This window comes from Spinacia oleracea, chromosome 4, assembly GCF_020520425.1.
Source record: "Spinacia oleracea cultivar Varoflay chromosome 4, BTI_SOV_V1, whole genome shotgun sequence".
NCBI classification, from domain to species: domain Eukaryota; kingdom Viridiplantae; phylum Streptophyta; class Magnoliopsida; order Caryophyllales; family Amaranthaceae; genus Spinacia; species Spinacia oleracea.
This window is the reverse complement of record NC_079490.1, coordinates 88368071-88440159: the sequence shown is the minus strand read 5'-3', so window position 1 is coordinate 88440159 and position 72089 is coordinate 88368071. Positions and strand designations below refer to the sequence as shown.

General features: G+C 37.7%; 4 protein-coding genes and 1 long non-coding RNA gene across 9 annotated transcripts; 1 reads left to right on the top strand and 4 right to left on the bottom strand.

Moving 5' to 3' along the window:
• Window positions 1-22554: 22554 nt before the first annotated feature.
• On the bottom strand, window positions 22555-28012 carry LOC110789215 (ethylene-responsive transcription factor WRI1). Of its 2 annotated transcripts, XM_021993861.2 has the most exons (7): window positions 27361-28012; window positions 27128-27210; window positions 26823-26831; window positions 26376-26464; window positions 26007-26131; window positions 25693-25769; window positions 22555-23284 (listed from the first exon to the last, which is right to left on the bottom strand). In XM_021993861.2, the coding sequence occupies exons 1-7, from the start codon at window positions 27696-27698 to the stop codon at window positions 22638-22640; spliced, it is 1368 nt and encodes a 455-aa protein (XP_021849553.1). In that variant the 5' UTR covers window positions 27699-28012; the 3' UTR covers window positions 22555-22637. The 2 variants fall into 2 exon arrangements, with proteins under 2 accessions (XP_021849553.1, XP_056699812.1); XM_056843834.1 differs by lacking the exon at window positions 26823-26831.
• Window positions 28013-35757: 7745 nt separating this feature from the next.
• Window positions 35758-44869, bottom strand: LOC110789214 (uncharacterized). The gene is made up of 8 exons (XM_021993860.2): window positions 44153-44869; window positions 42819-43019; window positions 42625-42720; window positions 42452-42556; window positions 40524-40664; window positions 37892-38029; window positions 36760-36972; window positions 35758-36180 (listed from the first exon to the last, which is right to left on the bottom strand). The coding sequence occupies exons 1-8, from the start codon at window positions 44657-44659 to the stop codon at window positions 35875-35877; spliced, it is 1707 nt and encodes a 568-aa protein (XP_021849552.1). The 5' UTR covers window positions 44660-44869; the 3' UTR covers window positions 35758-35874.
• Window positions 44870-48226: 3357 nt separating this feature from the next.
• Window positions 48227-53442, bottom strand: LOC110789208 (uncharacterized). Of its 4 annotated transcripts, XR_008919725.1 has the most exons (9): window positions 53194-53442; window positions 52663-52969; window positions 52504-52588; window positions 50865-51007; window positions 50546-50769; window positions 50354-50462; window positions 49700-49916; window positions 49334-49525; window positions 48227-48459 (listed from the first exon to the last, which is right to left on the bottom strand). It is a non-coding gene; the product is annotated as an uncharacterized lncRNA (long non-coding RNA). The 4 variants fall into 4 exon arrangements; XR_008919723.1 differs by having other exon boundaries at window positions 52504-52969; XR_008919724.1 differs by having other exon boundaries at window positions 49726-49916; window positions 52504-52969.
• A 219-nt stretch (window positions 53443-53661) lies between these two features.
• Window positions 53662-55756, top strand: LOC110789209 (uncharacterized). Its single transcript, XM_021993854.1, has 4 exons — window positions 53662-53979; window positions 54087-54230; window positions 54633-54950; window positions 55058-55756. The coding sequence occupies exons 1-4, from the start codon at window positions 53662-53664 to the stop codon at window positions 55754-55756; spliced, it is 1479 nt and encodes a 492-aa protein (XP_021849546.1).
• Window positions 55757-60038: 4282 nt separating this feature from the next.
• On the bottom strand, window positions 60039-61440 carry LOC130471686 (uncharacterized). Its single transcript, XM_056841951.1, has 2 exons — window positions 61122-61440; window positions 60039-61021 (listed from the first exon to the last, which is right to left on the bottom strand). The coding sequence occupies exons 1-2, from the start codon at window positions 61438-61440 to the stop codon at window positions 60039-60041; spliced, it is 1302 nt and encodes a 433-aa protein (XP_056697929.1).
• Window positions 61441-72089: the final 10649 nt, after the last annotated feature.

The following is a 72089-nucleotide window of genomic DNA, read 5'->3' as shown; positions in this document are numbered from 1 at the left end:
GACATGCGTTAACTATTAAACTAATCTGAGTTGATTTTAACAATGTGTAGCACATAGTACTAGATCGAACGCGATTATCTTATTTAGATTGTTTTAAGGGACCTAGCATGATAATCCAATTTCCCAACATATTATCCTTATTAGGCGTGATCGAACAATCAGTTTTAATTAGTTTAACAGTTCATAAAAGGGCGAGGAAAGCAATTAAATCATAGAGAAGGGACACATTACGATGCACCCTTGAGAGGTGCGTCACGGTTCTCAGAAAACTAACCACTTTGACTTTGCTATTTCTCCTTTTATTTAACGAATCTCAAGTTATGGGACAGGATACGTTCTGTTCGATTTATGGATCGATTGCGACAGAACGCGTGATCAGTCTTGCAGCGTGAGGCTTAGGCTTAGGGGTTTAGAGTCAATACTCAGAATAATAATTGTGTGTTGTTTTTCCTTCACGTCGAACTTAGGGCCCTATTTATAGAAAAGAGTTCGTGGAAATATAGAATTGTAGAACTCTAATCCACGAGGAATTAGGAAATAACACGTCCCAGGTATTTTCAGCGCCCAAGGCTGGGCGTCAAAGATTTCGGCGCCCAGCTCTGGGCGTTGAAAATAGGATCCAGGCAATTTCAACGCCCAGGGCTGGGCGTTGAAATTGATGTTTAGGCCGTTTCTTTGTCAGATTCGGATTCTTAGAATCCGGAGTGTATGAGACTTAATCGAGTCTTTTAGTGCGTATTAATTTTACGATGGGATGCATCTGGGCTCGTTACGAACTCTAGGCTCGTTAGGATTTTAATTAATACGTAACTCTTATTTTCGAATCATATTAGGAACAGGATTCTCTCGCAATATCTATCTCATTTAGGATTTATGTTGGAATGCAACACCTAATTCTGACAGGTTTCTATCTTTTATGACTTGCCACTTTTAACACTACCTATTACGGCAGTTACTATTTTTAGCAGGTTTCCATAAATGGCAGGTTTCTATAAATAGAAGGTTTCGGGTGAAATGAAAAGGGGAATTGAGATTCGTTATTTTATAGGAGATGCGTTGTCAAGTGGAGATTTGTGTTCTCATCATCGAACCTTCCCTTTCGGGATGGGGACAAAAGTAGGTGTCTACAGTTAGCCCCCACTTTGACTGAGTCTTGGAGTAAGACGATGGTCAAAGTATTAGACGGAGTGCGCCACACAAGTCATGGTGACCTGCTTTTGCGAGGGTCTCACGAGCCCCCGAGTGATAACATTTGACTTAAGGGTCATCACTTGAAGTGTCGACATATCCCTCACGTGTCATTGGGATTTGTCAACGGATAGTATAGAAACTCCCTCACTTTGTCAATGGAAGTATCTAAAGAGGCGTAGGAACTCCCTCACTTTGTCATTGGGAGTAGCTACAGATGTTTCCGAAATCAAAGCTATAAAGTGTAATTGGGCCTGGCCAAGCCCAATCACGAGGTAAAAATGTTTTTAAAGATTCTCATTTTCAGGGTTAGCTAAACGAGAAAACCCCCCTTGTTTTTATGGGACGTAAAACAAAGGAAAATCTAGCACATCGTTCTTTTTTTTTTTGGAAAAACGGAAAACCAATCTTTTAAATTTTGGAAAAAAGGGAAACAATCACATCGCTTTTTTGGAAAAAACGGAAAATCAAAAGCTACTCACATCGTTCTTTTTTGGAAAAACGGAAAACCAAAAGCTACTCACATCTTTCTTTTTTGAAAAATCGGAAAACCAAAAGCTACTCACATCGTTTTTGGGAAAAACGGAAAACCAAAAGCTACTCACTTCGTTCTTTTTTGGAAAAACGGAAAACCAAAAGCTACTCACATCGTTTTTGGGAAAAACGGAAAACCAAAAAAGTTACCGCTGCAGCGACTAAGGACCTGCGCGGTTAGTGACGCAGACCCCGCCGGCTAAAGATGGCGAGTCTGTCCGCTAATGGTGGACACCCCGTCCGATAGAAGTGGACGAATCTATTTTTGAAATTTGAAAATAAGGACCTACGCGGTTTGTGACGTAGACCCCGCCAGCTGAAGATGGCGAACCTGTCCGCTAAGGGTGGACACCCCGTCCGATAGAAGTGGACGAATCTATTTTGAAATTTGTTTTGTGTTTAGTTTTTTGAAAATAAGGACCTACGCGGTTTGTGACGTAGACCCCGCCGGCTAAAGATGGCGAGCCTATTTTGAATTTGAAGATTTTATTTTTTCGAAAACTGAGGACCTGCGCTGCTAGTGACGCAGACCCCGCCCGCTGAAGGTGGGCGAGCCCCGTCCGCTGAGGGTGGACGTCCCTGAATTCGTTTTTTTCTTGATTTGGAATTCGCGCGGTTCGTGGCGCGATCTTGCCTGATTGAGGTGGGCAAGTCCCTATTTCATTTGTTCTTGTGATTTCTTTTGAGAATTTCTTTTTGTTCATTCTTGTAGGAGCGAATTCTTTCGAAGGATGCTAGGATTTAGTTGGAACCTAAATGTGGGTTGACAACGTGTTTAGATGGACCATAGTCTCGTGGTCATCACCTTTTCATGGTTTTGAGCTAGTCTTTTCGGCTCAATTTTTCCACTACCTGGGTCCTTGATTATGGGACTATGTATAAGTATCAACGGCGACCTTTGTCTTGAGGTCGTAAACTGGTTTTATTTTTTGAGACATCCAAACACGGGACTTCGTACAGCGTAGTCTGGGAATATTGTTTTAACTTTTCATACTCTCTTTTGAAATATATATTTTCTTTCGAACCCCCAAGCATTCGTGCTTGACGGTCATTTCTTGTCAAAGAGGTTCCTTGGGGATACGCATTTTGTAATGTCCTTGATCGTGTTTGGGATTGTGCTCGTAAGTGCGAGCGATCTTTGTAGTGGTGTGCTACTCTTAACAAAGCCGTGAGGTGCGACTTTCAGTAAAGAAATCGGTAATTTTCAAGTCGAATGATTATGGCAGGGCCCTATAGAAGTCAGAGCTGTTTTTTTGGGTCAGGGATCATTTTCGGCGCCCATGCCTGGGCGTTAAAGATTTCGGCGCCCAGCGCTGGGCACTGAAAATAATTTCTGGCGAGGTTTCTTGATGACACAGTTGGCCCCTTGTTCGTTCGTTTTCTTTTTTTTCTTTTGAACGCGTTCGTAAATGTTTGATACTTAGAAAAGATGATATGTATGTGCGAACGAGCGTTCATAAAATGGCCGTTGTGTGCGGTCCATTAATCAGTTTGTTTGAATCATTTTTTTTTGAGCAATGACTGATTTTGAATAGTTTGCTTAGAAGCTTGATAGGGTTCAGGTCCTTTCATGAAGTTGGCTCAAGCATCGTGCCCTTTTGATCGTTCAAACATTTTTTCGAGATTTTTTATTTTGCTATGGTCGTTTCGTAGCTTGGAGCCCCCCAAGTATGTATGTTGGGATGCTTTCTTTTGGCGTACGATTTTTGTAGGTTCTTTCGAGAAAGATGCCTTGGGGTTCCGCTCGTGTAGGTGCGAGCTATCCCTTCCGTGATAGGTAATGTTTTGCTACCTTTAATCCTTAATGTAGAAGTAGTGTGGCTTGCATTTTGAATTTGGGCGATAAGTAGTCCTTGCCTCTTTTACACATGCTCTTGGTCGTGCCCGCATTAGTGCGATATGCCTTACTCTTTTTTTAGACTTGTACCGTGGGACGGTCGAACTTATGGTGCGACGTAGGCTTGTGTGGCCTAACGGCGTGTCTTAGAACATTCCTCCAGGTGTTGGGATATCATTATTATTTTTTGCATTGGAGTACTTCATCATGCCTCGTTCAGGTGTTTGGACAAGTGTAGCACCTTCTGCGTGGGTTTGCACGGCTTATTACTTCGTTCGATGCGAGGATTCATAGGTGTTTCTTTCTTATTTTTATATCTGGGCAAAACTTGGCTAGCAGAAAGATTCAGCGCCCAGGCTGGGGCGTTAAAGATATCGGCTCCCAGCTCTGGGCGTTAAAAATGATTTCTGGGTATATTTTGACAGTCCTTATCCTTGATTTTTTTTTCTTTCGCTTTTGCTTTGGAACGAGGTAGACTGTGTAACGGGCGCTTTGTAGGGCGAGCGTTATGTGCAGTAGTTTGATTGGAGTTTTGGTGACTCGCGATTTTCAGTTACCCTTGTTAGTGGGGTGACTTTATATATTCTAAGTAGTGCTTAGAATTTGGGAGGGGTTGTAGCCATTCTAAGGTTCGTTTTACACGATCAACCTTAGGATTGTGCCTCTATGACGTGTGTATAGCATTAGCGTCGAGAATTTGCGATAAAATCGTTATTTCGAGCATTTTTAGAGTGTTTTTCTCAAGCCCCCAATTGTAGCTACGGGATTGGCTTGGTGCTATAATGCTTGGCATACGTTTTTATGCGTTCATGGTGACATGGATCATGAACAGTTTGAACCAGACTCGTTTAGTGCGAGGCACGTTCGAGTAGTGATTTGCTACTTCTCTTGTAAATGTCGTATTATGCGACATCTCCATGGTCAAGGTAGTCACATGTTGAAGTGTTCCTTGACCAAAAGCTAGGTGCCCTTCTTTACCCATAATCATATTTAGAAATCTTTTTTACTCACTTGCAACGTTGAGATAAACGCATACTTAGCTTAAACCAACGACACTTTATTATGTTCGAAGAAGTCTTTGAAAATCTTTTGAAAATTATTTAAAATTCGAGTCCTACTGTATACAATCCGAGGTGTCCTAAGTAAGTTTGACTTATAGAAGGGTTCGTACAGGATTACATGAGTGAATCAAAATACTGTTACGATTATTGGAATGCTGTCTAAGGATTTGCTGGAAGCCAGGGTGCAGGCGTCAAGGTATTACTTGTGCCCGTTTGGCATATGCTTTAGGTTTTTAAGGCCATCTTTTCCAGAATTGAGGGAATATGAACCGTTTTCAAATTGACTTAGATTTACTTGGTGTATGTTTGCACAAAATGTCAAGGTATACTTAGTCCTTTCCCTAGCTCTTTCATTTCAATCTTTTAGCCCCCATTTGTTGTTATGTCTTCCCATTAATGATGCTTTCAGATTTCGATCTTTAGATGCCCTTGTCATACGTCTGAGTAGGGTGATCCTTGGTTAAGTGCCAAGTCCTATTAACAATGTCTGATTTTTTTTCAAAGGGGATTTGCAAGCATTTGAATTACCATGAACGGGTGCCCTGAGTTCGAAGGAACGATGGGGCGACGCCGTAGAACAATCCTCTTTATTGCAAGCTTACTGCCTTTACTACTTGTTGGCGATTATGACTGTGTCTAGTGGTGAAAGAAGGTCTTTAAGTGAACGACTATGTCTAGTGGTGAAAGAAAGTCTTTAAGTGAGTTAGTTCGCTTTAGGAAGGGTCAAGTCGAGTACTTTTAGAGGTCATGGACGCTTGCGCTAGCCCCCATTCAATTGAGGCAAAGCGATCTTTTGAGTCTTGGCTAAGTGCCTAGGAGTGTGAGTGCTCCTTCTGGCAAGGGTATGTGCCCTTATTATTTTTCGATGTGTGCTCATTAATTTTGGCATCTTGATGACTTGGATTCTTCCTTTGACTTAAATTTTTCTTTCGGCTTGGGTTGCAAGTAATTAAATTTCAATAAGGGACTCTATTTCTTATTCTTGTTATTCTATAGGCTCTAACATTTTTGCAAATTGGTTGGACCGAATCATGGATTGCCTACGTATTCGCCTTAAATAGATTTAATTTGGAATCAGGTCTTGCGTAGTTCTTAGCCAGAAAATGGTTTCTTAGAATGCCGATTTTAAACAAGTACGTTCTGAGGTGGAAACATATTATTTGAAACGGTAGAATAAGTGAAGTTTATTATTATTTTAATCTGCTGCTTTGCCGTGAGCCAAAAATTTTGTTTTATATATTTTTTTGAGTACATAATTTTTTGGTACGTATATCTGAATACGTGTTGTACCCCTCCAAGTGTTCGTTATTTTTCCGTGCATGTGCGGATAAAATGACGAGCACTTTTGGACAAAATTTGGCAAGCAGAGAGATTCAGCGCCCAGGCTTGGGCGTTAAAGATTTCGGCGCCCAGCTCCGGCGCTGAAAATGATTTCTGGGCGGATCTTTTTTGGTGCGCTAAATGCTTCTTTTCCTTTTTAGACTAACTTTAGAGGCGCTTCGCAAAGTTTCTTTTTTATTATTCACATTTTTTTTTTTTTACGTTGAGCGTAGAATGTACTTTTCATTTGTCTTCTTTTTTTTTATTCGTGACTCAAGACGGTTTGAAAGACGGGTTGAATGAGATAGGATAATTTGTATAGGTATTGGTCAAGCATGAGGATTACATCTGCTAGGACTCACAGGTTGCAGCTTCGTGCTAGTGTCGTGAGTTTACATCAACCAAGGCCAATGAGTAGCATGGGGATGGCTCAAGGGTATATCAACAGGATGTATCTAAACCAGTTATATGGTCATTATGCTAATGGTGGTGTAAGAGCAGGTTTTAGAAATAACGGGTATGATGCACGTGTCAATTGCCGCGCGTGTTTTGCAGTCAACAAGTTCAAGAACAAGGGTCGAGGTAATGGTTTCTTGGGTTATGGCAATGAGAACATGGATGGGTTAAATGAGCTGAACAGGGGCCTCAGAGCGAAGGCGTCTAAGAACATAAGGATTGGAAGGGGTAGACATCGTAGAACTTTGATGTAGCTTTTGTGGCATGATTTGGATTGGTTGACTCAGTTCTTTTCCTTCGTTCACCTTGGTAAATTCCACACCTTGGAAGGTACGGGCTAAGTATTTCATGGCTCGCTCTTTTCGCTCTCCCTTTTCTCTTTCTTTTTAAGTATTTCATGGCTTGCTCTTTTCGCTCTCCCTTTTCTCTTTCTTTTTTCTTTTTGCTTGGGATTTCTCCCCAACATAAATCCTTCAAATTTTTTATTTGGGCTAAAAGGTAGATGGTTGTGGTCTTTGAGTCACGAGGCGAGACTGAGTGAGCCTCGTTTGGTGGGCCTATAGTGGACCTTTAACTTTAGTAGGCCTAGGGTGGACCTTTAGCTTTAGTAGGCCTAGGGTGGACCTTTTAAATTGTCTTACTTTGCAAGCGTATTTAGTCGTTTCCTTAAAATGTGCGAATAGCGTAGATTCAAAATGTTGTTTTTACCTTATTGAAATTTAACGAAAGAATTACATCGAAAATAATCTTTTTTGCTTCTTTTCAGATTTCAGTTTCCGGGATTTAATTGGAAGTTGTGATTTAGACCCGAACTTTCATTAATTTTTTTTTATCATACAAGGAGGTGGCCTAGACTCAAAATAATGACGTGGCGTAAGCCTATAATACTTGACCCAGCAACTCTCAGACTTAGGCTAATTGGACCATAACTTTCGTTGGTTGACACTTTAGATTTTAACCCTTGGGTGTTCATTTGTCATGCGCCATTTTGCTTAATGTTGGCAAGGTAGTTAGTTGGGGAGATCGAATTTTTATTTTTGCAAGACTAGAATCATTAGTGCGGCTTCCCTCTTAGTGTGTATTGCTTTACCCCAATGGTAGCCTTATGGTATGCCGATTTGGGTGTTTTCATGGTTGGTCATGTTGCATTCATGGAAAATCTTTTAGTCCGTACTTAGGAGTATTTAAAGGAGCGAGTGGCTCGAGAGGACTATGATAGTCGTGACCCAATGTGATCATAAGCCTTGAGGCCATTAATTTTTTTGCTAATGGTATTGACACCTTAGGTTCACTTTGGGGGTTGTGCGACTATGGGGGAATGATTTCCAGAATGTGACTGTTTCCATTTTGCAAATACATAACATATTCATTTTATTGGTGAGAGAGAGTATTGATGCCGTAGATTCTTAGCAAGGGATGACAATTACATATGGGTGCTTATTGATTTAAATGTTAGGAAGGGAGACTCAATATGGTTTAACCTTTTAACTTGCAGAACGACACCAAGCATTAGGACCGATTCTATGGATAAGACAACTAAGACTTAGGATTTAGATTGTACTTTGGCATAGCCTAGTCTAGACTCGGATTTATTTTTTTATTCGATCATTATTTTTTCCTTGAAAACTTCATTTGAACATTATATTTTGAATACTTTGCCCATGTGACATTCAAGGTTGTTTCAATTAGCGTGCTCGGTTTTGGAGCCGAACATTGTCGTCATAGGAGGCCTAACAACGACACAAAGAGTTATTTTATTTTTTTTACAAGTCGCTTTTAGAATCGAGTGCCTTTTCATACGCCCTTGCAGCAATTTTTTTTTACGAACGGTTTTTTTGCTACGTGTTTTCTTTTTCGCGGGCACCGAGGCTGCTGCGCCTGACCAGAAGGCCAAGCAGCAACTTCAGCGCCCAGCGCGGGCGTGAGAAATTCTGGCGCCCATCCAGGGGCGTTGAAAATGCGTCCCTGGCTGGTTCTCGTTTTCTGTTTGCGTCTACTTTTGTTTATGCGACTTCGATTTTGCGTGCTTGCCTAATAACGTCCTTTACGCGTTGTGCAGCGTTTGTGGGATTCGTGACAGGCCATCCCGAGCGTCGCTTATTTTTGTGGCGATCGTTCGGGTTTGCGGAACACGTATTTCGGTATAACTCTTTGGCAAATTGGTTTATGAATGTTTGGGCAATTTTTAAGGTCGTTGGTTTTTCTAGGATAGTTTGTCACACACAATCATATATTTCGCTACACGTAACTAACATTCCATCATGAGGCAATAATAATATGTCATGTAGTTTATGATAGGCATCTATGGGTAGTTATTTGCCCCTGGCTTGGTACCGCTTCTATCGCAGATCCAACACATGCCCCGGTCGAGGTAGTGTCTTCAACAGACGAATTTCGCCCAAGAGGCCAATCACGATGTAAGCCAAGGGGGCATGCACCAATGAGAGGGACCTAATGGGCGAGCGATTGGGTTTGGGACGGGTTTACTACTAGCGAAAGTGCCGAGTGGACAACATTCGAAGCGTATGCACCCCCCGGTTGGCGATGGGTATCCTTAGTCCTAACTCCCTGAGGGAGCCAAGATTCGTTATGCGGTTCTGTGCGTTCACATTAATATGCTGATTTTCAGGTCGTCCCAACTTGATGGGGAAATAAACGCGGGGTAGGATCGTTTCACCCTTCGGCTATTTTGATTACCTACGAGCACGAGTATTTCCTTCACTATCCCCAGTGGAGTCGCCACTGTGAGGGGGTCGAAAAAGCACGAGGCTTAATGCGTGACCTTGTCCCTCGTGGGTGTGACGTTTCTTTTTGTCAAATCAAGTGTAATTGGATTTCCTATGAGTTTACACCCAATTGACTAGTAATATAGGAGTCGCCATTCAGTTTTTAACGACAATGAGAAAAACTGACATAACCCGGTTATCGTGACATAAAGGGAGTGCAATTATGTTTGACCACGACGGCCGTAGGTTCCCTTGTGATCCCTAGTGTGGGGATCTCTCAACATACACCCGCAAGGTAGAGATTGAGGGTTCGGGGGACTGTAACTACCGAGAGGAGTATTCGCTCTTCGATAACTCCAGAGGCAGGATATCCTTACTAGCTCAGCATAAATAATTGAAGGGACATGCGTTAACTATTAAACTAATCTGAGTTGATTTTAACAATGTGCAGCACATAGTACTAGATCGAACGCGATTATCTGATTTAGATTGTTTTAAGGGACCTAGCATGATAATCCAATTTCCCAACATATTATCTTTATTAGGCGTGATCGAACAATCAGTTTTAATTAGTTTAACAGTTCATAAAAGGGCGAGGAAAGCAATTAAATCATAGAGAAGGGACACATTACGACGCACCCTTGAGAGGTGCGTCACGGTTCTCAGAAAACTAACCACTTTGACTTTGCTATTTCTGTTAGGTTATGATACATATGATATTACATAAATCATGCGGAAACAACCATTAACCCAGGAATACATATTATTTACACATAATCATATAGCATAATTTAGATGCATACTCTTTGTTGCGTGCCTTCCCTAGCTGCGCCCGAACCGAACAAGAACAAGTCTTTAGGACTCCAAGTGTCGTCCCTCCGTAGATAGTCCACAGCACGTCCGGATCCGCCTTAAGATTGACCAACTAGAATCGCCCTTAAGGTACTAGAATTTTCGGCACTTTTGAGCAAGATGTGTGACTGAATTTTTCTCTCAAAAACTCACTTTGAATACTTTAAAACTCGTTATAAATTGTGAACCCAGGCCACATATTTATAGGGGTATGGAAAGAGAATTGGAATCCTATTAGGATACGAATTAATTAAACTTAGAATCCTACAAGAACTCTAATTAATTAATTTATCAAATAGAATTAGGAATTTAATCATTAACCGAACTCTGCACGTTTTAGGAATCGTGCATGAACACAAACACTTACGCACACACACACGGCAGCCACGATGGGCCGCCCATGCGCGTGCGTGCGAGCAGCAGCCCACGCAGCGAGGCCTACGCGAGCTACAAACCCACGCAAGCACCTGCGCGCGCTGCGCGCGCTGTGCGCGCTGCCACGGCCTGCTGGGCCTGGCCTTGCGCTGGGCCTGGCGTGGCCTTGGCTGTTCGTGTGGCGCGCTTGGCTTGCTGGGCGATGGCCTGGCTTCGTGCTGGGCCCTCGTCCGGCAGGCCTCGTCCGATGCTTATTCGTACGATACGCTTCCGATTAAATTTCCGATTCCGGAATTCATTTCCGATACGAACAATATTTAACATTTTCGATTCCGGAATTAATTTCCGTTTCGAACAAATATTTAATATTTCCGTTTCCGGAATTATTTTCCGATTCCGATAATATTTCCGATTCTGACAATATTTCCGTTTCCGGCAATATTTCCGATTCTGGCAATATTTCCATTTCCGATAATATTTTCCGATACGTACCATGTTTCCGTTTCCGGCAACATCTACGACTTGGATAATATTTATATTTCCGATACGATCCATATTTCCGTTTCCGGCAATATCATCGTTTCCGGAGTATTCATTTCTTGCCTGTGACGATCTTAGCTCCCACTGAAACCAAGATCCGTCGATTCCGAATATTCATAGATGGAGTATTTAATGCCATTAAATACTTGATCCGTTTACGTACTATTTGTGTGACCCTACGGGTTCAGTCAAGAGTAAGCTGTGGATTAATATCATTAATTCCACTTGAACTGAAGCGGCCTCTAGCTAGGCATTCAGCTCACTTGATCTCACTGAATTATTAACTTGTTAATTAATACTGAACCGCATTTATTAGACTTAACATAGAATGCATACTTGGACCAAGGGCATTATTTCCTTCAGTCTCCCACTTGTCCTTAGGGACAAGTGTGCATTTCCTAATTCCTTTGTCGCTTGATGCTTGCTCTTGAACATAAGGTAAGAGTTGTCATCCTTATTATGTCCAGAGGTGTTCCTCGGTTTCAGAGTTCAACTGATCAAATAAACAGATAATCATAGCCTATGATTCATCCGAGCACGGCCATGCATTTCACAGTTTCTAGCTCTCCGAGTGGCCTTGTACAACTTTTAAGCATCTCATCCCGATTTATGGGAGGACAATCCCAATCTTGCGATCTTGAGATTAGACTTCGTTTGATAGGTGATTACCTGAGCGTTGCCTTTATAGCCTCCTTTTACGGTGCGACGGTTGGTCAACGTCAAAGCAACCAGTTCTCAAACAAGTAATCTCAAATCACTCAGGTATTGAGGATTTAGTGTCTAATAATTTAATGAAATTTACTTATGACAGATTTTCATCTCTTACAGTAAAGTTTCATAGGTCTTGTCCGATACTAGTCTTCCCAAAGTAAGTATCTATGCAAATGATTATGACATTGCCATGTCCACATAGTTCAAGAAACAGAACTACTAGTCATCTTGCATTCTAATCGTCTAACGTTTTCTATGCGTCCAATTTTATAGAAAACTCCGACTAGGGACCATTTTCAACCTTTGACATTCAAGTTCACTTGATAGACATTTCTTAGTCACAGGACTGGACCTGGCAGTCTATCTTGAATATATCGTCAAATTGAAGGGACTCATCATTTAATAAACCACAAATTAAATGGAAAAATGAATTCTCTTCATTTATTGTGAATGATTAACCAATAATGTTTTACAAAGATTTAAACTCTAAAACTTTAAAACATTAAACAGAGACATCAAAGCCATTCTCCAATATGCTTGATTCCCATAGCTGCAGTGTGCCTGCGGCAGAGGTTTAGTCAATGGATCTGATATGTTGTCATCAGTTCCAATTTTGCTTATCTCGACTTCTTTTCTTTCAACGAACTCTCGTAGAAGGTGAAATCTACGAAGTACATGCTTGACTCTCTGGTGGTGTCTAGGCTCCTTTGCCTGTGCAATAGCTCCGTTATTATCACAATACAGGGCTATTGGTCCTTTAATGGAGGGGACTACACCAAGTTCACCTATGAACTTCCTTAGCCATATAGCTTCCTTTGCTTCTTCATGTGCAGCAATGTACTCCGCTTCAGTTGTAGAATCCGCAATGGTGCTTTGCTTAGCACTTTTCCAGCTTACTGCTCCTCCGTTGAGGCAGAAGACAAACCCAGATTGTGATCTGAAATCATCTTTGTCGGTTTGGAAACTTGCGTCCGTATAGCCTTTAACAATTAATTCATCATCTCCACCATAGACCAGGAAGTCATCTTTGTGCCTTTTCAGGTACTTCAGAATGTTCTTGGCAGCAGTCCAATGCGCCTCTCCTGGGTCTGACTGGTATCTGCTCGTAGCACTGAGTGCGTACGCAACATCCGGGCGTGTACATATCATAGCATACATTATTGAACCAATCAATGATGCATATGGAATCCCATTCATTCGTCTACGCTCATCAAGTGTTTTTGGGCACTGATTCTTGCTTAGAGTCATTCCATGAGACATGGGTAGGTAGCCTCGCTTGGAGTCCGCCATCTTGAACCTATCAAGCACCTTATTGATATAAGTGCTTTGACTAAGTCCAATCATCCTTTTAAATCTATCTCTGTAAATCTTGATGCCCAATATGTACTGTGCTTCTCCTAGATCCTTCATCGAAAAACATTTCCCAAGCCAAATCTTGACAGAGTTCAACATAGGAATGTCATTTCCGATAAGTAATATGTCGTCGACATATAATACTAGAAAAGCAATTTTGCTCCCACTGACCTTCTTGTATACACAAGATTCGTCCGCGTTCTTGATAAAACCAAAGTCACTGACTGCTTCATCAAAACGTATATTCCAGCTCCTGGATGCCTGCTTCAATCCGTAGATTGATTTCTTTAGCTTGCATACCTTTTTAGCATTCTTTGGATCCTCAAAACCTTCAGGCTGTGTCATAAACACAGTTTCTGTTAAAACGCCGTTTAAGAAAGCAGTTTTGACATCCATCTGCCATATTTCGTAATCGTAATATGCAGCGATTGCTAACATTATCCGAATAGACTTTAGCATTGCAACTGGTGAAAAAGTTTCATCGTAATCCACACCGTGGACTTGCCTGTAACCTTTTGCAACCAATCTAGCTTTGAAAACTTCAAGTTTCCCATCCTTGTCCTTTTTCAGTTTGAAAACCCATTTGCTTCCAATGGCTTGGTAGCCATCTGGCAAATCGACCAAATCCCATACTTGGTTTTCAGACATGGAGTCTAATTCAGATTGCATGGCTTCTTGCCATTGCTTGGAGCTAGGGCTCGTCATAGCTTGTTTGTAAGTCGCAGGTTCATCACTTTCAAGTAATAGAACGTCATAGCTCTCGTTCGTCAAAATACCTAAGTACCTTTCCGGTTGAGATCTATATCTTTGCGATCTACGCGGGGTAACATTTCTAGATTGACCATGATTCTCACCAGATTCTTCTAAAGATCTCTGAGTTTCATCCTGAATGTCATCTTGAGCATTCTCTAGAGTTTGTTGTTCGACTCGAATTTCTTCGAGGTCTACTTTTCTCCCACTTGTCATTTTGGAAATGTGATCTTTCTCCAAAAAGACACCATCTCGAGCAACAAACACCTTGTTCTCAGATGTATTGTAGAAGTAATACCCCTTTGTTTCCTTTGGATAGCCCACAAGGATACATTTGTCAGATTTTGGATGAAGTTTGTCTGAAATTAATCGTTTGACGTATACTTCACATCCCCAAATCTTAAGAAAAGACACATTTGGAGGCTTTCCAAACCATAATTCGTATGGAGTCTTTTCGACAGCTTTAGACGGAGCTCTATTTATAGTGAGTGCAGCTGTATTTAGTGCATGTCCCCAAAATTCTAATGGAAGTTCGGCCTGACCCATCATTGACCTGACCATGTCTAGCAAGGTTCTGTTCCTCCGTTCCGACACACCGTTCCATTGTGGTGTTCCAGGAGGATTCAATTCTGATAGAATTCCACATTCTTTCAGATGGTCATCAAATTCATAGCTCAGATATTCACTGTCTCTATCAGACCGCAGTGCCTTAATCTTCTTGCCTAATTGATTCTCTACTTCACTCTGAAATTCCTTGAATTTGTCAAAGGATTCAGACTTATGCTTCATTAGGTAGACATAACCATACCTACTGAAGTCATCAATGAAAGTGATAAAGTAGCTGAAACCACCTCTAGCATTTGTACTCATTGGTCCACATACATCTGTATGGATTAAACCCAATAGTTCATTTGCTCTTTCTCCAACTTTAGAGAAAGGTTGCTTTGTCATTTTGCCAAGTAAACATGATTCGCATTTACCATAATCCTCTAAGTCAAATGGTTCTAGAATTCCTTCCTTTTGAAGTCTTTCTAAGCGTTTCAAGTTTATATGGCCTAATCGACAATGCCACAGAAAGGTGAGATCTGAATCATCCTTTTTGGCCTTTTTGGTATTTATGTTATATACTTGTTTGTCGTGATCTAATAAATAAAGTCCATTGACTAATCTAGCAGATCCATAAAACATCTCTTTAAAATAAAACGAACAACTATTGTCTTTTATTAAAAAGGAAAATCCCTTAGCATCTAAGCAAGAAACTGAAATGATGTTTTTAGTAAGACTGGGAACATGGAAACAATCTTCCAGTTCCAAAACTAGCCCGGAGGGCAACGACAAATAGTAAGTTCCTACAGCTAATGCAGCAATCCGTGCTCCATTTCCCACTCGTAGGTCGACTTCACCCTTGCTTAACTTTCTACTTCTTCTTAGTCCCTGTGGATTGGAACATAAGTGTGAGCCACAACCTGTATCTAATACCCAAGAAGTTGAATTAGAAAGTATATAGTCTATAACGAAAATACCTGAAGATGGAACGACTGTTCCGTTCTTCTGATCTTCCTTTAGCTTCAAGCAATCTCTCTTCCAATGCCCCTTCTTCTTGCAGTAGAAGCATTCGGATTCAGAAGTGGGTTGACTGACCTTCCTCTTTACAGATTTGGCGCCAGTTTGCTTAGTTGGGCTGGCCTTGTTGCCACCTTTCTTAGCATTCCTCTTCTTTCCAGATTTCTTGAACTTGCCCCCACGCACCATAAGCACATCCTGCTTATCACTTTTGAGCGTCTTTTCAGCGGTCTTCAGCATACCGTGAAGCTCAGTGAGCGTTTTGTCCAGACTATTCATACTGTAGTTCAGTTTGAACTGATCATACCCGCTATGAAGAGAATGGAGGATGGTGTCTATAGCCATTTCCTGAGAAAATTGCTGATCCAGCCGACTCATATTCTCAATGAGTCCAATCATTTTGAGAACATGTGGACTTACGGGCTCGCCTTTCTTAAGCTTGGTCTCAAGAATTTGCCTATGAGTCTCGAATCTTTCGACTCGAGCCAGATCTTGGAACATGTTCTTCAACTCACTGATGATTGTGAAAGCATCTGAGTTGATGAACGTTTTCTGCAGATCCGCACTCATGGTGGCGAGCATTAGACATTTCACATCCTTGTTGGCATCAATCCAACGATTGAGGGCTGCCTGAGTGACCCCGTCGCCTGCAGCTTCGGGCATCGCCTCATCTAGGACATACTCCTTTTCTTCCTGCATAAGAACTATTTGCAAGTTCCTTTGCCAGTCAAGGAAGTTTTTCCCGTTCAACTTCTCCTTTTCGAGAATTGATCGAATGTTGAATGAATTGTTGTTTGCCATATTAAAAACTACAATTGAAAAGAATAAACAAATAAATAACCATTCACAGTTTCTCTTAATAAACTTAAATTCTAGCATACATGCATAATTCAATGTTTATTAAGCATTTTATTCAAGTTATGTGTTCCGGCAGGTGTGAATAAAATGATTCCAAGATCCTAAAATCATTGAAGAACTAAGCACAGTTTGTCGACTTAATCCTAGAACATCTTAGGTAAGCAAAAGCCTTTTGCTAATAGTCTAGAAACTATTCTTGGTTGATAGGTACGTCTAAGAACTTATTAGGTAAACCTATCGATTTTGCCACGACATAAAAGGACTCCTTATATCGTTGAGTTTCACCAAAACTAACATGTACTCACAATTGTTTGTGTACCTTGCCCCTTTAGGACCAATAAGTAACACCTCGCTGAGCGAAAACTATTACTAGATTGATGTAAAGGATATCCAAGCAAGTGTATATTTTGGCATGGCACCTTTTAACTCAATTTTTAAGTTTGGAACTTAAGGCTCTTACTATGTTGGTTAGATTTTAAGTGAACTAAAATCCTTAATCATGCAACATAATCAAGCTTTTGATCTCATGCATTTTAAGACATATTTAGAAGCAATAAATAACTTAAAACATGCATAAGATAAATGTGATCTAGTATGGCCCGACTTCATCTTGAAGCTTTGACTTCAAAGTCCGTCTTGAAAATCTCCGTGGGAGGCACCATTTTCTTCAAATAGGATAAGCTATAACTAATTACAACTATTTGATGGTTCGCAGACCATTTTTGAATTGAAAAATAACTTTGGTACTTTAGACCAATTACATTCAAATTAATGGTACGCAGACCATATTATCTATCCTATTTGGGCCATACTAGTCACTTCATAACCTGCAAAACAGTACATATACTATATATACCATTCACCCATTCATTATCATGAATGGCCCACATAGCTAGTTAGTAAAACACATTATGCATCACGTAAACATTTGCAACAATTAATCAAGGGCACCAATAATCTACCAATTATTCAGTCCTTATTAATTCTAATCAAGTTGTTTTAACCTTAAGGATTTGTAGACCTAATCAAGAGTTTATGACTAAAAAGCGCTCCCACTTAAACCAATAAATTCATATGCTTTACTAATTTTAAACATAAAAATGTATTTCTAGTCTAACCGGAAACATACAAATTTAATTAAAATTTAAAGCTCATATAAATTTATAATTGAATCCAAAAAGTTTAATTTAATTTCAGTCGTTATTTAAATTAATTCATGATTTTAATTTTAGTAAAATAATTAGAATAAATAAAATTTATTATAATTACAATATTCAAAATTAAAATCCAAGAAAATAATTTAAATTATTAATTTTAAAATTAATTAAAATTACGTGAACTGAAATTTTCAAATTAAACATTCAAAACGATCTAATCGTAACGCAAACACCCTACGCATTGCACGCCCATGGGCCGCACGCACACAGCCATCGCTGGCCATGTGCGCGCAGCCCATGCGCTCGTCGCATAGCTGCTGCATCACCATCGCAAGCCATCGCACGCTGTGGTGCTTGCTGCGCGCGCGCCAGCGCTGGACGCACGCGAGCCATCGCTCGCTGTGCGCGCTCGCCAGCGCACGCTGCGCGCGCTCCATCACTCGCTGTGCGCGCGAGCCATTGCTCGCTGTGCGCGCGAGCCATCGCTCGCTGTGCGCGCGAGCCATCGCTCGATGTGCGCGCGACATCGCTCGCTGGGCGCGCGACATCGCTCGCTGTGCGCGCGAGAAACGCTGGGCGCAGCGCTCGTGGCACGCGAGCTTGCGCTCGCTGCGCGCGAGGCTGCGCGCTCTTGCGCGAGGCAGTGCGCGTTGTGGCGCAGCTCGCTTGCTGCCCACACGCGACTGTCTTGGCTTGCCTTTCGCCCATGCCCATTTGTTCGTAGCTCGTGGCCCACGACACAAGGCAGGGCTGCTGCCTTGTGCTCGTGCACCACGCCCTTGCTCATTGCATTCGTGCCGCACGGGCGACGAGCTCCCTTGCTCGTCGTCGCATGCCCGCACTATACAACACCCCTTAAGGGTAACACAAAGCGTCCATTGCTTTGTGCGTGCAAGTTATATGAACGAATCGCATAAAAATTTAAAATTTATATTTAAAATTAATGACAAATTAATAAATAATATTAATTTCATAATTTTATGGCGAAAAATCGAAAATTTATTATTCAATTGATTTCCGATTTACATGGATTCAAGTCTAGGTCATAAAAATTTAAAATTTATTATAAATTTACAATTTTTATGGTGGTTTTTAATCATAGGTTTCTAATTAAATTATAATTAATTATGAAAATCAAATTAATTCTAAATTATTCTAATTTTCAACAAATTAATCATAATTACAAATTAGATTGCATAATTAACAAGGCTAGGCATTCAAACTTGTTAAACATATACAGTAGGTCAATCAAAAATTCAAGATTTATCAACAAGAATCGCAAATATTTAATTTAACATCTTAAATTTACGAAATTTTGCATTCGAAAAACTAAAACCTTCGAAAAGTCATAGTTAGGCTTCGAATTTGAGAATTCTGGGTTCGGCTCCAAGTGTCGTCCCTCCGTGTGTCTTTAGGACTCCAAGTGTCGTCCCTCCGTAGATAGTCCACAGCACGTCCGGATCCGCCTTAAGATTGACCAACTAGAATCGCCCTTAAGGTACTAGAATTTTCGGCACTTTTGAGCAATATGTGTGACTGAATTTTTCTCTCAAAAACTCACTTTGAATACTTTAAAACTCGTTATAAATTGTGAATCCAGGCCACATATTTATAGGGGTATGGAAAGAGAATTGGAATCCTATTAGGATACGAATTAATTAAACTTAGAATCCTACAAGAACTCTAATTAATTAATTTATCAAATAGAATTAGGAATTTAATCATTAACCGAACTCTGCACGTTTTAGGAATCGTGCATGAACACAAACACTTACGCACACACACACGGCAGCCACGATGGGCCGCCCATGCGCGTGCGTGCGAGCAGCAGCCCACGCAGCGAGGCCTACGCGAGCTACAAGCCCACGCAAGCACCTGCGCGCGCTGCGCGCGCTGTGCGCGCTGCCACGGCCTGCTGGGCCTGGCCTTGCGCTGGGCCTGGCGTGGCCTTGGCTGTTCGTGTGCCGCGCTTGGCTTGCTGGGCGATGGCCTGGCTTCGTGCTGGGCCCTCGTCCGGCAGGCCTCGTCCGATGCTTATTCGTACGATACGCTTCCGATTAAATTTCCGATTCCGGAATTCATTTCCGATACGAACAATATTTAACATTTTCGATTCCGGAATTAATTTCCGTTTCGAACAAATATTTAATATTTCCGTTTCCGGAATTATTTTCCGATTCCGATAATATTTCCGATTCTGACAATATTTCCGTTTCCGGCAATATTTCCGATTCTGGCAATATTTCCATTTCCGATAATATTTTCCGATACGTACCATGTTTCCGTTTCCGGCAACATCTACGACTTGGATAATATTTATATTTCCGATACGATCCATATTTCCGTTTCCGGCAATATCATCGTTTCCGGAGTATTCATTTCTTGCCTGTGACGATCTTAGCTCCCACTGAAACCAAGATCCGTCGATTCCGAATATTCATAGATGGAGTATTTAATGCCATTAAATACTTGATCCGTTTACGTACTATTTGTGTGACCCTAAGGGTTCAGTCAAGAGTAAGCTGTGGATTAATATCATTAATTCCACTTGAACTGAAGCGGCCTCTAGCTAGGCATTCAGCTCACTTGATCTCACTGAATTATTAACTTGTTAATTAATACTGAACCGCATTTATTAGACTTAACATAGAATGCATACTTAGACCAAGGGCATTATTTCCTTCAATTTCTCCTTTTATTTAACGAATCTCAAGTTATGGGACAGGATACGTTCTGTTCGATTTATGGATCGATTGCGACAGAACGCGTGATCAGTTTTGCAGCGTGAGGCTTAGGCTTAGGGGTTTAGAGTCAATACTCAGAATAATAATTGTGTGTTGTTTTTCCTTCACGTCGAACTTAGGGCCCTATTTATAGAAAAGAGTTCGTGGAAAGATAGAATTGTAGAACTCTAATCCACGAGGAATTAGGAAATAACACGTCCCAGGTATTTTCAGCGCCCAAGGCTGGGCGTCAAAGATTTCGGCGCCCAGCTCTGGGCGTTGAAAATAGGATCCAGGCAATTTCAGCGCCCAGGGCTGGGCGTTGAAATTGATGTTTAGGCCGTTTCTTTGTCAGATTCGGATTCTTAGAATCCGGAGTGTATGAGACTTAATCGAGTCTTTTAGTGCGTATTAATTTTACGATGGAATGCATCTGGGCCCGTTACGAACTCTAGGCTCGTTAGGATTTTAATTAATACGTAACTCTTATTTTCGAATCATATTAGGAACAGGATTCTCTCGCAATTTCTATCTCATTTAGGATTTATGTTGGAATGCAACACCTAATTCTGACAAGTTTCTATCTTTTATGACTTGCCACTTTTAACACTACCTATTACGGTAGTTACTATTTTTAGCAGGTTTCCATAAATGGCAGGTTTCTATAAATAGCAGGTTTCGGGTGAAATAAAAAGGGGAATTGAGATTCGTTATTTTATAGGAGATGCGTTGTAAAGTGGAGATTTGTGTTCTCATCATCGAACCTTCCCTTTCGGGAATGGGGACAAAAGTAGGTGTCTACACTAACATCATTGCAAAACTTACATAGAGACAATAAGTGAGCTAATGTGGAGGCCTTCAATTATTTGGAAGGAATTCCAGCATGCCAGAGAACAAGGAATGCATGAGTCTGATATGTTTTTCAACAAATGTTATTCGATTTTCAATAATTTGTCAAGGGATGCAAGGGAAAACCAATCCTCTAGTATTCCTTATTGGCATGCATCCAAAAGAGAAGTAGAACATAATAATGCGTAAGAACTTCATTCACCATGCATAATCATGTGCAAAAATATGCCAAAGCTTATGCTCCTGCATTTAAAGTCATGTATGTCATAACTAGTGAAAAGTTGTACCTTATTTGGAACCATTTCCTCATACTTATAGGAAAATTGTTGGTAATCCTAGCAAAGAGGAAAACCAAAGGAACAAGAGAAATGTTCGGATATAACAATAGGTACCTATCTCTAACCGCATCTTTTTTAAAAAAAAAAAAAAAAAAACTCCCTCTATTTTTTAAACACATAACTTGCTTGGGTATATAGTTTTAGGAGACACATGCAAATACGTTATTAGATGGTGCAAGTGGGAAAGTAGATAATTCATTTATTAGAGAAAAATAACCATGGAAACCATGATAGTGATAGCAGGTGAAAGCTGTTTTTTTTTTAATTATTTAAGTTGGGACAATAAGAGAGAGAGGGAGAGGGGGAGAGAGAGAATAAACTACTCTTACTGGTGATTAAAGAAAGAGAGGGAAATAATAAAATATAGTAGAAAGTTACCTATTTTAAAAACAAAACCTTATATAAGACGGTATTACGTATAAGGCCAACTTTTTACCAAATACTTCTATTTTTTAATCAAATTGTTATATATACTGTATTATTCATTATATTGTACGTCCAATCAAATAGTTATACTTTCTAATCAAATGATTATAGTTTCTAGTCAAATAGTTACCTTTTTTAATACTGACATAAGCGATCTTACGCACATGCACATGGCAATCTCATAAGAGACTTACTTAAATTTAAGATGGAAATATGATATCACTTGATATTCGGCTATTCGCGTCACGGACACGGTCCATTGAGCGTGGTATAATAAGGATTACTATTGCGTTATAGGTAACCATCTTAATTCTTATCCCAGCAACTAGAAATCATTATTAGGTCCCAAATTCTGAGTGAGTAAAGTCCAAAAGAAATTGGGCCAAAAATGTGATTTGTAAAAAAGAGACAAAAGATTATGCAGTGTTCTTCCCCTATCCAGTTTCCACCCACACAAAACAGCTTCCGCAGTCCCTTAGACCCTTACCAAACTTAACTTACTTTACCCTGAAATCCATTATCCACTTAACAAATTATCTTGACTTATGTTTGCTTTCCATAAACGAACCCAGATTATAAAAATGTTTAGAGCCAATAAGTAAGGTGAAATAGCACCACAGATTTCATATCAGGATCGGTTCTTTTTGCTTATTTGACCTGTTTGAAATGACCAAAATATACCATTTGGTACACCCCTTAAGGCTTAAGCTACGGGATATATTTTGCAAGGAAATGCTCTAACAAAATATATTTTTGCATTTTGTTTGAAAAAAACAAAGAAAACTAAACTTTATGAAACAAAAATTATGGTTTTTCTACAACAGAAGAGTAATGATATGTTTGGAATTCTTCCTACCCACTCAAAACAGCTTCAAGTTAACACCTACTTATTTGTTAAAAAGGTAAAAAAGGCAGAAAAAGCTCAAGAAAGCCAAGAAGCTGAAAAGGAGAAAGTAAAGTAAAATTTGAAAAAGACAAGAAATAGTTCTTAGAAAGGGTAAACGGTCTGAGATTAGAGCATTATGATTGACATAAGACTAAGCTAGTTATGGAAGAAGGGGATGATGAAAAGGACAGTGAATTATCCTCTGTCTTAGGCAGAATGTCCATCTTCTTGTCCAAATCCTCGGAAGTTTGACAACCTATGTCGTCTGTGCCATCGAAGAAGGTGTCATCTATATTAATGAGGTTTCCTTCCCCTTCAAACATCATATCAATATTCTCTTCAAAGCTTGTCTGATTGAATAAATCAAGCAAACCAGCATCTTGATCAAAAGGGACATCCGGGACCAAAAGGGGGTCATAACCCCCCGTATCCAAGCAAAAGTTCCACGGGTTTTCTTTGTCATCCATCCCTAGCATAGCCGGGTGTTGTTCAAGCTGAGGTGGGATACCCATTTGTTCATCTTCATCTTGATCCTGCTGTAATACATCTGCCAAATTTCGCTGTTTTATTGGTGCTTCATCTTGTTGCTGCTCTTCCTCTTTCTGTTGTTTAATTTCTTGTTTCACTGTTTGCTCGGTACTTGCTTCCTCTGATTCAACCTTGGGCAAAACATTCTTCACACGCCCAATGTAGTTGCTAATGTCAAAGTTAGTCACTGCATTTGGCCCTCTGTACTCTATTGCAGCCAGATCATATGCTGCTGCTGCTTCTTCTTGTGAACCTTTCAGTTAAATATCCCATCATTTTTGTGTTAATACAGGATACCCAAAATTCAAACTATAACCATTCAAAGCTTCAGATACAGTGCAAGTCATCTCTTGTTTTCATGCTGCTAAAACTAACTAGGCTACATTACAAAATGGAGCATTTATTTGCGACATAGCAAGCAAGATTTAATTGCAAAGAGATATACGTCTCATATTCATAATGTTGTTGAAACAGAGAATTACTTGGACTTTATAGCCACTCTTAAGAGGTCATTGACTTGGGTACTATTCTTCTTCACCTGAAATGGTATCGTAACTTATTGGAACTTTATTTACTAGTATATTGAACTTGGATAGCCTTAACTTATTCAAGCAAATTTCAAGTTATTGGAACTTGAAAAGTTGAACTAAAAAGATTAATGTCAAATAGATGCTCGACTTAAATACCATACAGATTGAGCAAAGCTCCAAAACTGTTAGCAAAAAGTATACATTCAAGTAAATTAACACCTATTTGATATCTGTCTCGGGAAATTTTATAACTTAGGGGCATGAGATCAACAAAGAACAAAGTGATGGAATATGGCCGGCTGTCTATTGTACTCTAGTTTTGACATAAGATCTTAAGTCCTCCATAAAGGTGATAAAGGGAAGAAGAAATATGGATAAAACTTGTCATTTTAATTAAAATAAGGAGGATTTTCTTAAGGATATTACCAAACCAGGTATTGATGCTGTGTTGCATATTTGTCACAGATCATCATAACAAAATTCAATACTTGGCCGGTAAGACTAGATCCAGTCAGGAAGTGAACTCCCAAGATAAGAAGATGAGCATGAAAGCAGACCACATGTGACACATGCACACATCCAACTTCATTTAACAAGTTGACCACAACCCATCACCCCCAAACCCCCCTCAAAAGGAGACTAAAATCAAACAATATATTATAATAAATATAAATCGAGAAATTTTCTGAAAAGAACAAGCTAGCAAATAGTTGCAATCTAAAGTCCAAACTTTCCAAGTGACGAAAAATAAGAAAAGAATATAATTTTTTTATCATTATATCCCCTAACTACTAACAATACACCTTTCCATTTAAGACATGAGATTTCGCCAACTCAAATGAAACATGGGTGAGGGACCAAACAAGCAACAAAAGTCCCTAAAAATAGGTGGAAACATAAGATGATATTGTGCCCACATTAATAATTTTTCCAACACCGTTCAACTCTCTTGTGTATAATACAAATTCCGTGTTATTTATATCACTATTTACCCAGATGAAGAAAGTCATGCATTTTTTTAACACTCCCCAGGGAGTAGTACTCACTACTCAGTTAAAAGGTAGAGAATATGAACCTACTGTGGCATCAATTTTATTATGCGGTCAAGATCCACGGCTAAACGATCAACTGCATAATGCATGGTTTTTGAGTGATTTCAAATGTTGGAATATTATTGACCAAAATCAAGTCACAAGAAGAAATTCTTCAATGCTTTATTTTGTACATGAAGTTCCCATGTGCTCAAGCCAATTAGAGTTTTGAGGAATGAAAGATGGTAGGCCACTAGGCCTACACTAGCATGCATGTAAGTGGCCCTATGTACTAAACACCTCCTCTTATTCCCCCAAAAAAGAGTTCTCTTTTCTTTTTTTCCTTATATTTCACCCCGTTAAGATTTAGTGATCATCTCAAATGTTTCTCATAATAGCTAATTTCTCAACTACTCCAGATTATCCCTGTATATATAGAGAGACAGAATTCAGGGCCTACCGAAAATACCAGTAAACTCAAATCTACTTTCTTAAGATTGATTCCTTTCTTTAATAGCCTTTTCTGTTTTCTTTCTTTGATCAAATTTGACTTTATTATATATCTTTATGGGTAAAGTGGGGGTGCAATGGTGCATAACTGCATATGTATTAGTCAGGTGTGACAGGGTTTAAGCCAAGAGCAGGAATCTTAGTGGATCAAATCTTCACCAAAACCCTACCTAATTAATTAATCATACTAATATTTTTCTTTAGAAAAACTAATCAAACTCTACCCATTCCTAAAAGGGATTCACAATGTTTGACTCACGTGACGCCACGTGAGTCCGTAAGGGCAGTTTTTTTTATCATTAGTGGCAGTTTTTTTATCATTAGTGGCAGATCTAGTCGTACCGTACTCACCCCCTTTCCTTCCTATCTTATTATATTTACTTTTTTAGTGCCAAGATATACAAACAACATATACTATACATGATGATCACAGAAAGTGACCAAACCAAAAGGGTCCGTCCAAAACTTAAGTATCTTTGTCCCTGTGATTATGATAATCGCATTGTCTGAGCACGGATCTGCATGTGTGCTCGTGATCTTAAATCTCATCAAACAAGAGATAGCACGAGAGAAAGAGAGTAGGAGATTACTGAAAGTGCCCAAGTAGAGGTACTTGTTCCCAAAAACGCGCCCGATTCGTGCCTCCCATCGCCCATTATGATGATGCCTACAAAAAAATTTAAAAGCAAAACTAGACATTAAAAAAAGGTCAAATTATGGGAAATTTTGTACTATCTTAAATAAGTCCACCTTCAGAGTCATATGTTCTCATAATACAAAAAAAAAAACCCCAAAATTTAGGCGTCTAATCTCAAAAGTTGTGTGATTACTCATGTTAATTGTTCCTAAATTCAAGAAACAAAGATTGGCAAAAAACGAACACTTTCTATAAAAGTAAATGTACCTAGCCACACCACGATATTTCGAGACACCCCTCGAAAATCCACTACTTCTACGTCTCAATGATGCCAAGTACTCCTCCTTTGTCGCATTTTGCATTTCCTCAACCTCTTTCGTATACTTTTCTATCTACATGAATCAGTACATACCATATTGTAAGACAAATTTGTCATTATAATTTATAATAATATTTTTGTCACAACATTAAAGCATGACATTTAACATTAATAGCACGACCAGCTGTGTATATCACAAAATTAGATAATTAGCAATAAAAACACCACAGCATTTTGGCAAGACTTTGGGTTATAAATAAAATAAAATATTGATTTTATGATTTACTTATAATTGCTCACAAACTTAGGTAACTCACAGGAAAATTTAATGTCGTCTCTGGTCCCCAGTACTTAAGTGCCGCTAAATCGTACGTCCTAGCTGCATCTACTTCACTATCATATGCTCCTGCATTAAAAATTAAAAATAATAATAAAAATGACGACATTTTATTTTATTTTATTTTCAGCCTATAAACAACCGCCACGGCGCCACAAAAACTAAGCAGTAACAACCAACACTAATTCTTCGCACATTTTAAGCTCCCTTAAACGAATGTATAAGGAAGAAATAGCGTTAGTTGAACCATGCATAGAGATTGCCTACACGAGGTCCGATTCTGCCTCTCCGATCATCACTAAACCAAAACATTTATTATAAACAAAGAAACAGAAAGGTATAAAATCTCGTGACGCCGAGAATTAAGTTGTTCTTTAGGTGGAGATTATATATATATAATTTAAAAATAAAGGGAAATTGGACTTACCCAAATAAACTAAAGAGAAGGAAGCGGAAGATGAACGTTGAGTTGTTGAGTGACAAAGTCAGAGAGACAAAGAAAACGCACACAGTCAGCACAACTTGGCAGAACGAACTCCGAATTCTCATTTTATTTAATTATAAATAAAATTAATTAAGTAATGGGAGCATTACAGTATAATTACAACCAACCATACAGTAATTAACAAATTAATTAACAGAGATTACGGATCTCCATAAGAATACTACTTACCATTTACTTTTAATTTTTTAAATTAGAGAAAAAATTAAAACATAAAATTCAGAAATTACCTTGCCTTCCTTTTTTGTTTTGAATGCTATTCCAAGAACTTTTATCCCATAAATGAGCTTCAAATCTTCCAGTCCATCTATGTCTGCATAATTGACCAACAAAAAAAACAAATTTCAAGACATGCAAATTAATAAAGTCAATTTTTAATTGATACTAATATTAAACATTTGATCAATCTAATTTGATACCAAAATATTGAAATTGACAAGTGGAAAATGGGCAAACAAATTACCTAGTGACACCTCTGTAAATGGAGCTACGGCGAGTGGTAGGAGCATTGGCACATTTCTCAGTTTTGGGATGAATCGGTGCTCTTTTTCTTCGAGTTCGTTTGGGCTTGGGCTTCTCCTCTTCCTCATCCTCTTCTTCAACATTAATTTGCTGATTATAATCAACAACACAGGAAGATGAAGACGATGACGAGGACGGGGATGAAGGCGACACAACAAATGAGTCAGCAGCATTAGCAATTGCAGAAAGAGGAGGAGGAGGAAGACGACGCCGACGCGGTGTCGTCTGAGGTTGTGATTGTGACTGTAATTGTAATTGTGAATGTGACCTCTTCTTCATTTCTTTTACAAAAAATTCGCAATGGAAAATTGATAAATAGATAGATAGATAGATAGATTTATGTTTAGGTGAAGATTTAAACAAAATCGACCCTTTGGCCCTCTTCGAAATTGGTATTATTAATGTTGTCTAAAAAAAATGGGTGATTAATATAGATGGAGAGATTTGGTAAACCTAATGTTGTTTACCAAAACAAGGAGGGAGGGAGGGAGGGAGAGAGGAGAGTGGAGTGAGAGGAGTGATGAGAGAAGAAAAGATTGTGTAAAACAGACTTTGAGAGTTGAGACTTGTTCTTTACTTTCTCCTGAGCTTCTGCTCAAGTGAGGGGGGGTTTTAGGGGCCTTTTTTTTTAACCATAGGGTTGAGTTAAGGGTTTATATTTAACTCAACTCAATTCATCAGTTTTTTTTTTAAAACAAATGAAAAAGTATTAGGTGTAGTCAAGCCTAACACTTGGCTTAAGTGTTTGAAGTTGTTTCAGCCATGCTGCCAATCAGCGCTTGCTTTATACAGTGTCTAACCTTTTCGATCTCTCTCCTTTTTTTTTTCTTTACCCCTTTTCAAAAATACCCAAAAACATAAATTATTTCATCTTTTTTTAACCAAAAAAATATATATATATTTCATAATTTCATCGGTAAATAAATAAAAGTGACACTGATATATAGGAAAATTGGTATTCATGAATCATGAGTTACTAGTTTGAATGAAACAAAAAGTCAACAGTACTTATGATGCATTTCATTTGTTTTATAATTTTCTTTTTAAAAAAAATTGTATGTTTTCTGTCAATTTTTATTTTTTGAATTAATTGTTGTTTCAAATTTTGATATATAGGAAATGTATTTTTTTTTTTTTTTGTGATCTTTAACTTCTTAAAAGGTCTTTTACTCTTTAAGGAAAGAAATCATCGATCTTAAGGAAACAAATCATCCTTCAATGAAATGAAAATATGGACAACATATGGAAAATAAATACTCCCTCCGTCTCTTCTTGTTCTTTACGTTTACGGCAACTTTTGTGTAAGACCGCCTTACCGGAAAGACCACTTTGGTTGCTTAACTAATTGATTCTATTTCTTAACTAATTGGTTACATTGCTTAATTAATTGATTCAATTGCTTAACTAATTAATTCATTTGCTTAACTAAATGGTTTCAGTGCTTAACTGATGAGGGAGCTGCTTTGTTTAATTACCCATTTTACTAGTTTGTTATTTTCCTTTATTGTGCACTGTGATGCACCTGATTATCCCCTAGTCCTTAGTACTATGAGCTGTCTTACTTTTGTCTTGTAGTGCCTTCTCTCATTTGCTGTCAAGCTATATGTAGAGGATGATGTATTTGGTGAACAGTGAATCAATGAGAATGAGTGCAATAATTCCTCTCTAATTAATCTCTTGTGACTTTTGTCATCATGGTATCGGAGCATTAAGAGAAATAATTAGGCAAGAGAATTAAAAGCCAAAGTTCATTCGAAGCTCATCCAACAAAATACGATCTTTCTCAATTTTTTTTTCCCCCAAATCAATTTTGACCTAAAGACGTTTTGGAGCTGCTTTCCCTTGATATCCAAATGGCAGGAACTTCTGAGAACGTCGTTTCCAACCCCGTCGCCATAGATGTGACGAGCCCGCTTTATCTTCATCCCTCCGAGAGTTCTTACTCCGTCGCCGTCTCCAAACTCACCGGTTCCAGCGACTATCGGACATGGCAAAGATCGATGGAGATTTCCCTCTCTTCGAAGCGAAAGCTGGGGTTTGTAAAGGGAACTGTTCTTCGCCCTACCGATGACGCTATAAAGGCGGAGCAATGGGACACCTGTAATTCCACCGTGATTGGGTGGCTCCATGGCTCAGTATCTGAATCTATTAAAAGTTCTATTCTTTTCTTAAACACAGCTCGTTTGATCTGGTCCAGCCTTGAGAAACAGTTTTCCTTGACAAACGGATCTCGCAAATACAAGTTGAAGAGAGATTTATATAATCTCAAGCAAAACGGAGTTCCTGTCCATCAATACTACACTATGATGGGTGCTTTGTGGCAGGAGTTGGATTCAATGAGTGCTCTTCCTGCTATCACAACAACTGGAAATGATATAACTACATTTTTGCGAGCAATGGAGAGGCAACATGAGGAAAATCGCCTCTTTGAGTTCCTGAACGGATTGGATGATGACTATAGTCCTCAACGTAGCCAATTTCTCCTTATGTCTCCGCTTCCGACAGTTGAAACAGCATGCTCGGCAATACAACAGGAGGAGTCTCAAAGGGAGGTTCTGAGACTTGTAAAAACAAAAATGGAGACAGCAGCCATGTTTAGCAGAAACTCTGAAGTTTCTTGCACAGCTTGTGGAGGTAAAGGTCACTATGCTAACAAATGTTTCACTGTGATTGGGTACCCAAAGTGGCATCCCAAATATCGACAACAGCAACAACAAAAGAGTGGTGCAAGTAATACTAAGAGCAAGTGGCCCAAGAACTGTGGAAAAGGTGAGGTTAAGACTGCTGCTTTAGCAAGCAGTAGTTCAGATGTTTTCTCAGATCACGGCTCTGTAACTTTCTCGGCACCACAATTTGAGCAGTTCTTGAAGAAATTCTCTGGTATGTCTTCAACCCCTGCTTCCACTTCAGAGACAGATGATGAACTAGATCATGCTTTTAGTGGTATGGTTACTTGTTGCAATGTTTCAACTGATATGAATATGTGGATTGTTGATTCTGGTGCATCAGATCATATGACGGCAAACATTGACATTATGCATAATTCTGTGAATGTGAATAAAGTTCCTAGTATACATTTACCAAATGGTGATGTGTCTAAAATTTCACGCATTGGTGATATTGCCTTGCCTAATGGTATTGTTTTAAAAAATGTATTGGGAGTGCCTACTTTCAAATATAATTTGCTTTCTGTCAACAAGTTGAGTAGAGACAGTAATTGTCAAGTTACTTTTCATTCTGGATTTTGTGTGATCAAAGACAACGCGTCTCGGAAAATCAAAGGAGTTGGTAAGCTCCAAAATGGGTTGTATTATCTTTTGGATGTGCCCGTAGATTCTGTTGATATGAACACTCTGTGTGCTGCCTTTGGTGACTATGAACGAAGGAATTACAGTAGCAATTTAGCAACTGTTGAATCTTATACCTTATGGCACAATAGGCTTGGGCATGCACCTACACCCAAACTCAAGTTAATCCCTGCCATTGCTAGTCAGATAGGTGCCTATGACTGCACATGTATAACATGTCCTATGGCTAAGTTTGTTAAATTGCCATACAAGCTTAGTAAGTCTATGGCTTCAACACCTTTTGAGATAGTGCACACGGACATATGGGGTCCATATAAAGTCTTGGCCAAGGGAAAGTATAGATATTTTTTGAATATTGTTGATGATTGCAGTAGAACAACCTGGATATATTTGTTGCAAGAAAAGTCACAGGCCTTGGACGTACTTGAAACCTTTGTGAATTATGCAAGAACTCAATTTGATAAAAAGGTCAAAGTCATTCGCTCTGATAATGCATTAGAGTTGAATGACACTAAAGTCAATCCCTTGTTTTCTCGCTATGGAATACTTCATCAAACCTCATGTGTGGATAGACCACAACAGAATGGGAGAGCCGAGAGGAAACACAAACATGTTCTTGAAATCACCAGAGCTCTTAGATTTCAAGCTGGGTTGCCCTTGTCTTTTTGGGGGGATTGTGTGTTAGTTTCTGCATACATCATTAATAGGTTTCCCACTCCGGTTCTTGCTAACCGTACTCCGTTTGAGAAACTCTACAAGGAGCGTCCAAACTACGACATCATGAAGGTGTTTGGATGCTTGGCCTTTGCCTATACTCCTGTGATTCATCCTGACAAATTAAGTCCTAGGGGTGTTCCTTGTATCTTCCTTGGATATCCACCAAACACCAAGGGATATATTCTCATGAACTTGCTGACACAGAAAAGGTTTGTATCACATGATGTTAAATTTCATGAGAACATTTTCCCATATAACAACGCAACTTTAGAATCCATCTTACAACCAATACCAACCACAACTCCTCAAATATCTCCTGCTCTTCAATATGAGGAGTACTTCCAATTGATTACTGAACCCACAAACACTGAACCTGAACCCACAAACACTGAGCCTGATCTTCCTCCGCCCACAAATACACCACATGTTTCTTCTTCACCCTCACTCGTACCTCCTATAATCAGAAAATCTGACAGAACCATCAAACCACCAGTTTGGATGAAAGATTATGAGAAGTTTGCTTGCACAGCAACAAATAATTCACCTGTTCACATTGCCACACTTGCTTACACAACTGTATCATTAGAGTTCTGGTGTTTTCTAGCAAATGTAACAAAGTGTACAGATCCCACTTCTTTCAAGGAGGTTGTTAAACACTCTTGCTGGACAGCAGCGATGAATGAAGAGTTGGCAGCCCTTGAATCCAACAATACTTGGGAGCTCACTGAGTTACCACCCGGCAAGAAGGCTATTGGTAACAAGTGGATATATAAAACCAAATGCAATTCTGATGGTTCTGTCGAAAGAAACAAAGCTAGGTTGGTCATCTTGGGTTGTAGACAAAGGCCTGGAATTGACTTCGATCAAACTTTTGCCCCTGTTGCAAAAATGATAACTGTTAGGTCCATCCTAGCCGTTGCTGCAATGCAAGGTTGGATCACTTGTCAAATGGATGTTAAAAATGCCTTCCTACATGGAGACTTAGTTGAAGATGTTTACATGAAATTGCCTAAGGGTTATGTGGGACCAGGTTTGCCCGTGCGTGAAGAAGAGGGGGAGAAACCTGACAATTGGGTTTGCAAATTGAACAAGTCCTTGTATGGTCTTAAGCAAGCCCCTAGGCAATGGTTTGCCAAATTGACAGAGGCATTAAAATCATTTGGCTACGTCCAATCTAGAGCTGACTACTCTCTGTTCACAAAACAATCAGGGAGCTGCTTTGTGGCTATCCTCATTTATGTTGATGACTTGTTGATCACTGGCAACAATCAACAGGAAATTGATAACTTAAAATCCTTGTTGTCAAAACGGTTCAAGATGAAGGATCTAGGCAAACTCAGGTACTTTCTTGGTCTAGAAATAGAACACTCAAAGTCTGGAATTTTTATTTCTCAACAAAAGTATGCTCGTGATGTGATCGCTGAGTTTGGTATGACAAAGGCAAGACCATTGCAATCACCCATGGACAGTCATGTGAAGCTCACACCCACCTTGGGAGATCCACTTCCAAATGCAGAAAATTATCAACGATTGGTAGGTAAATTGTTGTACTTAACCATCACAAGACCTGATATAAATTTTTCTGTTCAAGTTCTAGCTCAGTTTATGCAATCACCCACTACTTCTCATCTACAAGCTGCATATAGAGTATTGAGGTATTTGTTGAGCTCTCCTGGGAAAGGCATACTCTTGGCAAGTGAGTCAACGGCGGTCTTAACTGCCTACTGTGATAGTGATTGGGCAGGTTGCCCGGTCACAAGGAAGTCAACCACGGGATATTGCATCCTATTAGGAGACTCGCCAATATCATGGAAAGCCAAGAAACAACAGGTGGTAGCAAGGTCTTCTGCTGAGGCCGAATACAGAGCAATGGCTCTTACAATTTGTGAAGTTACTTGGCTGACTTCTTTGTTGAAAGATCTAGGTCTCAAGAATATTAACTCTGCCATCTTGAAGTGTGACAATAAGGCAGCCATTTCCATTGCCACAAATCCGGTACTTCATGAGAAAACCAAGCATGTGGAGATAGATCAACACTTTGTGAGAGACAAGGTGCAAAGTGGTGAAATAGTTCCTGCATATGTGAGCACCTCAGAACAATTGGCTGACATACTAACCAAAATCCTCCCTGTTGCACAACATGACTATCTTCTGTCCAAGCTTGGAGTTACCGAGATGCACCCCAAGCTTGAGGGGGAGTGATGAGAGGGAGCTGCTTTGTTTAATTACCCATTTTACTAGTTTGTTATTTTCCTTTATTGTGCACTGTGATGCACCTGATTATCCCCTAGTCCTTAGTACTATGAGCTGTCTTACTTTTGTCTTGTAGTGCCTTCTCTCATTTGCTGTCAAGCTATATGTAGAGGATGATGTATTTGGTGAACAGTGAATCAATGAGAATGAGTGCAATAATTGATTCAATTGCTTAACTAATTAATTCATTTGCTTAACTAAATGGTTTCGGTGCTTAACTAATTAGTTCAAGTACTTAACTAATTAGTTCAAGTACTTAACTAATTGGTTTCATTGCTTAACTTATATGATACCAAGGTGGTCTTTTGTGTAAGACCGCCTTATAGAAAAATTTGTATTACGTTTATTTTATACGCGTTTTAACGACTAATAAATATGCATTGAGATTACTCTATTTTTTATTTAAATAAGGCAAATTACGTTTATTTATAATGTTTTTACTTTTATCAAAATTCTGATATTGGAAAAATGAGAAAAAATTAATGTCTTAATGGAAAAGTGTGAGAGATTAAATCATCCAATAAATTTAATTGGTTAAATAATAATTGGACATAAATTTTGATACTCCTAAAATATTAAAGCATATATGTGATAATATAAAAAAAAATGTAAAAAAGAAAGGAAAACGTAAAGAAAACAAAAAATAGGGAGAGAGTAACATGCAAGGAAATTACTGAAAACAATGATTTGTTACACACCTAGGGGCTAAGGGGTGTCGTACCAATTTTTTTAAAAATAAACAGTTGGGGAAATTTTGGTGGATGATTTAAGAATTTTGTAGGTTAAATATAATTAATACTCCCTCAATTTTTAAATGATTGTCCCTTTATCATTTTTACAATAATTTAAAGGGAGAAAAAAAATATATTGTACATTTTTCTTTTCAAAATAATTGTATCGTTTTTAATTTGACGTTTGCCAATGTAAAAACTTTGACCATCAAAATTTATAATGACGTATCACTAAAATTATAAAAGGCAAACACAATAAAAGTTACATTATAAAATTTAATTTAATTTTATTAGTAGAAAATAATGATCAAAATAAGATAAGTGAATAGTATCAAAACTAAAAACAGTAAACGAGGTAGTATGTTTTATTTGTATTATTATTATTTGTATTATTATTTTATATATAATTTACGTAGTATTAGTTACTATTAATTTATTATAAATTATATTATTTATCATTTATCATTTATTATTATTGTTTAGTATTAATTACGGATTATTGATTATTTATTATTTATTATTTATGTACTACGTATTATTTAGTTATTAATTATTAATAATTAATAATTATTAGTAATTAATTAATTATTAATTATTACGGAGTATTTTTTTTTTATTTATTACTCCGTATTTATTATTGGTTATTTATTATGTATTGATAATTATGTATTATTTATTATTTATTTTTTATTATTTAGTTCAGTTAAGTTCATTAAGTTAAGTTAAATTCAATTACGTTAAGTTCAGTTCAAGAACATATAGTTCATTTCAAAAGAACAGGGTCAGTACATTGTATATTGTTTCTAAAAAAAATGTTCTCTAGCTAATTACTCTATTTTCTTTCTGAAAATAACACAATATTGATATTAATTTTTAATTTCCAAATCACACCAAAAAAAAAAATTATAAAAAGAGGCTGGGTTAGTATAGTACTCCGTAAAGCGTTAGCTGGAAATGTCAGTTAGTTAGCGGGGGGGGGGGGGGGGGGGGGGGGTAAAATTGTAGCCCCAGAAAACATGAAAAAGCAGGTGAAAGAGAGAACACGTGTGAGAAGATATCCGAAGAGTTAAAATGAGATTTGGCAATTTGCTTATGATTTTCAATTTTGGCAGCAAAGTTTATACAAAAACTATCATCTACTCTAACAAAACAAACCCAGATTTGCAGGGCATGCAAAAATAAAAAATAAAAAAACTACAAGTGTAGTTTTATGGGAGTTAGTAGTGGTACTATTCATTTTAACTCAAGTACCCGTATCATATAATACAGTATGAGTTGTCCAAGTAACATATAGAGAGTAAGGCTGTATGAACTTCATCCCTCTTCAAATTCACACAAACAAAAGAATAAGTAACTTATACATTTAATTGCCAAAGGATTTAGCATGTATGTATGTATACACGATTTTCAGGAGTAGTCCACTTCCACTAATCACTATACATACATTTACCATAAACCAGAAGAGAAGGGAGCCATTGAACCCCCACCGCATAATAACATTCCTCCTGACTCTATTCTGCTCCTAAAAGCTAACCGGTCTAGCAATAGTTTCTCGGCTACTTCACGATTGTAGTCTTCCATGTTTCTATGACTTGTTTTAACGATATCACAATCCCTGGTTTCTTCTTCACTGTCCTTGGAGACACTTTTGACGTAGTTTCTTATGTCTTCCTCGAGTGAAATCGAACCAGGTTTTTTCACTACACTTCTTTTTTGTGGTGAACCCTCGTTAGATTGCATACATGGAGTTCTCTGCATTTTATCCAACAAACGGAAATTCTAAATTAATCATAAATACAAAAGTTACTCATTCAAATATGTATTGTCTGAGGACTAATCTAATGCCATGCTATAACATCATCTAAATCTTCCACCCGTTTCAGATAAGTTATTGCCCAACTATCAGGAATTATTTGAGGTTAACTAGCTGATATTACAACAAGCTATCAATTACTATCTAGCATGCACAAAGATTGCAATACCATTAGCATTGCTTCATTCAGTATAAACTGATAAATAATTGAGGCATTTTTTAACAAATTTATGTGCAACTTAGCCTCAAATATCCTATATGGTAATGCAACTCCACTTCCCAACATGATTTTTCCTTCTTAATTCAGTACCCACTCATTCCCAAAATTTTAAGCAGTAAAACTAGTCATACTCGTAATTATTACGCATGATCTTGTCCATGACCCATTGCAAAGATATGTACTACAAAAACACAACAAAAAAGGAGCAAGGGAGAAACCGGTCTAGTACTTCGTAGATTACAGAGTAAATTATTAAAGGAAAATCAAATAAAAATGGCAAAGATTGACAGAAACAGACCTCGGTCTCAAAAGAGAAGATATCACTAAACCTGCTTGGAACTCCTGTTAAACCTACTCTTTCTCCGCTTGGTCCATCAACAATGCTGACCGGTAGATCCTCTAGAGATGAAAAGTCAGACTCGTCAAATGTTGATATTGATACACATTCATCAAAAAAAGCCAATGCTTCTTCTTCAAGGTGCCTAGACATTTTCTTCCTTTCAAAACTAGCCTGCACATATGCTAAACTCCATCAGATTAATTCCAAAAGAACACCAACTTCAGCTTGCAGGATCAAGGAAGAAGATACGTAAGCCATTGAAATTTTCACACTCTCAAAATTGAATTCAGAGTAGCGGTATTAGAAGCAGTGAGGTAAAATAGTCATCAATAAACAGTGCAATAACAATTCTTATAAACAATCTCAACCACTTCACAGCAGCTTTCAGATACAAGAAAATACTCAAACGAACTTATCAACCCAATGGCAGTTGAGTAAATGAGACTACTCAATCGCCAATAAAAATCACCAATAGCATACGTCATTTATTCTAATCAATGCGGAGTGGATTAGACTCTTAGCCTAGTTCTCTTCACATATTTCAGAAACTTATTACTTATTCTTAATAGAATCATATCTACCAGAAAAAAATAATTAGACCTAACCATACCAGATCCTCTTATTTTCATTTGGTTAATGCTAAATATCTTCAATTCCGTTAACAAAAATTACAGAGTATCCCAATTAGGTAATTTGGAAATTGGAATACACATTAAATGAATCGAACAAGACTTTACTTGATACTTTATTTTCTGATAGCATTCGACCGTACATATATAGCTCAAAGTTCACTAAAATCAGGAGACAGGACCAAACCAGGAAAAAGTAAAACACTTAATACAGACCAAAAAAATCAGATCAAAACACATTTAACTTCAAGTGATGAGAACATAGCCTTACGGGAGATTGAAGAGAAATTCACACCTCGTGGGTAATACTATAAGTCTACAAGACTGATGAAGTTCACCATGACTAAGATACAGAACAATCAAATGATATGGACATCTTCTAACACATTACTGTACAGTGTACACACGGCCTAGGTGCCCTTACTACCCAGTAACATTAAATAGGGATATTAGAGTATCACCTTTCTTACTGCACGAGTTTTTAGCACGACAGGAGTCTTTGGCTCTGGAACAGTATCGTTGAGAATCTTACTTAATTCAATCTCGCGATGCTCTTCAACAGCTAATTCCGCTCGAAGTTTCCTGGTGCGTTCTTCACACTACAAGCAAAAAAGATATTCAACAACACATTTGCATCAGGACAGAAAAACAGCAATGACATCACGGAGATAAACCTATCATGCCACGATATGAGCCATTAGCAAAACTGCAATGACATCACGGAGATAAACCTTTCATGACACAATATGAGCCATTTTCATACCAAACATATCATGGGAATATATAAGGACAAAGAGGTGGACCACAAATTATTGTCGTCAATCAAAAGAAAACTAGTGGATTGGTTTTGTTACACCAGAATATGTTAAAAAGTTGCCCAAAAGTCATAAGATATACAGGAGGGGCAAAAAAGCTTGGTATAAAGAAATCCCAAAGCAAAGCTGGACTCATGCAGAAAACATTTGTTTGATTTGAAAAGAGATTCAAAAGAATCTACCAGACATATTGTTATTTCCCTCCCTAGTCAGTCGCGATAAAGATAGAGCACAATGTAAGAAAAATGCTTGAAACACCAGATAATAATTTTTACTTTACTTTCTTTTTTTCCCTTTTAAATTATATCTGAGAAAAGGTAAACCTCCAGACATCAAGGAGAAAGAAGCCTTTGGCCAAAGCCACAAGATCTCTCTATTGAACACAGAAACTAAATTGTAATGGGTAAGAAGCTATATTCCATGTTCGACCGAAGATCAACTTCGGGAGCCCAAACAAGCTAAATTCTAAAGAGAAACAAGTGGTCATCTATCTTGAAGAAACTTTATCCTTGAACAAGTTTATAACCAAACAATTCCAGCAACCATCAAGACAAGCAGGCAATATGGAATAAAGGATACTAACATGACAAGATAATCTATAATCTTTAGAAACCCCAAGTACCATGCTGGCTTGCCAGCTTCCAGGGTCGTTCCTGACGTTTTGGTGGCCTATGGGAAAACCATAAAATGGGGCCCACGCTTTGAAATGGTTTGAGAATAAATAAAAAATTTCTTATAAACGTGCTATTCTTTTTATTGAAAAAATGTTCCATAAATCATCGGATTTTTACTTTCTAGACTTAACACCACTCTATATCTAATAAAACTAGGAAAGAAATTTTAACTCTATTAGGCTTAAACACTTTCCACCATGTGTCGTTAAGCATGAATTATACTACAAAATTTTAAACAATAATTATCAAATTTACATAGACAAACAACACTAAGTGTATAACAACAGGACATCTCCAAATCTAAAAGTTGGGTGAAAGAAAATTGTTGTAAGCATAATGAAAATTAAATTGAAACGACAATGTAGTTGAGGATCGTCCAAAAAAATCTTTTGTAAATGGTTAATTAAGAAAAATACAATAAATGTGAAAGAAAGAAATTATGAAAAAAATTGGTGTATAACAATGGGACATTTCCAATTCTAGTAGTTGGATGAAATAAAATTTAAATTGAAACGACAATGATGTAGTCCAAAAGTTTTTGTAAATGGGTAACTAAAAAAACTACAAAAAAAAAAGTGAAAGAAAGAAATTATAAAAAAAATAGACATTTGTTGGGAATCAATCCCGAACCCTTGCACTAATGTTGCTAACAAAAACCACTACAACAACTTTGCTGATAATGCATCTAATTGCACCAGAAATACTATATAGCTTATTCACACTGGTTTGACTGAATATTTGGGCCTTTTTCCTGGGCCAGGGAGACAGCCCCTTATGCCCTTGCCCAGGGACGGGCCTGCCAGCTTCCTAACACATCCCTCTCCTAATAGTTTGGAAATAGATTGCAGATGGAGATAAAGAAAGGAAAATGAACACAAAAGGAGAATAAAATACGGACAAGACATTTGGCTCCACAGAAATGCCATAACTTTTAGAAGTCAGGTTTGTAGTGTTGAGTCTGTTGTAAAATCTTCTTTTTAGAGTTTCTTGTAGATGGTCTGACAGCTAGAGGAGTCTGACCATTGGTTTGACTGAATATTGGGCCTTTTCCCTGGGCCAGGGCTACCGCTCACTTGCTAACACACCCCTCTCTTTATAGTTTGGAAATAGACATCAGGATATAAAGAAAGGAAAATGAACACAAAAGGAGAATAAAATAAAAACAGGACATTTGGCTCCATAGAAATGCCATTTTTAGAAGTCAGGTTAGAGTCTGTTGTAAAAGATTCTTTTTAGAATTTCTTGTATCATGTAGGGCTTTTGTTTAGTTTCGTTTGTGTTTTCTGTGGCTTTCCTGCTGTCCTTTGATTTCCTCTTCAACCCTTCCTAGAAGGTGGAAAGGTGGAAATCTGTTGTGGTGAGTTGGATTGTGGTCGTTTTTGTGCTGGTGGGCTACCATAAATGCCTATTCTTGGTTTTCAATATTATTAATTTTTGATTGCCAAAAAAAAGGTTACAAACAAGACTTGTAGGCCCGTAGCAGCTGCTAGACAATCAAAGCTATAAGCTCTATCTTCTGTACAAACAACCAATTATTTTGTCAGCCAATCTAAAGGCAATGAGACAAAGATCAGTTCCCAACGGACGTATGAAAGATGAATTACCTCTTCCAGCTCCCTTGCAAATTCCTCTCTGAACTCTTCTACTAGTTCAACTACATCAGGATTTTCCAGTTCAGGAGTGTCATTTGAGATAATGCTGCTATGAATAGTATGATTACCATCAGAATTACTCCTTAGCCTGACCTGCAAAAATATTTAGTAGTTTAGCAGGAGGCAGGTGCATGATTGTTGCAAGGCTGCAGACAGAAAGTAACAAAATTGCTTGGCAACAAGATTGCTCGTGAAATTCACATTTACAAGATTATCATATAGTCTTAGTTCGCATCTCAAATTTATATTCTCTCTGAAAGGAAGATTTGCATCTTATTACATGAGCATTCAGAAGAAGAGAGAACCAATTGATGGCCAGAAAATAGTCTCCTGTGGCCAATTTTATTTTTTGCAACATAATATTAACTGCTAGTTCTGTTATACCAACATGATTCATCAAAAAGATTAAACTTTCATGGAGACCAGGTGCATTTGCCAGTAAGCCCTGCAGAATAGACACTTTCTTTGTGTACTCTTCAGTGACTAATGGATCGTTTGTCCATCTTTCACCCATTAGAATGTTAAATGTGGCTCAGCGGCTTCCCATGTCAACTAGGTCTTCCATCACCTTATTTCTTTGACTTTCTTAGTTTGATGTCATATTACATACAGATTTTCTTAGTTTGATGTCATATTAAATCCCAGAAAGAGTGTTGTTAGAAACATTCTGGAAATGAGCAGCACCGAGGTACTATATGAGCTGAGTCCAAGTCCTACTCCAAGTCCAAGTCCAAGTCCAAGTCCAAGCAGCAATTAAAAAGGGGGTGGAAGCAAAATACAATTCCCTCTGTTGTAATTTCATTGTACAACTATCGTTGCACATATTTCATGGTAAAACTAATACTTCCACCGTCTACCATAAAACTTCCTGTTTCTCACAAAACGTTCGTCACCCCACTACTCCATATTTCTTATTCTAGGCGGGCCCGCATAAAAATTACTCTTTTCAATCTTCTTACCTCCCCACTTTCTATCACCTACCCTAAAAAAATTAAACTGTACCAATTACCTACCTTTTTCACCTTCAATCAACAGAACTCCGCTGCAATTTCTGTTTTAAAAGCTTGTGCCCTGGAGAAATGGAAAGTCTAAAGGCGGGTGGAGGGAGTAGTGAATTAATTAACTGAATATATACGAGACAAATGGTGGCATTTGTGGTAATAATCCGAAAAGATATTGAAGTGTTTTCTGAACATATATTATATAGCATTCCCTCTGACCCCAAAAACTTGTGAATTCACCTTTCCAAGAAACTTTAACAAAATAGATACTACAACAAGTCGACAACTATGTAGTCTGTACATTACAAAAACTCAAAAAGAACTAGGTAGTTGATTGTGAGAGTTGAGAATAGTCGGATAGACTAGGAAAGAGTCAAAAAAGGGTCGCACAAAGAGTACATTAGATTGTTGGTATAATTCTTTGTTATTCTTGGTAATACATATCTTTAATTGCCAAAAAAGAGCACATTAGATTGCTGGTCTAATTCTAGATAAAGAGAGAATCTCTCTGATAATTTTTAAATGGAAATATTGACATATTACCTAAACAGAAATAGCACTCTGCTCACCTACCACCAAAAAAATTATGGCCAGCAGTACAAGTCAAGCCTGCCTCGTTATTTGATATTCTGTACTACCTTGCAATTTCCCATTTCGATACACACATTGCATAACAGTTCAAATTCCAGGTAACTTTCTGGAAGAGTACAGCTGACTTCAGATTGTTCAGAAACTATTTTTAGGGAATGTTAGTAATGTGTTTAAACTCAGCTAATCATTAAAAACGTGAAGGGTTTTGAGTCAAAGTATCTTCTGCGGAAAAAGTAAAAGAAAAAGAGAAAGAACAATAAGCATTCAATCTAGAGACAGAATACTCACATGTTTTAAGTCATTTTGCATGTCCGAGAAAGCCCGTCTAACTTCTGTACGAACAGTTTCTAGAATTCTACCAGTTGTGCCATTGTTGTCAATTAATGGAGTTATCTAGAATCAAATGAGGCCAAGGTTTAGGGTCCCATAATCAACTGTGAAATAAAGAACAAGGAACCAACCTTCTCCACTGAAACTGGTTTGATAGTCTTCTCTTCAGCTTCTGAGATGGAACTTGTTGATATTCCATCATCCCAATGTGGTATTCGTGAACCAGACTATTCAAAAGAAACAAACACAGGAGATTATTGAAAATCATCCTTCACTTGAACAAAAAAATAATGAAACAAAAGACAATATGTATCAAACAAAGTACCAGATTAATGATAGAAACGTCTGAAGTTTCTGTGGTAGGATGCTGACTTGACCATGTATTCCGGCCTTTCAGCATTTCAGATATATCGGAGGCACTTCTAAGCAGATATTTCTTTTTGTCAAGCAAAGCACGATTTGCATTTGAACTGATCTTACTTTTGCTTCTAGAATTTAATGCTTCACTTGCCTGCTCCTGTTCACTCTGAAGAGATAAACAAAATACAAAATTATGCACTCAAAATTCAAAGAGAGGAATCAAATTAAGGCATCTACTCTAGCAACATTAGATGACATATGAAACTCTAAGAATGGTGTAAAAGCCCAAATGAAAAATATTATCAAGTGGATAACAGGAGAAGCAAAAAGGTAACAAAATTATTAGATTATTTTCTTTGCATAGTTCAGTTCCACATTCAAATCCCAAAGACATACAAGCACAAGCTACATACAAAATCTACCTCTTCGCACCAAAAAAAGAACATATAAAATCTACCTCTGCACCAGAAGAAAAAGAAAAAGTGACATACAGAGATACAAGGCCGTTTGGTAAAGGAAAAAAAAGGTCATATACTCGTATTAGTCGTATATCTATCATGTTTTGACTTTTGCAACACTTTGCACTATCTATCACATTGGTTTGGAACAAGAACCTTATGGGCCACAGCTTATATACGGACACATCCAGATTTTATCTAAGTGGAGAGAAGAACTGCAAGAAAAAAGTGATCTGTGAAAGCCATAAATTCTCAAAATCTGTTAATCAAGGACCAAGTATTCCTCCACTTAACTCCAGAAGGAAATTAGAAAGATCTATATGAATTATTGCGTCCTGATCAGTTTCCATAAGAAGGTGCAAAACATTTCAAGAAATCAAGCTTCATAGTTCATACAATCATACAGTTGCTGAATGCTTTCAATCCAACTTGACAATGTTACAATCCACGCATAAAATCATCTTCTTCAAACATCAGGCATCAACCATTGAACACATTAGCTACAAGCTTCTCATAATTCATGAGCGATACACCTAAAATTGAATATTCTAAACTGGCACCAACACTAAGGTTCCTGAAACCATCTATTTTTCTTCTGTCAACTTCCTTCCCTCAAGTGCCTGATTAGAACAACCCCTCAACACTTAAATACTAACATTTGACATACCAACTCGGTAAAGGCAAAATCTTACCGTCTACATTACATAGATTTCCTACAATCCAGCACTGGTCTACGACATCAAATTCATCTACATATACAAAAACATCCGAATATACCACTAGTACAAACATTCTCAATATTAAAATAAAACAAACAGAAATAAAATGGGAGTCACCAAACCTCAGAATTCCCATAGTGCCATCCAGCCGGCGACCGACCCCGGCGTCCTGTATCAACTATTGACAAGCTCCGCCCCAAAATTTTCCGCCCTCCACCACGACCACTACCAGAAAACTTTGTCTCACCGTCAGAATTCCGGGAAGCAGACCGTCCCCTTGTACTCTCCCACCCACCACCATCAAAACCACCCTTTAAATTATCAACCCCAACCATTTTGGGGATCCCAAAATCCGACAACTTAACCTCGTCAAAATCTTCATCGGAATTAGGTGACCCATCAATCGAAAAGAGAGGATTGTCCCTTTTGTTCTGGAATTCCGAGGTTGTATCCAACTGAGACCTCGAATATGCGCTCACACTTCTCGATCTTCGAGGAAGAGATTTCTGGGTCGTATTATGTGGCTTTCTTGATTGCGGCTGCAATGGCTGCTTATTTGTTGAAGTTGTAGAGGTTGAAGATGAAGTGCTGGGTTTTCTGGAGGAAGATTTGAATGATGAAGTTGCCATTTTCGGATTGGAATTCGTTAGAAGCGCAAATATACAAGTTTTTGTATATACAATTTTGAAGATTCAAGAATTTGTGTGGGAATTTTGTGGGGTTAAATTAATGGTGATGGGAGATGAGATGGTGATTGGGCGTAATTGCTTAAAATGGTGATAATTTTCCATTGTTTTGTTGCCTTATTTTGGCTCCAAAATTGGTGCTTTCCTGATGTGCCAAGGTCAACCTTTTACACTGTACTACTCCGGCTCCGTATACTAGACTCATACTCCGTACGAATGATGGACCAAAGTAAGGTTATTTTAAAGGATTTTTTTTTGTCAAAAATGACTTTTTATAAGCATTTTTTTGCGAGAAAGGATATTTTATGTCAAAATTGGTGAGATGGGACCAAAAACACAACTTTTTTTTGTCAAGAGGGACCTTTGGCCGGATTCTTGGAGTCAACTCTATTTTCTGACATTGACTTCGACACGTGGCAACCGGAAACCGCCACGTGTCAATATACTTAAATTTTAAAAAAAAATTAAAAAAAAAGTTAAATTTTTTTTTTCCCATTTCTTTTCCCTCCAAAACCAACTTCTTTTCACTGATTATTTTTGACCTAAAAAAAAACGCGATTCTCTCTCCTCTGCTCCTTCAACTTCTTCGTCCTCCATTAATGCTGGGAAGGTGAACAATCATCAAATTCGCAATAAGTGCAACGCATCCAACGTCACAGGTAATTATTTCACTCTCTCTGTAATTTCTCTCTCTCCCCTCTCTCCCCTGTCGTTTTCTTGTACCCAAAATTGATTCCATTGTACTAATATTCGTCCTTGCTGCAATTCCTGCAAAAACGGTGAAGAAGAGTCGAGGAAAAGGCAAAAGAAGGACGAAAGCAAAAGCGTCATATTTACTTTAAGGAGAATAATTAAACACAGGTCAGATTGCTTTTCCCAATTTTTATGCAATTTCGAAATTTTTAATTAGGTTAAGTGGAATGGAATCTGGGTTTAGAATGATAATTAACCAATGCTTAATTAAATAATTAAATAATGAATTAGTAATTGTTAATTTTGTTGTTGTGACTAATGAATTGGTATTTGTTAATTTCAACGCATTTAGCCCTAATTTCAATTGAATTTGCCCTAATTTTCCCGAATGTGCCCTAATTTGCTGTAATTTGCTGTAATTTGCCTTAATTTGGATTAATAATGAATTTAGTTGATGATTAGCCCTAATTTAAATTAAATTAAATTTGCCTTAAACGAAATTTGAAATGTTTGGTTTTGTTGGGTTTGTTTGCAACAGGTTTAACGGTAGGATACCGGTAGAATATCCGGTTTATAAATTAATGGAACCGATTAATATTAGGTTGTATCACGGGGGTCGGTTTGTTACTAGGAATGGTAAAACTACGTACGAGAAAGGGGATAGTGACAAATATGGGATGTCATTGCATCCTAATGTTAGTGAAGTGTGCTACTTTGAGTTTGTTGGTTGGGTGAAAGGGGATTTGGGTTATGGAGAGGCTGGGCAGTTTTGGTATAGGGAGCATGGACATACATTGTTTAGTAGTAGGAAAGAGCTTAAGGATGACAACGATATTCCTGATTTTTTGTTTTCTAAGGAAAAAGATGGGTGGTACCATTTATATGTTGTGCATGAGCCACCAACACCCAAGGTCACTAGGTATGGACCAAACTTTATGGGAGTGTATACTGATTCAAAATCTGATGGGGGGTCCACATTGGGTAGCTTTATGAGTGATTCAAATGTAGGTGGGGAGTCATCACAAATGAGCTGTGCCAATAATGAGAGTGGTGAGTCATCAAACCCTAATTCCTCAAACAACAAAACACACTCCTCACAACCTCCACTCACACACTCAGCTGCATTGCCTCCCTCTCAAAAAAACCCTGCTGCTCTCACTCCCCCTACACAAACAAAATCAGATTATGTGAACAACAACAACACAACTTCAAATCTCAGCTCACAAAACACAGTTAACAACCCAGTCAAACCCCTTGTTTCCCTTGAACCTATACTTGAGCAGGAGGAGTTAGAGGCTGATCAGGGGAAGGGGTTACAGTTCACTGGAGAGCAGGGAGAGGTTCAGGAAGAGCATGGAGAGCAGAGTGAAGGAGACAGTGAGGTTGACAGTGATGTTGTGTTGAGTGAAGGTGATTATGAGGATGACAGTGATGATGATTTGTTCACTGAAAATGTGGATCTTGATGTATATGAGATAGTAGCTAGGAGTTTAGAGGGGGTTCATATTCACAGTGCTAATCTTGAGGTTGGGGATGCTTTGGATGGTGGAATAAATTTGGGTGAGGATGCAGACTTGAATAATGGCAGTGAGGATGAGGTGTTGAGTGTAGATGGGAGTGAGGATGAAGAGGTAAGCTACCCTGTGTTCAACCCTAGAACAGACTTCAAGATTGGGATTAAGTTGAGTGTTGGTCTTAAATTCCCATCTAGGAAAACATTTAGGAAAGCTTTAAGGAATCATGCCATTGAGAACGGATACAATTACTATTTTTTGCACAACAAAAGTCATAGGATCACTGTTTATTGTGCTAATAGGTGTGATTGTGAGTGGAAAAATGCTAAGAGGGTAAAATGCACTTGTGATGCTAAAAGAAAGTGCAATTACAAGGTCCATTGTAGGAAGGTCAAAGGTGAGGAGACATTTCAGATTAAGAGTTTAAGATTAAGACATGTGTGTGGGCATCAACATGACAACCCTAAGGTGAGTTCTGAGTACTTGGCTGAAAGGTACCTTGAGGATTGGAGGGATGACTCATCCACAAAGATGGACACATTCATTAAAAGGGTAAGGAGGGAGGTAGAATCTGAGGTTGGATATTACAAGTGCTATTATGCAAAGAAACTGAACTTGAAAATGATTTATGGGGATGCTGTAGAGGAGTACAAAAGGGTTTGGGAGTATGTTGGTGCAATTAGGAAGTACATCCCAGGTAGTACAGCAGTAGTGAAGCTTGAAGGCATTGAGAACAACCCTCCCACACTACAAGAAAAAAGGGTTTTCGTGGTGATTATTTTGGTCTATAGTAGCGAATATATTCGCTACGAAAACATTCCCCAGCAATTAGCTATTCGAGGCGATAGCCACCGTTGTTGTAGCCTTTAGTAGCGATTATTACATTCAATGGGGTAGACCAAAATAATCGATACGAAATACTATGTATAATAGTATCGCTTATTGTAGCAATTATAATCATTACAATATATTATTTCACATGCCAAATATATTAGTTTTAGCGGCAAAAGAATCGATGTTGTTGGTAGCTATAGTAGGGAATGCAATAGCTGCTATTAGATACCTATCGTGTCGATTATAATCACTGCCATAGGTTATTTATTGTTGCAAATTTAAGTGATACTATTAATTTCGTAATTGATACATTTGCTTAGATAACAATCCAGATTGACAGTCTATAGCAGCGATTATAATCGCTACAAAATACTTAGGCTTGTCAAAAGTTGCCGATATCAAGCATGTTGACAATTATAATTATATATGAATATAAATTTAAAATCCTAGATAATTATAAGATAAAAAATAATATCATAAATAAATAACTCATATAGAGTAAATCATAAGTCATTACATAGGTGATATATAATTGTCTAATAGTCTTAAAAACTTAACAAAAATGTTGTTTAATAATTTGCAAATGGCAAGATAAACAACTAATCAACTACTACAATGTAACAACGAAATAACTAATAAGTCGATAACTTCATGTGCTTCCCCAAATAAGTAAGACTTCATCGTTGCCAAATAAAGAGTTATCTGCAAGTCCAAAAAATGTACGATAATTAATATCACTAGTAAGAAAATATTTCTCTACAATTAATACACTGCAACATACAATACAAATAGCAAGCCACTCAAAAAAAGGGCAGAATTTCAATAAAGAAAGTAGCAAACTAATACAGAGTTGAATAATGGAAAATAAAGGGTAATTCCATAATCTTAATATAGGAAGTAAAGGTCAATGTATTAGTATGAGAAATCCATGATAAATAACAGTTTATTTTAATTATCTATCATTCATCAGCAAAAACTTCACAAAATAATGAATATATTTAGAGGTGATTTCGTATGGAGCAACATTTCTGCCACAGTTACAAGTAGGGGATCACCGCTCAAACGCTGAAGACAAGTTGGTCTGAGATTCAGGCAGACGAATAGCATAGTTCATTAACAAAGGCCAACTACTTGTAACTAATCTAACAATAACAAATACGGAGCACAAGTCAATTAGACTGAATCAATAAGAGGAGAGAAAGAATGACACTTAGACCTCACCAGAAATCCCTCATGATTCAATTTCTTAAAAATAAATAATTTTCAAAGTCAGAAAATAATTTTCAGCAATGAAGAAGCTCTAGAATATTCAACTTTCCATATTGCTCAATGCTTTTATGACACGCATTTTCAACTATTCCCCCCCATAAGGAACCCTGATTGAACATCCCAAGTATGCATGATAATAATAAGGTCACACTATAATGCTTACGTAAATAAGAATTCCCCCTCTTTTTAGAATCTTATCTAATCAAAGAGTTAAAACTAATAGTAAGTACCAAGGGAATTTGGTTATAATTATGTGCATAAGATTTTAGACGGGGAAAAGAAAAAGTTGATGTTGTTGCAGTCATACCGTGATGAAATTTCCAGTGTTATGACCGTCAGCACAGTAGTAGTTGTTTATACTATTAACTCCAGCAGGAACCTTCTTGAGATTAGTAGGTTGGGGTTATCAGCAACAACAACAGGCCTTGCTGCTTCTCTCATAACCAGTTCAGCGCAGATGTTGGCTGGAGCTTTAGTGGCAGCAGGCTTCAGAGCATCTCTGTCCAATGCCACAATACCATAGAATTATGTTAAAAAGGCACAAAAGATGCAGATGCTTTTCCAACGTTGTTATTTGAACATACAATAGAGCTCTCAGACATAGGAGCCATTCTTTAAATTTGCAAGTTCAAATTTGTTAAGACTTTGTGAAGAGCAATAACAATAACTTGACCTGGCTGGCAGGCAGCAGAGCATCACCTAGCTGAAAGCAGCAGTAGTAGCTAGCTGACAGCAGCAACACCTAGCTAGCTGATAGCAGCAGCAACAACTAGCTTGTGGAAGATCCAACAGCTAGCTTCTAGCTGGCGGCTGATCCAGAAGCTCGAGCTACATGTTTGATCTGATTCAGATCCATTCGAGAATAAGAAGGACAAGCTGGTTGGGAGATCCTGAAGCAGTCAACACACCCAAAAACACTAACTTAAGAAGGATATACATTGAATTTGACCTCACATTGATAGTTTAGATAAGTATTGTCAAACTTTGTATAATTCTAACTAACTTATAGCTAATTTAAGGTGTGTATATCATCATGAGAAGTGTCAATAATTAAGGAAACAACAAAACTAACCACAACAAATCATGGTAAAGAACCCAAACTCTCCCTCCAACATCAAAGGTAAATGCAAAACATGTAATCATGCCCAATGACCAATTAACAGATCTTGTTTACTCAGAACCAATACGAACTCCAGAAATATGTCTCAAAGATTTTAGTCAAAGAAAAAAAATTTAAATGACAATAACAATAACAATTTGTAGTTATGTAGCTGTCAAACCCGTTATCTCGAAAAATAAGCAGCCCGCAAAGGTTAATTAAATATACCTTTGGATCCTTTCCATTCAACATCTTTCCTATTTGACGTGCCATCAGAGTCTTGCCAGTACCAGGAGGCCCAAAAAGAAGCATTCCTTTAACATGTTTGATTCCCAATCTACAGTAACCAATGCAAAATACAGATGAGTAATTCATAATATAAATATTCCAAAGACATATCAACTAAAGCTAAGATATTACTTGCTAGTAACATGTGGAGGGGAAAACCCTGGAGGCAAAAGCTCTTCGAAATATATCTGCAAACTATGTACCCAGACCACCTATACCAAGTTCCTTCAAATGGAATTCTTTTTGTTTAAATAGGTTGCTGCTAGCTGATTCACGCTGATTGATTATTTGAAAATCACATTAAGATACAATCATTTCTCCATCAATGCTTCTACAATCTCAGAATATTAGCAGATCTGAACACAATGAAGACAGATAACAACCACTTGATTAGTAATCAAGTTCTTACAATATAAGTTCAAGCTCGATTACAAAGAATTGGAGACAATACCTTTATCCCACTTCCACCAGCTGCCTCAAAACTAATGTATGTGTCCGCTGACATTATCCCCCTTTCACTATCTTACTTTTCCTGTCCCTCAACAACAACCTAGTTGACTGTGAAAAGAAAGTCATTGCCTAGGTACTCAGAACCTGCAAAAAGTAAGTCATCAAAGAAATTGTTAAGAGGAAAGAGAAGCACGACTTTCTCTCTATGAAAGAAGCAAATTTTGAACATGGTCTTCCGGTGGTCTCAAGAAAAGATGGCCTATAGATTCTTTCCATGGATATTCCAGCTAACAACTATGAAGATAAACTGCTAATGTTGAACAAAGTTGATGATATTTCAAATTAGGATACTGGTCTTTATCCTCCAATGACCAAGCTTAGACCTCATAGTTAAAAGGGGATCAGAGGTTTAAGTCAAATCTTCAGAGTGTGGAGATTACGCCTAAAGAAAATATGTTTTGCTAGAAATTGATTAATAATGCACTTGTTTGAAGAAAAAAAATCTAACTAGAAGAGGGAATGTAGAATCACACCATGTCATTTTCTCCGTATAAAATGAAGACAGTTGAGATCATATATTCAAGAATTATCTTATAGCTAAGCACATTTGGAATGCAAGAACTCAGTACGATTACAGGTATGGATAACCTCATCCCTTTTCACAAATGTATGTGCGTTTTGAAGAAAAAAATCTAACTAGAAGAGGGCATGTTTTGCTACAAATGTATGTGCGATTTTAACCCGTTCTTTGGAGCTATGATACTCAAAAACCTTTAGCTAAGAAAAGATACCCGTGCCATATGCTTGACATTCCAATATGGGGACACACGACATGTCATTCTAAACTAAAACCACAACAGTTCCATAACTGGCCAATTGTGAGTTGTAACACTCAGACGTGTACACAGTCGAACACTAGTATAAGAGTCAAGTAACACCATAGTTAAAGTCTACCTCAGATTAGCAATTGGTTGCTAGACTAGAGATATTAGAGACCTCTTAGATTGACTGCAAGTTTGTGTTATATAAAGGCAGTAAAGATAAGGAGGATGGATCGGCCGAATGTCTGAGTGCTATTTGGAAATTAGGAATGTTTCCTTTAGTTTTGATATAAATGACTGTTAAAAATCTTGTCGGGGTTAGGAATTTGGGTTTGGATAGCAATTGTAAAAAAAGTACGAAAGGGGCCAATACTATCTATAAATAAAAAGATATATCTATTTGAATTTCCATTGTCCTGATGTCAGTGTTGTTCAGCTAGTCAGCTACAGCTGATGCAGCAGTGCAGCACCAGAGGATTCAAGCATGCAAAGAATTTTCCACGCATATATATACAGTTATACACACACAAACTAAAGCAGGAAACACAAAATTTAAATAAAATAAACTTGCCTGGTCTGAGTTACAACAATGGCATCAACCTGATAACCAACAAAAAAATCAGAGTTCATAGAAACAAACTGTACGGCCCCAGAATCAATATGCATAGAGGTAACGGGTTAAGTAGATTACGTAGTTCTAGAGACAACAACAAAGAAAATGGAAGCATCGAGTGACCAATAAGAAATCACCTTTTTCTAAAAGTACACATATCTGATTTGAAACAATAACCAGCAATACAAAATGGAAAATGAACACACCTGTTCTTCTCTTGCTTTTGCTCTTGATAAATAGCCCAATTCAACAGTAAGCACTGCAAGTATAAAATCTCGAGGAGGTACAAATCTACAAACAAGGGAAAATGAAAAGGAGTCAAGCAAAAGTTTCAAGATCACAAACTAGAAGATAAACCACCCAACCTTCTGACAAGAATCGAATCCCTAATTGAAACCCGCAGATAATTCCGTTGAACAGAATTAAGTCCTATGCTCCGATCCCATTGGGTATATCATCATGAGAGGTGTCAACAGTTAAGGAAACAACAAAACTAACCACAACAAATCATGGTACTGAACCCAAACTGTAAAAGCAATTCAAAATGAACCAGAGGATGAAATCTCAACCAAAATTTGAACAAAAATATGGATATTTAACCAAAATTCGAAAAGAAATAGGAAAATACAACCAAAATTCGAAAATAATTGGAATATAAAAGAGGGAAATCACCTGGAAATTCGTGAAATTAACGGATCAATTTGAGGCCAGGAGAGAAGCGATGACAAAGGAAACCGAATTAATATGTAATTATCATTCATATATCGAAAAGAATTAGGAAAAATCAACCAAATTTTGAAAAGGATTACCGGATTGGGAAAATTCACAAATTTCGAAAATAATTAGGAAAATTAAACCAAAATTCGAAAAGAATTAAAATAAAAGAGGAAAATTACCTTGAACTTGTGATGAAACAACTGCAATGGAGTTTCGTGAAATCAGTTTAATAATCCAGGATGAAAAACCCGACCAATGTTTGCGTGAATTATTCACACCCTCTCCTAGAATCCCGCGCTTCGAGTTCAAGATTTTGGTATCAACTGGTGTCACCTATGGAGGATGAGAGAAGACTGATCTTAACCCTAATTTGAGAAGATGGAAGGCAGTGGAGGGAACTGAAAAGTTTTGAGCGAAAAAGTTTTGAACGAAAAGTTGAGCGCAATATGTGAAATAGGACAATATACGGGGAATAATATCTAATTAGTTTTTTGTCTTGATTAATTAAAGGCTAATATAGCGATTATAAAGTGGGATAATTGTCTATATTATTTAACACACACTATTAACTTATAGTAGCAATTATATACTCGGTACTAAATATTCGCCACGAAAAGGTAAATTTCATGTAGGCCATGTTTCAGATAATGTACATCTGCCTTCAACCTTGCAAAGAAGGCTTCATGGGTGGTTGTAGGCCTATCCTAGGAGTTGATGGCTGCCATTTGAGAGGACCATATCCAGGAATCTTGCTAACTGCTGTTGGGAAAGATGGCAACAACAACATCTTTCCCGTAGCATGGGCTGTGGTTGAAACTGAAAATGCAGACACATGGACTTGGTTCCTTGAGCTACTTGTGAAGGATATTGAACCTGTGAAGGATGCTGTGACATGGGTGCATGAAAGAGAGGAAGAAATGGATGATGATAATGCTGATGTTACTTACATGTCAGATAGACAGAAGGTCTGTTCTCTCTTCTCTTTGCTCACTGTTTTTCTGGATGCTAACATTGTTGTTTTTTGTTGTTGCTAACATGGTTGTTCTTTCTGTTTTTTGGTGCTATAATGCAGGGGTTGCTTGAAGCTTTCAGGATTGTTGTTCCAAATGCAGACACAAGGTACTGCTGCAGATATATATGGGCAAACTTTAAGTTGAAGTTCCCAAGGGAGGCATACAGAGAGAGCTTTTGGAAAGCTGCTAGGGCTTCTACCAACGTCAGTGGTGGTTTTTGTTTAATTATGTTAGATATAGTTAGCATAAGTGTGATGCCATAACTTGAGTGTTATGTGTTTTTTTTTGCTTTTTGTTGTTGTGATATCGGAAACGAATACGTGTCCAAGTTCTTGACTAGGGAACTTTTATCGGACACGAATATGTGTCCAAGTTCTTGACTCGGGAACTTTAAGTTCTTGACTCGGGAACTTTTATCGGACACGAATACGTGTCCAAGTTCTTGACTAGGGAACTTTTATCGGACACGAATACGTGTCCAAGTTCTTGACTCGGGAACTTTTATCGGAAACGAATACGTGTCCAAGTTGTTTTTACCCAATCTGTTTTTTTTTTTACATAAATTGATTGTTCACATTGTTGTTTTCCTATTTGTTTCATTTCAGCACCATTTTGATAAATACATGGCTGATATTAAGGATTTAAATCCAGAGGCATTTGGGTATTTGAATAGTATCCCTGTCATCCATTGGTCTAGGCATGGGTTTAGTTCTGGGGAAAAATCTGGAATGTTGTTGAACAATTGTTGTGAGAGTTTCAACCATGTTCTGAAGGAAGCTAGGGAGAAACCCATACTGTCTTTGATGGAGTGGATTAGGAGGTATATGATGAAGCGGTGTTGTGCAAAGAGAGAGGGGTTGAAACAGTTTGTGGGTTTGATAATGCCATCTGTGTTAAAGATGATTGAGAGGGGACAAAAAGAGGTGAGCAAAATGAGGTTGATTCAATCTGATTTGTATGAGTTTGAGGTGGATCATGATGGGGACACCTTTGTTGTGAATCTTCAAACAAAGACGTGTGGATGTTATAGGTGGACACTCATGGGAATCCCTTGTTGGCATGCATTGGCATGTATAGCAAAAGAAGGTTGAACTACGAAGATTTTGTGCACCCGGCATACCATGTTAAGACGTATGCTGCCACATATGCACCACACTTCTCTCCTATGCCAGGTGAGAAACAGTGGGACAAGTCACCACTGCCACAACCACTCCCTCCACCATATAGGGTGATGCCTGGAAGGCCTTCAAAGAGAAAGAGGAAGAAAGAGGCTGGTGAGGCAAAGGAGAACAAGGTGAAAAGGGCTAGGAAGCAAAACACTTGTGGGAATTGTGGGCAATTGGGCCACAACAGGAAGAAGTGTGGGAGACCAGCTGCACAAAGTGTTCCAAAGCAGCCTAAGGGAAGACCAAGAACAAAGACTGCACAGCACACCAACACTGCACAGTCTGCACAGCAAGCAACAACCAACCTCAACCAGTCTGCACCTAGCCAAAACATCACTGCATCATCATCACAAACAGAAACAAACAGAAGGAAATCACCTGTCCAAAGGAAAGCTGCATCCACATCAGCACAGCCAACTGGTGGGAGAAAAACAGTGGCATCAAAGGGCAAACAACCAGCCCCTGCAAAGCATCCAAGTAAGAAGAGGAAGACAACTTCAGTCAACGCTCTCCAAAGCTCACAATCATCACAAAAAAGTTGTGTTTCCTTGGCAAAAAACTAGCATTAGAATTTCCTAAACTTTTGCAATGTTTGTATAACTTAACAGTAACAGTTTTTTTGGGTTATTTTGGGTCAGATTAGTTAACAAGTTGTTTGTTTTGTAAAGTCAACTTTGGTCATATTTTGGAGAAAGTCAACTTTGATCATGTTTTTGCTTTGATCATTTTGGACAAAGTCAGCTTTGCTATATATATGAATCGATGTGGATTAGCAATCATATTTGCCTCGTGTTTTAAAAGTCTACTAAGAAACGTAGCCTCAACTCGTCTCGACCTCGATAATTGCCCGTCTCAAACTAGACATATATATTGAGGTCAGTCAAACTCTTTTAAGTTCATGAATAAAACGGGTTTATAAACCGACTTCTAGTTCAAAGCAACTTAAAATTTACATTTAAAGTCGGGTTTTTTAAAACCGACTTCTACAATAAAGCTATTTAGGAAATTACATCGGGTTTATTAACACAACTAAAACAACACATGTCGAGTTATATTAATTTTACCTCGGGATGCAAAACCCGACTACAAAAGCATTTTTTTCATATTTTATCCTCGGGGTTATATAGGAATTTTTTCATTTTTTCCCTCGGGTTTATATTACCTCGGGTTTATATAGAAATCATTCAAAGATTAACAATCATTCAAAGATCAACAACTACCAATGACCAACAATAGGGAAGAAATTCTTCATTAATCATCATTAACCATCAATGTCATTGCACTAATACATTTCGTCCCGTAATTTCAGTGCATTCACCTTGAACTAATCTAGGCAAACATCATGACATACAAAGCACTAACCACAACTGAAACAATAGCACAAAGAGAAATAAGAATGTAGACATGTTCATTCTTAATCTTCGAACTTCCTTCTGCCTTCTGCCTTCTTCCTCATCTTCTCGTACTTCACCTTCATCTTCTCATGCTCCTCATTCAACCTCTTCATTTCATGTTCCATGAATTCAGCTCTTCCCTTAATTATTTTCATCTCCATTGCAAGCCTCTGCTTTTCTGAAAGAAGATGATTAGTGACGTCTTTTTGCCACTCAAGAATGTCTTCATCAACCCAATCAAATGCATCACATCCCCTTTGCCCAGTTTCGAAGTTGTAGAATCTGCAACCTTTAAATTTCCTCCCCGGATTCTCATGTGTCCACGATGTTCTTTGAACAACGGGATACCCACAACCACATATTTTCGCTTTTTGACGGGACATTGTCAATCTAAAACACAAATACACAACGAATTACAAAATCCCCAAATTTCGTAAGAACCCTAATTTTTTCGACCTAAAATTACAACAATTGAAGAAGATTTTGAGGGGGAAAAATAGCATACCTGATTCGTGGAGGCCTGAGTAACAATTCGTGGCAAGCAATTTGAGTGAAGAACCACTTTCCTTCAAGCTTGAATCTTCATCAACAATGGCGTTTCAGGAGCAGAGGAGAGAGAAAAGAATCGCGTTTTTTTTTTGGGTAAAAAAAATTCAGTAAAAAGAAGTTGGTTTTGGAGGGAAAAGAAATGGGATTTTTTTTTTTTTTAATTAAGTATATTGACACGTGGCGGTTTCCGGTTGCCACGTGTCGAAGTCAATGCCAGAAAATAGAGTTGACTCCAAGAATCCGGCCAAAGGTCCCTCTTGGCAAAAAAAGTTGTGTTTTTGGTCCCATCTCACCAATTTTGACATAAAAGGTCCTTTCTCGCAAAGAAATGCTTATAAAAGGTCTTTTTTGGCAAAAAATCCTATTTTAAAACATATTTCCCATTCCGCATTGGAATGAAACTTATTTATCAAATCGGCAATGCAGTCAATTAACCCCTCAACTTCTATCACACGTGTAATTTAACCCCCTTTCTTGTGATGGTAGCAATTTGACCCCTAAACCTTTATAAATATGCAATTTAAACCAATGTTATCTTTTAGACAAATTTAAATCGTATTTTGGGAATTTAAAATACCAATAATTAAAACAAGGAACTGTTTCCCAATCTAGTGTTAGAAATTAACATATTCTCATTCTAGTGCTTTTCCAAAACTAATTCCATAATCTAGTGTCCACATAGGATTGGGAATTACAAACCTAATATTATTTCTTCTAATCCTACCCAAATTGTAATTAAAGAAAAAAAAAAATCCAAGATTTGCCGCTCTTTTTCAGAAAGTGAAAAATAGAACCCATTTCATTGACTGAGATTAGTTCCCTCCACTATTTTTTATTTGACGATTATAGTTCCCTCCACTACCTAAACTCACCAAGTTTTCTAGAAATTAACCAAATTATATTACACTATTAACACTTAAATCAGATGGCTTCGCTTTATCATATAGTTATGTTAACCAAATTACATTACACTATCACTCCTTTTCCTTGATAAAATGGTTTAAGCAACCTCCAACCAATGTTTTGCTCAACAACATGAGCAGCAACTTATGATAAGAATGTCATTTATTGGTGCTAAATCACGTAACAGACTAGTGAAGATGCATAAATAGCTGTCAACAAACTAAATTTGCAAAAAGCTGCGTTTGATTGACGTTCTTTAAGCTACAGAACACCAACATCACATAACAATATGTGTACGTATTCTCCCATCCTTCGGTCTACAACACCATTTAAAGAACGACTACTACTTTTACACAGCTACAATTACATGGCACGAGCAGGGACTTAGCTTAAGCAGATTCAGAGAAACCTAGCTGCATATTACCATAGTCAAAGACAGTGTGATAAGCTCCCAAAAATATATCTCCAAGGATCCTGCAAAATAAACAAGCAGACATACATTCTAACAAAGGAACAATCCATGCCATAATTATATGATGATCTGAATGCCTTGTTTAGGCATAACGTACCACAGGGGACCCCAAAAATATATGACTCACATTCGTACACCAAAACACACAGACCACACTTAACCCACAATGCACACCATACACCTGCACACACATCCAACAACTACAACGTATACACACAATCCTTCTGCCAATCTACACGCCAAGGAATCAATACTGCAGCAAGATATACTCAAGACGTTGCCGAACTTTATTAGATCCAAAGGAGGTAAAAGGAGAAGGCTGTGACAATATTGAAATATCAACTGACAAATACAACAAAGCATCCTAGTTGTCGATCCCAAAATTAAGCGTTTTTATATTCAATGTCCAGTATAACTAACAAACTAGTTAGCAGATAAAAAATTAGAATAAATGTATTACTAACTTGTAACCAAATTCATCACACTTCCAAAAGTAAATCAAAACTGATGATGATGCTGCCTTTTTTTCCATGATCTTCTTTAACAACCAGGGACAAAGTAACTGAGAATGTAGTTTGGTTACGTGGTCCGAGATGTAGATGTTGATGAACCTCCATGCGAATCATGTGATCTGCCCATCACAGCAACAAAAAAAACATGAGTTTATGTTAAGTAATAAAAGGGATAAAATGTGAATTTCAAAAAATTGCTTCCATATTAAACACAACACTACCTTAATGAACACGTTTTCTTATTATGACCTTTCTGTCTACATATACTACATGTTACTTTCCCTCGAACCGATTCGTCCATCTCATTTCTTAACCGTTTAGACGGGGTCGCCCCTTGGTACGTTTCTGATCAGTATCAGCAACTACTTTAGGTCCATTGTAAGGCGACCAATAGTCTTTGTCAGGAATGGGAAAAAAAATCTAGCTTTATAAGTTCCCACATATTCTCCAGATGTGAAATAAGGATCAATGAATTGAGAGGGGGAGAGGCTGTATGCTCTACAACAAGCAAGCACGTGAGAACATGGGATTTTCTAAATTTAAAGTTTGTTACATGTACAAGTCTTCAAGCTGAAATTGACAGTGTAGGAATGACCACCCTTTCTATCAGCCCTATTACCACGACCCGTTGTAACTTGATAAATTCCATGTTCATGATGAAACATATCAACCTTGTGGTGCATAGCTTTTTATGTATTAGTATCCAAGTCCTTAGTTACTTTTATAGTGTATGCATGACCATCTATCAACCTTTTCTTTGACAATCGATGCCGCTCCACAAAATATGAGTTCACACGATAGAAAGTAAGCTTCACAAGTGCCGTGATTGGCAAGAAACGAGCTCCCTTAAGTACATTGTTGAACACCTCTGCTAAGTTGGTTGTTTTGAGGCCATATCTATAGCCTCCATCGTGACAAAGTGACCACTTTGAAGCATTAATTTTTCCTATATATTTTCACGAGCTTTCTCATTCATCTTCGCTATCATATTCAAACCATAATCAAATTTCTTCTTTTAATGTTGGAAAGCTGTCCAACCAACTTTGTTTTTCAACTCTCTGTTTTTGAATTCCGTATTGACATTTGAAGTCAAGTGGCGAATGCAAAATATATGGTACGCATATGGCTCGGTCCAACCACTATTATCTTGAGTCATAGCTTTCATGATACCCAAATGTCGGTCTGAAAGTACACACAATCCAGTTCGTTGTGTCACAAATCTCCTAATACATGCCATAAACCATGGCCAACTCTCACCATTTTCTCCTTCGACAATGGCAAAAGCAAGGGGAAATATTTGGTTGTTAGCATCAACACTCATAACTATTAGAAGTGTCCCCTTATATTTTCCATACAAGTGAGTCCCATCGATAGTGATAATTGGTCGACAATGTTGGAAGCCCTGTATTGAGGGTCCAAATGCCCAGAATACTCTTTGGAAAATCTCATAATTGGGATTTGCAGTTCGATGGTTAGCAAAGTGCACAATAGTCCCTGGATTAGCTTTCTTCATTTCTTGCATAAAGTGCGGGAGTATTTGAAACGATTCCTCCCAATCACAAAATATATAAGCTATTGCCTTTTGTTTTGCGAGCCAAGCCTTCTTATATGAGATTGTGAAATGAAATTGTTGCTTGATAACCTCAATTAGGACTCGAACTTTAATGGAAATATCTGCCTCCACTATATTCCTTACATGGTAACTAATGAATTTAGAGTCCATGTTTTGATGATCTAGTTGAAGAATGTCGCTGACACATGTGGAATCATGAGGACCTTGGTAGGATACAATTGTAAACACATCAGAAGAATAACTCTTCTGTGAACCTCTTAGCTTCCAAGAACACCCAACTGGTTTCCGGCCACACTTGAACGTGACTGTGTGAGGTCTAGACTCAAGTACAATAAAACGTTGATTTTTTTTTATAGAGTAGCTAGTAACAGCTTCATTCAATGCACTTTTGTTGGAAAATTCTTGTCCGACACAAAACTCAGCACCTGGTTTGTAAGATACCATAGAAATTAATCCAAGTAATCCATTTGTTTACTTCATCATCATTAACATCACTTAAATGGGAAAAATCTTGAACCGTAGCACCTAATGCCACAACATTTTCTTCTTCATCTACTTCCTCCTCTACAATGATATCATCACCAACCATATGTAGTTCTTCATTGGCATCTTCTCCTTCTCTGTCTACTCCATCACTATCAACTTTATTACGATTCAAAGACACAAATTGAAGCTCATCTAATCCTATTGATTCTTGTTGCAGGTGGTTGGTAATAGGGGATGTACAAGTATCCAAAAGACTGGTATGAGTTCCATAATCAATATTCATTTGATTTATTAAAAACTGGTCATCGTTGAGCATCCGTGTAAATGACCCAATTAATGGATAATTTGAGTTTTCCATTTTCTACAATACAAAGAAATATAAATCAGGTGTATGACCTATTATCGAAAAACAATATACACACATTATTCATGAGCAAAACAAATTAAACCCACACTATTTAGGAAATTTTGATAAGCCTACTGATTTCAAATACTTCTCAATTGCACTATGAAATATTAGACCTATAATTAGTAGAAATAAGGTCTAATTCAAGAATCAAGAATTAGTGGTGAAATAGGGTGCAATTCATCCGCAAGAATCAATTTCTTATATGAACTTGATGCCTCAATATTTTTTTTCAATAATCAAATTCCCCACCAATGTTTTCTGTAATTGATTATAAAACTAAGGAATGAGTGCAATATTTAGGAAAGCATTACCTGGTAATTATAATTTGCCTTTGAAGGTGGTGATGGCTTGATGCGCAATGGTGAGTTGTTGCTTCCTCGATTTGAAGGATAATAGGAGATATGCCTGACTCTGCCTTTGAAGGAGAAAAGCCCGACTCTTGTTATTGCGGGATTGAAGAAGGTGAAGCAGTTTTTCTTTTCATTTTTATTTTAATTTTCTACTGTTGTTTTTTTTTTGGGTTTAATTAGCTTCGGGAAGTCCGAGTCTATGTGGACACTATACTACAAGAAAAAAGGGTTATAACAACGCCATTTTATGCAACAGTTTTACTGTCGTTGCTATATCATAGCTATTGCAACAGTTATTATTGTTTACAGTTGAATATTATTGTTTGATGTTCACTATTTTCATATTAATGGGTTAGATCTGTATAAATTTAAGTTCAGGCTTTATATTGGGTTTCGATTTGTGTATATTGAGTAGAAATTAAATCAGACTAGACTGGGGAGATTATCTCATTTTTATTGTTTATTGTTCAGCAGCTTTAGAAAATAAGTTTTACTTTCCACTCCCTCAACCTATAAGGTCAGACAATAGGCTTTTATAGTTCTTTGCGCTCTTAGTTTTTTATATACCCGCTACATTCTTATGTTTTCCGTCAGTTTCCATTATTTATCACTTGGTAAACCTTTTTGGAATACCTATCTGCTATTTTATTTACAAAGACAATATAATTAAGCTTTAGGAGAATGAGTTCTTATCATTTTGTATCTGATGTAAGATAAGACTGCAACACTAGTACTTCAATTGTTACCATGTAATTCTTTTTTCTATATATTTCCCCTTCTTTTCCTCTATTTTCTCTGTGCAGGGTGCTACATTATAGCAGGCTTCTCATAAAATAAGGGAGGTCGATGGCGGCAAGTTTGGCCCAGCCAAATTAGCAAAGTAAAAGCTTCCTGTATATTTTACAGGAGAGGTAATTTCTTTAGGAAATATAAGTTGGTTAAGTTTTGGTTAGGGATTTTAAGTTCATTTTACAACCAATATAAGTTCGGATAAAGTTTAATAAGTTCATATTAGTTTTGATAAGGCTATGTTTGGTTGAACTGAATTTAATTGAACTTAACTTATTTGAACTTATTTTTTTGTACCTTATTTTTCTTTGTCTATTTGTTTATTGTTTCAAAATTTCTTGTGTTGTATTGACATTATTTGTCATATGGATTTTGAACAGGTTTTAATTAGTTCGATTTTTGTGCATAGTTCAATTTTAAACAAAATTCTCCCGGATTTTTCACTTTCACTATCATTTTATGTTAAAGACTTGTGTAATAGATAAGGGTCTACAATGGGAGCCTTGATAAATTTACCTGAATCATTGGCTATTGAAAAAATTGTCATTTATCCATTATTCTTAAGGTTTAGTTTTAATCATTCATTTTCTGCTTCTTTTTTCTTACGTATTTGGGTTTTATTAATTGATAATAAGTTTGTTTTGAAAAATGTTACACTTGATTTTTTGTTTTTGTTGTGCAGGATGGTGCATATATTCAAGAATTACAAGCTACTTTAAATATGTGAAGATTTATAGGGTTTTTGGCACATAAATATTATGGTACTATAGGTCTTAATAAAAGAGTAACTGGACCGTGATTGCAAGATTTTTTTTTTAATGGATTTAGTTTTAGAACCGATATTTTTTTAGTATTCAAACAATTGTAATAGATATTATGCCTATGAAATTAAGCTATTTGAAATGTATACATTTTTTAACTTATTTGTTATGAAAATCTTAATATACGCAGTTCATATTTATTACATGTATATGGATAACTAAATCATTTGAGAATATAACTTTGGACCAATTGAAAGTGTTGCCATAAACTCAAATGAAAGCATTGCCATAATAAAAAACAAAAGTGTTGCCATAAGAAAAAAACAAAAGCGTTGTCGTACACTAAATAGAAAGCGTTGCTGTAAATACAATTGGATGTGTTACCATAAGTTAAGAAAGTGTTGCCTTAGGTTTAAACTTCTACCAAAACCAAACTAATAAGTGTTGCCTTAAGTTGGCGAAGACTGTTGCCTTAACTATGTAAATGTTGACTTAAATTTTTGAATAATTGTTGCCATAGGTAAAAAGTGTTGCCTATAAAATGTGTTGCCTTAGTTATTTATGGCAACAGTTTATCATAAGTGTTGCCTAAATCCGAGAAACTGTTGCTATAGACTTATAGCAACGCCCCCTATTGGTAACAGTTTTCAAACCGTTGCTATAGGACTATTACAATGATTAATTGCTCTATGGTAACAGTTTATTACCGTTGCTATAAGCCTATTTTGTAGTAGTAGTATAGGGAAATATTTTCGGGTAAACACTAGATTGAGAATTTCTTTTATTTTAAACACTATTTTGGGAAATGGTTCTGAAACAAGTATTAATTTCTCTATAGATACGCTAAAAATACACAAAAAAAATTTCATTTATACGCTTAAAATACACAAAAGATTATCTTAATACACTACTATATCAAAAGGCTTAAAAAACTGACGTTGATTTTCTCTGGAGTTTGCCTCCATATTCAGCTCCTTCTCTCCATCATTTATGCTTCTGTTCATATTCCCCTCCACAACCTTCTCCATCTTCCTTCAATGTCGTCTTCTACGCCAGGTACGTAATCTATTTTCTGTATGTACCCCTTTATTGTTTATTGCTCATACCTGCAAATTTTCAATATTAGGGTTTATCGACAAACAACCATTAATAAAATTGTACAAATCTTTTTTTTTTTCCTTATAAATATCAAATTTGACAAAAAATAAGAAGTTGTAAAACCATTACCTAAAATATTTGATAGATCTCCATGTTAGCTTATTGTGTTATACTAATACCACCATATAAATATATGAAATAGCAGGTGCTTCTACGGTAATAGGTACAAATATACAACAAATCTAAGTACTCAATGGTATTTTGTCAATGAATAAGAAAATTGATCCTATATTAATTACTATAGAGGTGTTAAAATCGAGGATGTAGCAAAGTAGTGATGAAGAGTTTATTGTCGGGTGATAAAATTGGTAGAGCTAAAACCATATGGCTATAACCTTTTGTTGGATCAAACAACATAAATTTACAGTATTACACTAATACACCTAATACTTGTATTTGACAATAAATAGAATAAAATGCATTCTAATAAGTTTATATACATGTATTTATGGTGATAGGTACCAAAGCTACAAACATTGTGAATTTTAAGTGTTTTCACGGAGGAAAAATGGAATTCAAAGATGATGTAGAGGAGGGTATAGAATATGTGGGAGGCTCTTGTGTCGAGGGAACATTAAATATCAATAATTTTACTCCGAATAATCTAGAAGGGATAATTAAAAGCTTAGGTTATTACGGTGCTTATGTGGATACCTTCTTTCTCCTAAAGGGAAGAGGTCTACAAATTGTATGGGACGATGAAACAGTCGAGGAACTTCGTGTCGAAGCGGTTACACATGGAGTCATTCAACTGTTCCTATTTCATTCTTGTGTAGAAGATGACAATGGAAATATTTTGTATGATGTAAATGTAAATTTTGATTAGAAAAGAGAATTGGACATGACAAATATCAACATACCAGTAGAAGTTGTCACATTGAATGGAGAAGTGGTGGAAGGAAACAAAAATGACGATGGATTTGAGGAGGCATATTTGAGTGACAATGAAGTGGTAATTGACGACGTAGAGGCAACAAGTAGTGATGAAGAGTTTATTGATGTACAAAATAAGAAAAAGGAGTGGGTCAATAAGAGATATAAATCTGGAGGAAAAAGAACTACAAAGGATTTGGAAAAGGTTTCGAGTGATGATCACAATAGAGGGGTTTGGGAAAGTAGAGAAAAACCAAAGTCGTCTAAGGCTAGGGATGACTATTGGGGTGAAGATGAAGATGATTTTCTAGGAAATCATGATTCAGAAGGACAATGTTATGAAAGAGATTCCGAGGATGAAGGTCCACTTAACCTTAGTGATGAGGAGGAAGATCCATAAGTTTTTAAAAAATGTAAATGGCCACTATATGATCCTAGTACCCCTTTTGGGCTAGTTCAAATAGAGTTGGGACAATTGTTCCAAGATGCAAGTGTATTAAGAAAAGCACTTATCTATTATAGTTGTCAAACACACACATCTTGGAATTATTGTCACAATGAACCTAATAGGGTACTGGTAAAGTGCAAGTTCTACTCTGATGGTTGTCGTTGGAAGCTTAATGCGAGGTACATGAAAGCATATGGATGTCTACAAATACTTTTTCTCAAGGATGTACACAATTGTACGCCTACTATGAAAAACAAAAGGGTTCATACCTGTAGACACCTAAATCGTGTCTCCCCAATGGGATGATAACGATACCATTATCCTTATTAGGCGGTTGGAGCAACTCCGTGCGGAAATCCCAATTGCTAAGAACATGTCCAAAATCCAATCCCCGAGGCCGTTTCCATTCCGAAACTCGGTACAAAATACAATTTTCAAAAATCAATTTCAAAATCCAAGTACAATCTCACCCAATGGACTATCCCAATGGTTTTACAAGGCCTTTTCCAGTCAAAATGACATTATGCAATCCAAATTCGGGCGCCGACCCAGAAAACCGAGCAAGCCGGGCCTCGTCCCGTAAAACCGAAATTCAAAAACCCGAAACGGCTTGTTTTTAGACGCAAACCAAGCCTTAATCCCCAAGCAATCACTACGTGACAACTTCGTACAAATAGTACAAAGGTACACCAATACAAGACAAAGCAAGGACGGAGCCCGCGTCCTTGTTTTGGCGGCTTCTGCGCCACGTCACCAGCGCTGGGCGCTGCCAGCTGTGTGCTGCGCTGGCGTTGGCTGGCGTTTAGCAGCAAATCCTCCTATAAAAACCCCTAATTCTGAGCATTATGGGGAGGCAAAAATCGAAACACAACGTCGTAATACAAAAATTGACACTCAAATCAAAATCCAAAAAACCGTCAAAATCTCATACAATATTTCAAGTTCTAAGCAATTGGGAGGTCTAAAGGGAATTCTTGCCTAAACCTAAATAGGTAATTCCGAATCCCACCATAATCAATCATGTTTCTTTGATTTTTTCTCTTTCAAAAATGATTAGTAAGTTGGCATTTTTAATCCTAAAATTGTCACTTACAACAATCATACATTTCTTTCAAAATCCAAACTTTATGTGGCACAAAATGCAAACTTTCAAGATTCAATGATGTTCATGGTTGTTTGTAATCACTTCCTTGAACTAGAATCATCTTCAAAATATGGAGTAATCAAAGATGATACCTTTCTAATGTTTAAAGGTTTAGTCTTTGAGATTCAAGACTCCACTTTTCAAATTTCAAGTTCAAGTTTCAAGATCCAATAATGTTTAGGGTTGTTCATAATCACTTCCCTAAACTAGGATTATTTCAAAGTAAGAGCACATCAAAGATTAAGCCTTTTCAACATTAAAAGGTCCGACCTTTGAGATTCAAGACTCTTAAGTTCAAAGTTTCAAGTTCAAGTTCAATATTTCAAGTTCAAGTTCAATATTTCAAAGTTCAACATTTCAAGTTCAATATTTCAAGTTTCAAACCCTTCAAGTTCAAGTTCTATGTGCAAAATCTAGGATACTTTGGGTGAACAATTCATCCTAAAGTTGAGATTTTTTTAGCTATGAATCCGTGTCGGACGCACTTATTTTTAAGTAGCCGTTTGGCGTTCGGATCTCATGTGCTTAAGTTCAATTTCAATATTGCAATTTCAATTCTGCAATTTCAGTTATGCACCTTTCAATTCCGCACCTTTCAATTCCGAACCTTTCAATTACGCAATTTCAATTCCGCATTTCAATTCCGCACTTTCAATTATGCAACTTTACTTGCCTAGTCCTTCTAGGCAATGTGGTTCTACTTCCTAGTCCATTTCTAGGGGGTCTTGTATTTACTAATTCCGCACTTAATTTCAATTGTGATGTTGCTTTACTTGCTTATCGCTTTCATCACCTAACATGCTACATTCAACAAAATACAAGGTTACACCACGCTTAACAAAGATAATTTCTTGGACAAACCGATCTTAGGTTCCCTCAAATTAACTTTAAAGCAAAGTGGCCACAATACAAAGTAGAAATTCTATTTGTTCTAAATTCAAACCCACATAGTCTAAACTAGGGTATTTTCGAAAATGTAGTGTCACGCACTTGAATTATTTCTAAAGCTCGCCGAATAAGCATCTCGTTCCCTTGCCCGGATCTCACCCATCCATTTCGAAGATTCAAAGCCTTATCGTAATAGAGTCATCTTTTTGGTTTTTCCAAACGAGACCCTAAACAATGTTTAGTGGCGACTCCTTCAAAGTACAAAAATACAAAGGTCCTAACACCGCCCCGTAGGAATGGGAAAAAAGGCAAGTACGAAAAAAATACCCGCCTACAATTCTGGCGACTCCACTGGGGCCTTCCTGATTTCAACTTTGAAAATACGAGTAGACTTTGAGCATCAAGCCACTGATCTGCTTAAGTTCTGGATGCCAGCACTGGCGCCAGGCGTAGGCCCCTGCGCCAAACGCCACTGCCTGCATCCAGCACAGTGGCTCACAGTGGCTTGTTGCCCATGTTGCTCGAGTTTTCAAGTGGGAGTCAGTCTATTTCTGTATTTTGAAGGACGCTCCCAAACCTCGAGAACGAATGTCGAAAAACGAGCTTTTCAAATACAATATTCAAGTGCGATTTCAATTTTCAATTTCTAGGCATTTCATGCATTTTTCGAAAACCATATTTGTGCAAAACGAATTTCTACCTCGCTCAAACGGATGTGTTCTACATTCGGGCTATCCCCGGGGGTAACAAAATGGTGACTCTCCATATGGTTCCCGACCAAAGTGTGTGACCATTTCCGCGCCTACCGAAACTTGGCATTTGCTTGACATTCCCGATGTCAAGTATGGAGGTCGTCTGCCGACACACACGTTCCTTAGGTGGATGTGCATGTTGTCGCTGGATCTGCCTCTTAGTCAAGTACCTTTTGACACCCAAAGCCGACCACTTGCATCATACAAAACTTAGACCGACCTTAGGTTGAGAACTTTGCATGTCGCATTCATATACATGCTAGTGTGACAACGTGCTATTTGTGCATTATGTGGGCGTCTTTCCACGGGTGAATGGCTAACCTCGAGTTCTAGCTTTGCCAAAACCAATTAGCCTCCAACTAGGAAACCAAACCCCTAGGAGCATCATTCAAACTTCATGCATCCAAAATCGCCGATTTAAGGTCTTTTAGGAGTGCCACTCCATTTGATTCAAAACCCTCAAACACGCCTCACGCACAAATGCTAAATCCAAAATTCAATCCAATGGCGTCATAATGCCGGGTTTTCTAGTCCAAAGTTCGAGTTTTAAATTCAAAGTCCAATCCAACGGCGTCATAATGCCGGATTTACTAGTCCAAATTCCGAGTTTCAAATTCAAATTTAATCCAACGGCGTCATAATGTCGGATTTTCTAGTCAAAACTTCAAATTCAAATTCAATCCAGCGGCGTCATAATGCCGGATTTTCTAGTCCAAATTTCAAAATTCAAACTTCAAATTCAATCCAACGGCGTCATAATGCCGGATTTTCTAGTCAAAACTTCAAATTCAAACTCAATCCAACGACATCACGCCGGAGTTCCTAGCTCAAGCATTCAAATTCCAAGTTCACACCCTGTATGGAAAAGCTGCCCATTTGTATGGCCTGCAGCAAAGGAAGAACAAAATTGGTGAAAATAGGAAGGATGTTGGTAACCAAAACCAAGGTGGTGGCCAACAGAATCAGGGGAACTTTAAGAAAAACAAGGGAAACAACCATTTCCAGTTCAGGGGAAACCAGGAGGGAAATAGAAACAATTTCCACAATAACAATGGAGATAAGAATCAGTCTGCAGGGATAGGAACGAGAGTCTATGAGAGCAGATGTTGCCATACTAATCACCCAGGTCGAGACTGTAATGGAAACCAAGTTGTCTGTAGGTTTTGTGAGAAATTAGGCCATAGAGAATTTGAGTGTTGGGCCAAGAATGGGAAACCCAACCAAGGCAACCGCCAGAACAATAATCGGAATAACCAAAACCGGAATGGAGGGAACAATGGTGGAAACCAAAAGGGTTACCAGAATGGTAACAATGGCAAGAATGGCCAGGGTAATGGAAAGCCCGACGGAAACTACCAGCAGAATGGGAACCGAAATGCTAATGGAAATGCCAATGGAGGTGGCTATAACAAGGGAGTTGCCCAAGGAAAGCTGAATGTGATCACTAGGCAAGAAGCCGAAAACTCGTCTGACGTCATAGCTGGTACTTTTTCTATTAATTCCATTTTAGTTAAAGTACTATTTGATTCTGGTGCGACTTATTCTTTTATATCAAAGGGTATCTTAGAGAAGTTAGGATTGAAAGAACCTAAAGAGATTGAAGTACCCATAGTGATACCAATCGGTGAGATCGTGAAATGCATTAAGATCCATAGGAATGTACCTTTAACCATAGCCAAGACCATATTATTGTCTAGCCTAATTGAGTTTGAGTTAGGAGATTTAGATGTGATTTTGGGAATGGACTGGTTGGCAATGTTCAAAGCTAAGATTGACTGTGGAAAGCAGAAGATTCACTTGAAGCCTAGTCAGGGAAAGGTTGTATCGTATCGTCATTTTGGGAAACCTAGAAGTGTAGGAATCATCACGACAATGGATCTCGTGAAGTTAGTACACAAAGGGAACCCTGTTTTCTTATGCAACGTAAGAGACCTAGACCATGTGATGAAAGAGCAACCAGGGGATATTGCAGTGGTGAGTGAATTCCTGGACGTGTTTCCGGAAGAGATCCCGAGAATGCCGCCCAATCAACCAATTGATTTTACCATAGACCTAACACCCGGAACTGCACCTATCTTAAAAGCCCCATACCGGATGGCTCCAGCGGAAATGAGTGAGTTAAAAGGTCAACTTGAGGAATTACTAGGGAAAGGTTATATCAGACCAAGTGCATCGCCTTGGGGAGCGCTAGTCTTGTTTGTGAAGAAGGACGGAAGTATGAGACTCTGTATAGACTACAGGGAGCTTAATAAGGTCACAATCAAGAATAAGTATCCTTTGCCTAGGATAGATGATCTATTTAACCAGTTGAAAGGAGCTGGAATGTTTTCAAAGATTGACTTGAGGTCAGGTTATCATCAGTTGAGAATCGCAGAGTACGATATACCAAAGACTGCATTTAGGACTAGATACGGTCATTATGAGTTCACAGTTATGCCTTTCGGATTAACCAATGCACCTGCAATATTTATGGACTTAATGAACCGAGTATTCCATGAATTCTTGGACAAGTTTGTAGTGGTTTTCATAGATGATATTCTGGTATACTCTAAGAGTGAAGAGGATCATGCGGAACACTTAAGGTCAGTGTTGAGTACCCTGAGAGACAACCAGTTGTATGCCAAATTCTCGAAGTGTGAATTCTGGCTGGAGAAAGTTGCGTTCTTAGGATATTTTGTATCCAAGGAAGGAGTTGCAATGGATCCTGCAAAGATAAAAGCTGTTAGTGAGTGGCTTACACCTAAGAGTGTAACCGATATTCGGAGTTTTCTTGGTTTAGCGGGTTATTATAGACGCTTTGTGCAAGACTTTTCTAGAATCGCCAAACCAATGACAACCTTGATGAAGAAGGAAGCGAAGTTTGAGTGGAATGACCAGTGTGAGGAGGCGTTCCAAGCCTTAAAGACGCGATTGGCAACCGCGCCGGTGTTAACCTTGCCAGATGAGAGCGGTACTTACGATGTATATAGTGATGCCTCTAAGAATGGTTTAGGGTGTGTATTGATGCAGATCGGAAAGGTGATTGCGTATGCATCAAAGTAGTTGAAACCATATGAATCCAATTACCCTACCCATGATTTAGAGCTAGCTGCCATAGTGTTTGCATTGAAGATATGGAGACACTATCTGTATGGTGTGAAATGTAGGATATTCACGGATCAAAGATTTTGAAGTACCTTTTCACACAGAAGGATTTAAATATGCGCCAACGAAGGTGGTTAGAGTTGATCAAGGACTATGATCAGGACATTCAATACCATGAGGGAAAAGCCAATGTAGTCGCAGATGCGTTGAGTAGGAAATCAAACCATATTGTGAATGCGTTAGTAGTTGCTAACGAGCTGTGTTAGGACATGCAGCGATTGAATTTAGAGATAGTGAGTGGAGAATTCCTTGAGGGTATGATGAATGCCTTAACCATCTAGCCGTTGGTAT

Coding starts and splice junctions, on each gene's coding strand:
- LOC110789214 (XM_021993860.2), bottom strand. CDS start 44,659: ATGGCAACTTCATCATTCAAATCTTCCTCCAGAAAACCCAGCACTTCA. Junction 42,557..42,624: donor AACCAGTTTCAGTGGAGAAG/GTTGGTTCCTTG, acceptor ATTTGATTCTAG/ATAACTCCATTAATTGACAA. Junction 36,973..37,891: donor AAACTCGTGCAGTAAGAAAG/GTGATACTCTAA, acceptor GCATATGTGCAG/GCTAGTTTTGAAAGGAAGAA.
- LOC130471686 (XM_056841951.1), bottom strand. CDS start 61,440: ATGGAAAACTCAAATTATCCATTAATTGGGTCATTTACACGGATGCTC. Junction 61,022..61,121: donor AGAAAATGTTGTGGCATTAG/GTGCTACGGTTC, acceptor CTTACAAACCAG/GTGCTGAGTTTTGTGTCGGA.
- LOC110789215 (XM_021993861.2), bottom strand. CDS start 27,698: ATGAAGAAGAGGTCACATTCACAATTACAATTACAGTCACAATCACAA. Junction 26,132..26,375: donor AGACGACATTAAATTTTCCT/GTGAGTTACCTA, acceptor TGATTCATGTAG/ATAGAAAAGTATACGAAAGA. Junction 25,770..26,006: donor AAATATCGTGGTGTGGCTAG/GTACATTTACTT, acceptor ATTTTTTTGTAG/GCATCATCATAATGGGCGAT.
- LOC110789209 (XM_021993854.1), top strand. CDS start 53,662: ATGTACATCTGCCTTCAACCTTGCAAAGAAGGCTTCATGGGTGGTTGT. Junction 54,231..54,632: donor CTGCTAGGGCTTCTACCAAC/GTCAGTGGTGGT, acceptor GTTTCATTTCAG/CACCATTTTGATAAATACAT. Junction 54,951..55,057: donor TTGAGAGGGGACAAAAAGAG/GTGAGCAAAATG, acceptor TGGATGTTATAG/GTGGACACTCATGGGAATCC.